General features: G+C 38.4%; 2 protein-coding genes across 3 annotated transcripts; one reads left to right on the top strand and one right to left on the bottom strand.

The window, feature by feature from the left end:
• Positions 1-17,623: 17,623 nt before the first annotated feature.
• Positions 17,624-27,558, top strand: LOC117992555 (uncharacterized). Its single transcript, XM_034980275.2, has 5 exons — positions 17,624-17,837; positions 20,859-21,084; positions 23,729-23,859; positions 24,483-24,638; positions 26,164-27,558. The coding sequence occupies exons 1-5, from the start codon at positions 17,747-17,749 to the stop codon at positions 26,343-26,345; spliced, it is 786 nt and encodes a 261-aa protein (XP_034836166.1). The 5' UTR covers positions 17,624-17,746; the 3' UTR covers positions 26,346-27,558.
• Positions 27,559-49,274: 21,716 nt separating this feature from the next.
• Ino80 (chromatin-remodeling ATPase INO80) lies at positions 49,275-67,458 on the bottom strand. Of its 2 annotated transcripts, none has more exons than XM_069505875.1 (23): positions 67,325-67,458; positions 65,229-65,428; positions 64,574-64,775; positions 63,602-63,781; positions 62,514-62,769; positions 61,862-62,008; positions 60,888-61,028; positions 60,577-60,698; positions 59,572-59,861; positions 58,659-58,912; positions 58,324-58,427; positions 57,507-57,668; positions 56,614-56,773; positions 56,055-56,182; positions 55,632-55,721; positions 55,002-55,079; positions 54,155-54,313; positions 53,888-53,990; positions 53,400-53,473; positions 51,726-51,846; positions 51,046-51,213; positions 50,245-50,458; positions 49,275-49,746 (listed from the first exon to the last, which is right to left on the bottom strand). In XM_069505875.1, the coding sequence occupies exons 1-22, from the start codon at positions 67,448-67,450 to the stop codon at positions 50,274-50,276; spliced, it is 3,450 nt and encodes a 1,149-aa protein (XP_069361976.1). In that variant the 5' UTR covers positions 67,451-67,458; the 3' UTR covers positions 49,275-49,746; positions 50,245-50,273. The 2 variants fall into 2 exon arrangements, with proteins under 2 accessions (XP_069361976.1, XP_034836206.2); XM_034980315.2 differs by having other exon boundaries at positions 51,726-51,843.
• Positions 67,459-72,089: the final 4,631 nt, after the last annotated feature.

Raw genomic sequence — 72,089 nt, 5'->3', positions numbered from 1 at the left:
GCACCTAAAACTGTAACCCTATGCAAGTAGGAACCCTACGTCTATTTTAGGACTAGTTTTTTTCCGTGACTTCATCGGCGTGATGTAGCACTCAGCGATAATGTACCTAGCTAGATCTATCAATGAAATAATTTTCAGAATTGGAACATTAATTTCAAATTTTACCCCCCTACATCCAAACTTTTAAGTTTGGATGTAGGGGGGTAAGAGGCAAAGTTTTTAAACTTTGCCTCTTAATAATAATAGTATTTAGTTTAGATAACGCTCGGGCTTAGTATAAATAACGAGCGGGCGATGGAGAGAGCTATGCTTGGAGTTTCTCTACGTGATCAAATCAGAAATGAGGAGACCCGTAAGAGAACTAGAGTAACCGACATAGCTCAACGGGTTGCGAAGCTGAAGTGGCAATGTGCAGGGCACATAGTTCGTACAACCGATAGACGTTGGGGTCCCAAGGTGCTAGAATGGCAACCTCGCACCGGAAATGCAGTGTTGGAAGACTAAGTGGACGGACGACATCAGACGAGTCGCAGGGAGCCGCTGGATTCAGGCGGCGCAAGACCGTGGCGTGTGGAGTCCCTGCAAGAGACCTATGTCCAGCAGTGGACGTCTATCGGTTGATGATGATGATGATGATGATGATGATGATGATAGATAACGCTCACAGATGGTATTCTACCCACCTGCGTGGCGACAACCTAACGCTCTCTAACACTTCTATATCTATTCTGATTAATCCTGTGTTCAGTACATTTGTTATACCGAATGTGTAATTGAAAACAATCCCGCGCTCGTCTGACAAATGGTTCAATAAAGTAAAAACATTGAACAAATTACGATCCCGCTCACATAATAATGTGGCTATTAATGTTAACTCGCTGGTAATTTGTAGCTTTAATATGTATAGGTTTTACTAACATAAGAGCCCAACCGAACCATGGAAAATCAGACGGTTTTTGACCCCGGTGAAGGCTGACTTATGTCTTCTTAATTTTTATTTAAATCTATAAAATAAGATGCGTGCCTCATGCCCGAGAGTTCTCCATCAAATTCTCAAAGCGTGTGAAGCCTTCCAATCCGAACATGGTCAGCGTGGTGCATAAGTCCTAAATTCTTCTCAATCTGAGATGCGACCCGCCCTCAGTAGTGGGTCGATGATGGATTGAGATGATGATAATGATGATAAAATAAGATTAGTAAATTTCTCCATTGTCATACGTAGAAATGTAGAAAGAAAGAAATATTTTTTTAGAAATAGAAATTTTACTCGTAATAATATTATGCTTATTTCAAGTGCATGCTTTTACTGATTTTCTGCGACAAAGTAAAAAATAAGTGTACACCATCAATTGTTATTGATGCCGGTTTTTAAATGATAAGTATAATACTATTTTATTATACTTAGATAAACATTAGGTATACTTACAGCAGTTGTAACATTCGTTTTTTTTTTAATTTTCGACTTGCTATTATTTTGACATTGCAACTTTTATCAACAGCTCTTTAGTCCCAAGATTCAATCTTTTTGTTATTTATATTTATACCTATTTATTAATTACGTTTTATTATATATTATTCATTCCGTTGCCCACGTTACCATAGAACTAGATCGATTAAAATTAAACAAAAATTATGTCTCTATCGACTACCCGAGACAGAAAGATCTAAAATCGATAATATCAAAAAATCGATTACATTATTAGGTATTTTGTCATAATGCCTTTCACTTTGATCTTTATGAATTAGTTCTTCAATCCCAATACCGAGTTTTCGATGGAATGAGTATGGAAAACTAAGGCCTGGTCAAACGCAACGCGTGACGGCAGCGAATTCAAATCGGCTCCTAGGCTATCTTATAAAGAAATGGATGATCGCAATTCTATAGTTGAACTGCGCTACTAACTTCGTGCGTCCCCGCCATCTCGCCAAGCAGGTGTTTAATACAGTTCCTTGTTTTATAAACCTCTAGAAACTCGTCATTGACGCGTCGTTGCACTTGTTTCTTTATTATGTTCTGGACTCAACGCGTCACGGCTCTCGACTCCATGACTTCAAAGACGCAACTTGAAGTTATAAAACAGCGAACGGTATATCCTTACATCAACCCGAATTACACTGGCTATAAATAAATAAATAAATCGATATAGTGGCTGTATTTTTTATTTACGGCTTGCAGCTACTGTCATGCATCACCGCCTTAGAACAAAATTTCTACTTACATGGCCGCCGCGCGTTTTGTTTGTCCAAGGCCTAAATGTAGCTTAATGAGAAGGTGGATTATGAGATATATCACCATAATGACGGGGTCCGGGAATCGATTCCTTGTATTAAACGCTCTTGGAGTTATAAACATTCTTTCTTTATAGTTCCCATTCGGAATTCCAAAGAAGTAATTGCCTATTTATATCATAGTCCACAAAGGGATTTTCTAATTTTGTCGTGACGGTTTTGTGTAACGTACCTACTTTACTTACGTATCCACCAAACTAAACTTTTCAAATCATGTGAGTGTAGGTTTTCTTTTGAAGTTTGATATCATAATATTTTTTTGTAATTGTTATAGTGTTTTACCTACACTTCAAGGAAATTTCTAAATAATTTCAAACACGTATCAAAAACTGCGGACCGGTAGGAATCGAACCCGCGTCTCCTGGGATCGCGCCCGACCCTCTGACCACCAAGCTACGGCACGCTTGCTGCCATTGACGAAATTTGTGATACCTATGTATGTTTTTTAGCACTAAGACTAATATAATTTTTTAGTACTTATACCTACTTAACTTTAGTTACAAAACTATGTTAAAGTTTCGTCACGTGAGAGTATTTTGATCATTAACACTTAACGGTTATCTAGCTAGGAGAACACAAAGCATGTGCGAGAGGGGCCAACGTGTAGAACCAGAGTACGTGACGGGGACGTAACGACAAGGATTATGTTTTCATTAATAAGAAGTACCTTCTCGCAACATGGGAACACTGGTGGACATTTATCATTTTACACATGGGAACATAAAAAGGAACAGAGAATAATATGCATTATACCTACCTACGTGTGTTTCATTTATGTTAAATCATGGTTAAATCCCATCCCGTAGTAAGGGGAATGATATTATACGAAATTAGCTTATGCTCGCGACTTCGTCCGCATGAACTACACAAATTTCAAACCCCTATTTCACCCCCTTAGGGGTTGAATTTTCAAAAATCCTTTCGTAGCGGATGCCTATGTCATAATAGCTATCTGCATGCCAAATTTCAGCCCGATCCGTCCAGTAGTTTGAGCTGTGCGTTGATAATCACTCAGTCTGTCATTACACCAGGCCTGATTCAGTGCAAGCCGCAGTCGGGTTTTTGAAAACGTTTTTTACTATTTGGACTACCTGTTTAATATGACGAAACTCTACGCTTGTCACTGTTCTGTAATATATCCGAAAGTGAATATTTCTGTTAATTCGCTAATAACATTAGGCACGTGACACACAATAGAGAGTGTCGCCTTTGCGTGGATTGCACAATTTTATTACAATGTGTAGACTGTAGATCTGCCGATAAACCATAGACCCACTGATCTCTACTACTACACGCTGGACTTACGATTGCCGACATGTTTTCGAACCAACTTGATTTTCGCTATTTTGGCGCTGATAGCAGCAGTAAGCGTAACGTGGGCACGTGGACGTACTTGGAACTAAATGTTAGTAATGAGACATTTGTCAAAATAGAGTCAACACGAGGACCATTTGACGCAAAGTGTCAATTTTAAATCCCGGTGGGTACTTACGTTCGATGAGGCGCTTAGAATCGGCATAGAAAAATCTGTCATTTTGTATGGCACACCTCTTCTAGCGAACTTGTGTTATTATATTATGTACATTTCAGTGCTTAGCTGGCAGATGTGTTGCTTAGTTTCAACTGTAATCGCATTACATGGAGATTTTATAGATTTTTATGGTATTTCGTAAAACCCGAAACAATTTTTTATTCTATTAGTGACCCGCGGGCTTCAAGCTGTGATAGCTTAGTGGTTAGAACGTCCGTCTCCTAATTGGAGGTCGGGGGCTCAATCTCGGACACGCACCGCTAACTTTTTGGAGTTAGGTGCGTTTTAAGTAAGTATCACTTGCTTTAACGGTAAAGGAAAACATTGTGAGGAAACCTGCATGCCTGAGAGTTCTCCATACTGTTCTCGAAGGTGTGTGAAGTCTGCCAATCCGCACTTGGCCAGCGTGGTAGACTATAGCCAAAACTCTTCTCACTCCGAGAGGAGACCCGTGCTCTGTAGTGCTTCAAGCTATTTGTTATCACTCCATCTTTTACAAGAACTCAAGTAGGTAGCATGGGAAGCACTGCATACAATAATAATTGATTCCCAAATCATCCGAAACAATGAACTTCAAGTAGCTCCTCATTAAGACGTTAGCAAAAGAAATAAAACCCACCCAGGATGAACGTGTATGGACTTGTTAAGATGTCAGTGCAAGAGCACATTAGCGACATGTCGCTAAGAAGTATCTAAGGACTCCTTTACATTATAAGAACTTGCCGGGTCGTCAACTTATGTCCGGACGTCAAAAGTCGGGAGATTAAAAAGTTGTGAACCAAAATGTTCTTAGTATCTCGCGCGTAACTTATGATCAAATACCATCTAGTTCAAACTCTTCATCTAGTTTTATGTTTATTTTATTTTTATTTCAGTTTAAACAATATTATACATTGACAGACTAATCCAAAACGTGTACCTACATGCTAAGTTATTATAATCTAATTACATTCTAAAAAATCTCTCAGTAATAAAAAATTGCTTGCATAAACGCTGCTTCTTTTTTTATCCTAACGTAAAAAGTCGGCAGGATAAAAAGTTGCGAAACAAAAAGTCATTAGTGTGATCTTGCCTTTATGTGATCAAAGAATCATCTAATTGATATGTTAAGATAAAAAGACGAAAGCATATGGCGCACATGGCCCAGGACGCGCGACAAAAAGGTTTAAATAATGTCTGATATAAATTGTATCTTATTGTATGTTTAACCCTAGAAAGATAACCAACGTCGCAGAGGCGCCCGCGCGAGAAACTTATTGTGTTTACTTTTTTTCCAACGAGCGTATTTGTTTGTGCTTCACAGCCAACTCACTCCTAGGTCTACTCTTTCGAGGGACGACTGTTTCCATGCGGTAAGTTCTATAGTTTTTCTAATATGACGAGTTATTGCGCTCGCGAGGCGTATGTTTATCTTTTGTGTAACTTTTAAGTTTACTTTGGTGATGAAGTTTTAGCTATGTAAAGTAAATATTTATACGTTTCTGTTTGTTTTTAGGAACTATTTGATACGCAACCGTAATGGCAAGCAGGATAACGCTAACAGAATAAGAGATGAGCGATTTGCTGAGCCAAAAAAGGAAAACAGCATAGATCAACCTCTGGATGCCGACAGTGAGTTAGAAGACCACCTTACCGAACTGAACAGGTTCGAGAAGTTGATGAAACTGATATTTTAGCCAAAAGGAGGTGTTGTTGCATTTACTGCACGTATGAAAATAAAACTAATGTCATAGATGACTTGCTTTAAGAGCAAAAAGACTGTTTGCGGCGAGCATAGAAAACAAGTTTGCAACAAATGCCTATAAATCCCAGCATGTTTGTATTGATTACTGTTTTCAGACTCGTTAGACCGTAGCCAAATAGTTTAGGAGGAAAAACAAAATTATTACCAGACAACTTAAGTGATTTAGTTGATAAACTAGAAGACTGTTGATTTTTGTTATTTTTCCTAGAGGTCTGCTTGTTTAATTTTTAACTCCATAAAATAAACTTATTAAAATTTAACTGTATTTTTTTCTTAAAGCTATAAATATACCTTCTAAGATAATAAAATAAAATGTCTACTATAATAACGAAATTAGGTAAAAATATGCATTTAAAAAGCGAGCGCCTCTAAAGCGTATGGTTATCTTTAAAGTATGTCTGGCTATGGTTATCTTTCTAGGGTTAAAACCATTACTTGATAATAATTAATATCGAGCTGAGTTTTTGAAGGTACAGTTACATGTTGAGTAGGTCGGATTCGTATCCTTCAGTACAAAGTTCATCTAAATCTAAATATATAAAGGTGACTGACTGACTGATCTATTGATGGATAGATCCGTCCAGTAGTTTGAGATTGATCAAATTGATCTATCCGTTGATCAACGCACAGCTCAAACTACTGGACGGATCGGGCTGAAATTTAGCATGCAGATATTGCTATTATGACGTGGGCATGTATGTATGACTGTACGTATGTATGTATAATTGTATATACTTTATTGTATCACAGAAACAAAAATGACAGGTTAAAAAAGAAATCTTAATAAGTAGGTACAAAAAGGCGGTCTTATCGCTAAATAGCGATCTCTTCCAGACAACCTTAACTGCATCTGCAATGAAAGGATTTTTTAAAATTTAATTCGAGGGGTTTGAAATTTGTGTAGTCCACGCGGACGAATTCGCGAGCATAAGCTAGTTCAGTATAAGCGGTGATAGCCTAGTGGTCAAGACTATCTCTTGCCTTCTATTCAAGAGCTGAGGGCTGAGGGGTTCAATCCCGGGCACGCAACTTTAACTTTTCCAAAGTTGCATGCCTGTGAGTTTTCCATAATGTTCTCAAAGGTGTGCGAAATCTTCCAACCCGCATGGACAAGACTATGGCCCTTAACCTTTACATTCTGAAAGGATATCCGTAATGATGATGAGGACTGCCAACAGAAGTAAAATCGTAAAAATGAAATAACTGGTTTTTTTTGGATTATCAAATCGGTACATTGTAGTATCAAAATGAATATACGTAAGTATACCTACATATTATAATTATACTATCGAAAGCGCATATGCTAGCTAACAGTAATTTCTTGTAGAGCGTAAAGCTGATACCTATTTCTATTAACATTAGCATGTCAGACATCCCAAAATCGCCCAACGCGCCATAAGAACTTTCACTTCAAAATCACCGAACAAATAAAGTATAATTTTCACAATAGTTTAATGTGGATGGGACGTTCCGCCATGGTGCGGGCGTCGACCCCGTCTGAAATAGTCAACCTTGACCGCGCGCCCTGTTTACCGCCTCCACGGCGCGCCATGCCGTGATGCTGCAAACAATGTGTATCCGTTCAGCGTTGTCCTGTGGAGAGCTTAATCATACTATTTTGTTTCATGTAGCCTTGGTTGTACCTTTTGCAAAACATCTCCTTCAGTCTCCTATTAGAGCAAATTTTTAGGTAACAAGTATTGTTTTACTCCATTACAAGTTAGCCCTTGACTGCGATCTCTCCTGGTGGTAACTGGTAAGTTATACTGATGATGCAGTCTAAGATGAAAGTGCCCAGTTTACCGCATCCACGATGCGCCATGCCGTGATGCTGCAAATAATCTGTATCCGTTCAGCGTTGTCCTGTGGTGAGGTTGATCACAATAGTCTGTTTCATGTAGCCTTGGTTATGCCTTGTTAAAGCTGTGATAGCCTAGTGGTTAGGACATCCACCCCCTATTCATGAGGACGAGGGTACGACCCCGTGCGTTAACTTTTCAGAGTTATGTGCGTTTTAAGCAATCAAGGAAGTTGAAGGAAAATATCGTGAAGAAACCTGCACGCCTGGGAGTTCTCCATAATGTTCCCAAAGATGTGTGAAGTCTGCATATCCTCACTTGGCCAGCGTGGTAGACTATGGCCATACTCTTCTCATTCTGAGAGGAGACTCGTGCTCAGTAGTGAGCCGGCGATGGGTTGATCATGATGATGTGACATATTGTCAAAACAATTTTGCCATACCGTGAATCAATTGGCACTTAATAATAAAAAAGCAGTAGTGGAGGTCCGGAGAGGACCCCCGCAGACCGTGGGAACGTGGGCACGTGGGCACGTGGAGAGGAGCGAGGCCCGGCCTCCAGCTGGAGCGTGTAGAGACATGCTCGCGAATGTTGTTTTGATTGAATCGTCAACAGGCTTGTAATCTATATCTATCTAACCATACTTAAAATTAAAAATGTGAAAACAACTCCGTTTGTCTGTCTGTTTGTTGCCTTTTAACGGCTTAACCACTAAACCAATCTTGACGAACAGTACGGAGATAACTTGCATCCTGAGGACGGGATATAGGATACTTTTAACCTGTAAAGTCAAAGATTTCAAAATTTATGAAATCGCGGGCTAAGAAAGTATTTTGGGAAATTCCAACAGTATCGTTAAAAACCCTAGATCCACGTAGGTCAGGGGAATCAGGCAGTAGGTAAATCCCTACCCCTACCTGACATTGGCTAATCTGTGTAAAGCCAGAAGAAGAAAAAAAAAATCCCTATCCATATCATAAATCCCTACCCATATTACAAACGCGAAAGTGTGTTTGTTTGTTGGTTTATTGGTTTGTTAGTTTGTTGATTGGTCCGTTAATCACGTCGCAACGGAGGAACGGATCGACGTGATTTTTTGCATGGGTATATAGCAGGGTATAGTCAAAGACCTGGAGAGTGCCATAGGCAATTTTTATCCCGGAAAATCAAAGAGTTTCTACGGGATTTTTAAAAACCTAAATCCACGCGAAAGAATTCGTGGGCATCAGCTAGTCTATATATATAAAAGGAGAAGGTGACTGACTGACTCAAACCGTTGCATCTAGAATCTTAAAAATTTATGCATGAAAATTCTCTCTTTAGAATAGACGTAAGAGTCTAGGACCTCATTGAGGCTGAGATGTAGAGCGCACTTTGACTTAGCTCAGTCTAAGATTAAAACGAGACAGATCTAATTGAGAGATCTGTCTCGTTTCTAAGCTAAGCCAGAGTGCGCTCTATAGATCTCATCCTTACTTTTACCTATAGATAGTAGTAAACTCAGAAGTCAAACAAAGAATTTGTAGGAGTCAGTTTCGTTCCATAGAAAATATTTTCAGAAATTCCATGCGAACGGAAACAGGGCAGGTCAGCTAGTATGTTTAATTGACTACTTTAAGAGTTGATTCATGAAGACGTTTTAAGGCTGCAATGACTAGTTGTTTGAGCTGAAAATAATTTTCGCGTAACTTGTAACGAGTTTGTGTAAACTCAGGTTATTTCTGCAATCTCTGGTACTAAATGTAGGGCACGTGTGTCTTACACGTATTAATACCCAGCCGTCATGAATTTACAAGATGTGTCCTGGGAACGTGCACTTACTTACGCCTTACATCATTTCTATTTCATTTAATTTCATTTCATTACCTTACATGACTGAACTAAGTTCAAGCGTTTTGAAAATATAGTTACTACCTATATTTTTCCTAAAAATAAAAATTGAAGAATGTTACAAGTTTTTTATGATGTTACAAGAACTCAAAGCTAGCCTTATCTAATTACTGTACAAATCGTGCCCTCGTGGAATGGTGCCCAGAATACTGGCTGCATTTCCGCGACAAATGAGCCAGCCCTTCTGTCCAGATGAGGCTATTAACCACGGTAAATATACCGAAATAAAAGTAACTTAACTAAATATTTATTTTAATCACAGAACAAATGAATAAGCTTAGCTGATGGATGATGCCTAATTCCATGATCATATCGAAACTCCCCTTTCAATGGTGTAGTCGTGTAGTGGACTTGGGAGCTTCGGTAATGCGAGCTTTTTAATGCCTTATAGCGCCATCTATCATCGAGTAGACGAAAAGAAGGGCAAAAAAGTATCTAGGCGGCTAGGTAGGTATTGGGGCCGATTCTCTTGTACATAATCTCTAAACTAAACTAAATTAAAAGGTCTAAATCTAGTGCTATTCTTTTCCGCAAGCAACATTATGAAAGGAATAGCAATAGATTTAGACGTGCCATTTTAGTTTAGTTTAGAGATTGTGTACAACGGAATCAGCCACATTGAAATTATCAGTAGCTAATTTCATAACGCACCTTAATTGAGTTAAACGATTTTTTTATTTTATCAAGTTATTTTTAGCTATAAAAAATTATACTATAACAGTAATACCTATTATTGTGTCCGTAATTAGGTATTTTTGGATTTTATAATAATTTATATTAGGTATACAAATACACTAGCTTAATATACCTGCGACTTCGTCCGCATGGACTACACAAATTTCAATCCCTTCGTTTCCCCTTAAGAATTAAATTTTCAAAAATCCTTTTTATATAAATGGATGTATACATAGATAGATTAATATGGATATCGTCAACAATGCACGATATCGAGACACGTCTGGCGCCTTCGAATAGAGACATGTATCAGTAGTTTACAAGAATGGCTATTTCGGTGGCGTGTCGATGCTTATTTATAGAGCAAGTGAGCCGTCAAGTGTATAGAGTGATCTTGAGTTAGTGGACTGAAATACTTGGCCGGTCTGGCCACCGTCTCTTTGTAATTAATCTAATTATATAAATAATTTACTTCTTAATTATCAAAAAATCAATGACATACTTACCGAAATTAATAATCAATTTATCTGTAGTAATCTGTCGATAAATTTTTAGCAAACGGTGTTATTTGACAAAAAGACAATTCAATTTATGACAAAAACAGCTTTGCCAAGTAACATATAGGCAGATTGAATATTACTAATTTCTAGGAAATCATTAACTACCTATTGAAATTTAGCAACATTTTGAATTAAATGAGGCCTTCTGCTTGAAGCCTTTTTGCTTCAAATGTTAGAGGCGCCGGGATAACCAAACCCTTAGAGCTAGCGCGTGCCACGGAAATATTCCGTACGTTTTTTTCGCTAAATCTGTGAACTGTAGAACTACATAGAAGTGCGCACACTACGGAATTTATTCCGCACCGCATTTGCAGATTTTAAAACGCACAGCAATTCACCGCACTGTGGTGCGCGCTAGCTCTTAGGTTAGTATTCCACGTTATAAGTAATTTATTAGTAAAGAGAACAATTATTAGTTACACAGTCGTCTGACATGGTCACTTTAAACCCGCTAGTTGTACGCGGTCGCGTAACACGCGAGCCGTTGCCGACGCGCGACCTTCTCATCGCGGCCGGATAACCGCGGCTATCCTGAACAACACGTAAAAATCTTCTGTAATCCTCGATTTATATGAACATGGGATATGGGAATGGGATATAAGTACTTAGTAGAGACAACGAAAGAATCTACGGCACTAACTATTTGGTACTACAATCTTCATAAATCTCATTTGACATATTATATTAATTATTTATTTAAGTACCAATACTATACCTATAAGTTATGCAACACTCCGTATATAGGTAGGTTTACCTACTTTTACGTTATTTAAATGTAACGACCATTATAACTGATTACTATGTAGTGTACTTACATAATATTACAATATTATTTATTATACTATGTAATCTTTACTGCGTCACGCTTGCCTTGCGTTACCTTCGTGAAAATTATTAGGTTACTCGTAGTCGTTACTTCAAAATTATTTTGATGATTTACAATTTTCCCTTGTTGATATGAAATTTAAATTAACTTATAACTAAAGTCGGCGGTCTTATGAATTATTAAGTATGGATTTGCACAAAACACATAGCAAATGTGTATATTAATAATATAAACTGTAGAATATATGAGGCACCAACAAGGCTTGAATTTGGGTAAGTATATTATATTATAAGTATAATATATTATATAGTATATTATAAGTGAAAATCATGTTTTAATTATGACCTACTCTAGTTTTTTCCCGCAACTTCGTCGGGGTTAGGTTAGAAAGGTAGGTAAAGAAAACTTACATGCAAAACTCAAGTTTCTCGGCCTAATAGATTTTCGGTATAGATATTTAAATGATTTTTCTACTTAAATCTGTTTCCATCAACATACACCGTTGTAACTGAATGTCAGTGTAGTGGAAACAAACACAAATTTCGCATTAGTATGCTACAGGCGGAGCCGGCACGATGGAGATTTACAGTTTTGGTTCACCGTGCATCTCGCACATCCCGCCTGAGACGATACATTTCCCTCTAAACATTATACCTACCTAGATAGTAGATACCTATATCTATTTATTTCCTGATGCCTGCGACTTTCCGGGATAAAAAGCAGCCTATGTGTTAATTCAAGTTACAATTATTTATTTATCTCCATGCCAAACACCAAATCCGTTTACTTAGTAGTTTTTACGTCGAAGAGTAACACCTACACACACGCATACAAACTTTCGCCTTTATAATATTAGTGTGAGTGTGATACGAAAACTTCCTTAATTTAAAAGAACTTTAATGTTAACAAAATTACAGAGAGTAAGCCTTCCTTCTTCATTAATGGAGACTATGTTGTCAGCACACGCATAAATGGTTCTTTAGCCTTGAATCATGATAGTTGCTAAGTTGATGTTGCGGATTTGTGGATCAAAATTATATTTTATAAGTATATTATGCTCCTTTAATAGCGATAATCGATTTATATGTCTGATTAAACACCTTATAGTTTTTACAGTTTATTTTCAAATGCCTGTCAAACAGAAAGACGACAGAAAGACTACAAGAGTTGCTTGTTTTCCTGCGGAACCTGAGAAGTGATTCGCAAAATAATAATATGTAGGCGGTCTAGCATCACCTTAATCCGTGGATAGATCAAAAGCGCTTCACACGGTGGGCACCGATCGAAAACGACATAAAGCAAACAATCTTCATTGTGCCAGTGTCGGTAAATTAGGGGTTTTGTGTTTTGACAATGCGCCAGACGGTTTTGTTGCTGCCTAATGGACTGCCTAATAAGAAATTGAAGCGATTTGTGAGCCATTCATTCCGCCATTCATGAAAGCTTTTGTATTGCAATTTGTTTTAATTTTGACCGTGAAAGCTTTATTCTTGTACAATACATAGGCACATAGTATTTTAGTTTGCATCCATATTAGTGAAATGAGCAGGTAGGCAGATAACCACCGGTATGTTTGAAACGTTTTAAACCAGCTGTAGTCTTAAACTTCAGTACCTAGATACCTACTCTCAGTTCCTGTTTAAACTTCTGTCTTTCTGTCTGTTACCTTTTCACGGCCTATCCGTTTGAAAAAGCAGACTTGACGTTTAGAAATGCCAGAGTCAGAAAAAATCTTTATTTTAATAACTATCATCTATCTATATAAAACACAAACAAAAAAATCTACCAATGTCCGTTAAGTATGAACTTTGACCCATCCAACCGATGTGCCCCAAAACAGTTTCATTAGCAAGGTAACAATATGAAGATGGTAATGGATAAAAACAAAATGCATTTCTTTTTTATCCGGGTATCCGCTTGTCTAACAAGTACATAATAATTCAATAAGTCTAACTATAAAAGTTGAACTTCAATCTCATAATATAGCGGTACCTAAATGTCATATAAGTTAGATAATATATCCAATGGAATATCATACAATATATCAAAGATAAGTAGATGTACTAAATCGGTTATATGGGCGAGCTAGGTCATATACTGTGTAACGGACCGTGAAACACTTTCTCACGCTGCATCAATGGATCTATAAAATGCCTCTGTAATGCAATGATACACTTTACTCACCATAATATTTATTTTATTTATTCAGTCAATTAAAAAACCGAAAGTATACCTACTTAACGCACGATCAGACCCAATAAAACGCGGTGCGTATTGAATTTATTCAAATTTTGTAAATTGTATTACCATTGGCCCACGTACTTGGCGCGTGTAATAACTTGCCGACTTCTGCAGATTTTCATGCAAACATCAAAGGATCTTGGCGTATGAAACAGCATCTGCCAAACCCCCTGAGCTGCAGCGATAGAGGATGAACCGGACCTTGGTAAAAAAACCGGCCAAGTGCGAGTCAGGCTCGCGCAATGAGGGTTCCGTACTACAGTCGTATTTCTTCGACATTTTGCACGATAATTCAAAAACTATGATGCATAAAAATAAATAAAAATCTGTTTTAGAATGTACAGGTGAAGACCTTTCATATGATACCCCACTTGATATAGTCACTCACTTCGAAAGTTGAAAATACTAATTATTAGTTCATGACCACAATTTAATTTTTTTTGTGTGATCTAACCCTAAATTCACGGTTTTCAGATTTTTCCCAAAATGTCAGCTATAAGACCCACCTTCCTGCCAAATTTCATGATTCTAGGTCAACGGGATGTACCCTGTAGGTTTCTTGACAGACAGGCAGGCAGACAGACAGACAGACAGACAGACAGACAGACAGACAGACAACAAAGTGATCCTATAAGGGTTCCGTTTTTCCTTTTGAGGTACGGAACCCTAAAAACTAGATATAAGTTAAGTTAAGGTTAGATTAGATTATTATAAATAAGAGTTAAAGATGTTGCAATGTAAATAGCAACAGGTAAAAATGACATTTTAAAAAACCCTCTGGGCTAATGTTTACTGGACCCTTTATAATTTTCTATGACCAGTCCAGTCCACCAGAATACTCCACATATCGCGTGGCCTTTGTCTTTCCCCGGAATCTTCCAACGCTGCGCTTTCCGGTACGAGATTGCCATTCTAGCACCTTGGAAATCCGATAGACGTTGGGGTCTCAACTTGGGACCCCAACGTCTGTCGGACTCCGAAGGGATGCCAGTTTTCATTAAAACCCATGCCCCTTTGGTTTCTACACGGCGTCGTATCGGAACGCTAATTCCTTTTTTAGGGTTCCTAAAAAAGCAATTAGCCTAAGGAAAACTATCATGGACTTAGCCAGGGTTCACAGGTTAAGGAGTTATATCTGTATTTCGAGGATTGTGACTACGGAACCCTACACTGCGCGTGGCCCGCCACGCATTTGGCCGGTTTCATATATTTAGATTTAGCTATGGTTTTTCACATAGGTTGTGTAAACAGAGCTTTATCGATTCCCATGGCTTAAAATGGTCGTCTGTCACAAACGATCGTAAATGGCTCAATTGAGATGCACGCTCCACTGGACATTATTGTTCGCTGGTGAAAATATGGCATTTGGCCGAATCAATGGGGCTTTTCATGCGAAAATGGACTGTTGTTGTTACTACTGAGGTGGGAAAAATTTGATAAAATATGATCGATCGGAATTGAACACAGGATTGTTGATTTTTAGGGTTCGGTACCTCAAAAGGAAAAAGGAAACCTTATAGGATCACTTCGTTGTCTGTCGTGTCTGTCATGAAACCTAGAGGGTACTTCCCGTTGACCTAGAATCATGAATTGGCAGGTAGGTAAGTTTTATAGCACACATTAAGGCAAAAATGCGAAAACCGTGAGTTTGTAGTTACATCACACAAAAAAATTAAATTGTGGTCATGAACTAAAAATTAGTATTTTTAATTTTCGACAATACTAGCGACCCGCCCCCGCTTTGCTCGGGTAGCTTATTACAATTTTCGTATAATCTCTAAAATTAAAAAAATATAGGTACCTATAGCCTCTGTCACTCGGGAATAATGTAGCTTTCTAATGGTAAAAGAATTTTTGAAATCGGTCTTGTATTTCTGAGTTTATTCGTTACAAACATACCTACAAACCTTTCCTCTTTTTAATATTAGTGCAGATACATAATATTTGTAAATTCCATCTGAACAAAGCCGTGGCAGGTCTGCTAGTGAATTGATATCATACGTATAGGTACTGTCGCACTTGTTGCCATCATAAACGTCGAAAATGCCTTCAAAACCATGTAAATTATTCGAAGATACCTGCTTAGTGGGGGTCACGACCTAGTTGACCACCCGCTCAGATCCGCAACAGTAGGAATCAGTGTCTTCTAAACGTTGAACAAACTTCGCTATTACCTCATTTTGAATACGCGATTACAGCGTATTAAATCGTCTGTGAGTTGTTTGCTGAGGAAATATTATTATTTTATTCTCAGTGATTGTCTATAGATAGGTAAATGCCGGTATATGCCTACGCTTTTATCTTGGGAAAAGTTTTGGAGGCGGCCATTATTTTCTTTTTTTAGGGTTCCGTACCTCAACAGGAAAAAGGAACCCTTATAAGATCACTTCGTTGTTTGTCTGAAAACCGGAATTCCGGAGTTCAAGCCCTATTCCGGTTATTACCACTAACTTGACATTAATGTCGGAATTCCTGTATTCTTAGTGAGTAGGGATGCGGTTGAGCAATGATACGCAGCTGGCATTACTGAACCATTTTATCAGTGAACCATTGTATTGAACCATTCTGTCATTCTTTACTGGGTACTTAGCAATTTTCAGGTAGCAGTTAACGTGGAATTATACCGGAAGAAACTGGAAGCGGTTCAAAGAAAATTAGGCATCATCATCTACCCATCACCGGCTTACTACTGAGCACGGGTCTTCTTTAGAATGAGAAGGGTTTCACCATAGTCCACCACAATTGTCAAGTGCGGATGTGGGTGCAGAGATAGGTACAATCTCAAAGATCAGAGATAAAAAAAAATTAAAAATTCTCAAATTGCCTCAGTTCAAATCAAACTTTTAAGTAGGCCATACCGAGGGCAAAATCTAGTTATCCCTATATATTTTTCTTTTTAATTTGACCTTTTCTTTATCTTCCTTTTATCCTCCATATCACTCATTACAGATCAGAATAAAATAAGCCATATAAGTACATAAATGTATTATAGTGTACGGTTCCACTGGAACTTTTTGCAACAAGACTCACAAAAAAATCAAAAGTCATCATAATCACCAGTTGATATTTAAATGCTCATCAATAATAAACATTTTAAACAGTTTTTCCTGGCTTTTGTCCTGATATTTCTATGGTTATAGATTTGAATTCCTATTGTCTCATGTCACGAAAACACGCTTTGTATTATTGCATATTGATGGAGTACATAGGTTTCTTTGTTTCTTAGCTTTTTGTGATTACTGTGCGATCATTATGTGTAAGTATGTAAGCTCTATTTAGTGAACGGTTCCACTAATACGTTTTTGGAAAAGAGAATTTAATACTTTTAGGTTAGTTCTTGATATCGTCGTGGCCCGTGCAATTATCAAAACATTTATGCCCGATAAATGTTTTGATAGTTGCACTTTTGTGACATGATTTAGTTTATAATGGTTACTAGGCAAGCGCCCGGACAATTAGCTGATGTCCGCGACTTCGTCCGCGTGGATTTAGTTTTTAAAATCCCTTCGGAACTCTTTGTTTTTCCGGGATAAAAAGTAGCATATGTCACTCTCCAGGTCGACAGAATCGACGTGATTTTTTGCATGGGTATAGTTAAAACCTATGCAAAAAATCACGTCGATCCGATGCTCCTTTGCGACGTGATTGAAGGACAAACCAACAAACAAACAAACTTTCGCATTTATAATATGGGTAGTGATTGCACGGCATAGAACCTAACCTAAACTAACCTAAGTAGTATCTACAAGTTTGTTATAAACATTGACTTATATATTACTTGGTATGGACAGGACTATTGAACAAACAAAATGGCACCGACTCATTGGTGCTATAGCACCAATGCAACCTCATTGACGTCTGGATTTCAAACGGGTCGTTCATTAGTATCCAAGAGGTGGCACTGATTTATTTGGTTCCTAAACAGTGAAAAATTTTGTTCGCTTGGGCATATCTTGTCATTTATATCGATGGTTATAAACAACGATTACCTATAATCATCAGTCGCGCTAGTAGAACCGCGGCCTAAATCCTTGAAATTCTCTTTAATTGCAACTTCAAAATAAGGTATCCACCGCGATGTTAAGAAATAAAGCCATTCGCACACTTCGCCTCGCGAGCGACACTACTGTGCTTGTATATGTATTTTCTTAATATTTAATAGCATAACATAACGTATAGGCGCGTTACAAAATGGCCAGAGTTGTCGAAACATTAGCCAACGTGTTCGGGGTGACCGTGTTGTTTGTTTGTTTCCGTAACACTCTGCAGCTGGTTCCTATACGTAAGTTTATTTTGACATCATCACGATCGCCGGCTCACTTTTTTTATTCTGATACAAGTTAGCCCTTGACAGCAATCTCACCTGTCTAAGGGTGAAATGTAGAGCGCACTTTGACTTTGCTCAGATTTGAGGTTGAGTTAAAACGAGACAGATTTATGTGAGAGATATGTCCAGTGTCCTAAATCTGTCTCGTATTAACTCTGTCTTAATACACAATAAGTCCACCAGTCTAAGATGGAAGCGGGCTAACCCAGATGGGCTATGGCAGTTTTTATTAAAACCATGCCCCCCTTTGGTTTCTAACTAGCCACGGCCGAAGCCTCCCATCAGACAACTGAGTACGGGTCTTCTCAGTAAGAGAACCAGAGAGAGAGTTTGGCCAAATTTTCTACCACGCTAGCCAAGTGCGGGTTGACAGACTTTTGAGAATAATATTATGGAGAACTGTTAGACATACAGAATTCCGCACGATGTTTTCCTTCAACGTTAAACAAGTGATACTTACGCACATAACTCCGAAAGTAAGAAGTGAAGAATTTGGCGCGCTCTTGGAAAGGCCTATGTCCAGCAGTGGACGCAAACAGGCTGATGGATTGGATTGGATTGGAAGTGTGTCTGTCTGTATACTAGCTTTTCACGGCCAATCCATTTTACAGAGAGACAATATTTTATCGTACAGAGATAGCTTGCATTCCGGGGATGGACATAGGCTATTTTTTGTCCCCAAAAATCAGAGAGTTTCCTAAAAGACCTAAGTCTAGTATAGATGAAGTTGCGATCATCATCTATTTTGTACAGAAAAGCGTGTAAACCTACTAGAGACGGAAATATATGTATATTGTATAGGATAATTTTTTCCCCGGAAAATCAAAGAGTCCCCACGGGATTCCATTAATTTGTGTATTTAAACAGGTCTAGTATATATTAAGTTGATGTAAATAATTATTTACTAGTTACTACTGATCTGTTTAATTACACGAAGTATTACAAAATCGAGCTCTAAATCTTGGGAATTTTGACAGCCGTGCCTTCCCTACCGTACCTTACCTACCGACCATAGATTTCATTTATATTGTTACCAAACAGGAAAAAAAACATGAAATATACTGGCATTGATATGTTCAGATTCTCACTATAGAATTCTGCCAAAATCCGAAAGTATATTGGTGTCTTACGCACATTGCGTGTAGGTACTTAGTGCACAAAGTAGGAGGCCTTCAAATGCACAAATCTTAAATGATTACATTTTGAAACACATCGACTAAATGTCGGGTTTTGCAAGATGAAAATTGTAAAGAGATAGGTAGGTACGACTACCTATACAAATATTGATTAAAGAAGGATTAAATTTCATACACTAAAATTGCGAAATTGGTTTTCAATGCCAAATTACGCGTAGGTATAAGTATGTGACAATTGAATGCAGCGAAAGTATCTGTAAATCCTGCAATTTATTTCATATTCACTTGTAATAATTACCTAAATGAGCTTTTAACCTTTGTGCCTTGAGAGTTGAGAGAGCATAACTGCTTTTCGAATCGGTACTACATGTGGTAGAATCTTGACCTATCAGAACATAACCTTGGCCTGTAAGTAGGGACTATAAGTTAAATAAATGATTTGTTTTGTAATGTCCATTATAATATAAGTAACAAGTAGGTAAGGTATATAACTATCTACTTGTTATGTAATTCTGTAATCCGATAGAAAACGACTATCGATATCAGATGCCAAAATTCATATCGAATCGATGTCTAATAAGAATCTGGTTCAATGTAAGAAATTACATACCTATTTACCTATAACATTTGGGATATTTTTTAATTCTGAAGTTTTATTTGAGTCATATTTTTATAGTGACGGTGGCGACGTCGATTGGGGGGATTCAGGTTTTGATCTCGGGCACGCAACTCAACTTTTCGGAGTAATGAATCATTTTTTATAACGTTGAAGGAAAACATCGTGAAGACATTTGCATGTCTGAGAGTCCTCAACATCAAGATGTTGTTCTCAAAGTTGTGTGAAGTTTACTAATCCACACTTGGCTAACAGGGTGGACTATGCCTAAGCCTTTCTCGTTTTGAGAGGAGACTCGTCCTCAGTAGTGGCCCGACTCCAACGTTGTGTTAAGATGATGATCATCCATCATGATCCTGCGGCACTACGATCCTTTAGATGTGGGTCTGCATCCTTTACAGTCTTCTTCCATCTATCGTCCTTCCAGTCCTTCGTCTACCTTCAGTTTGTGTATTTGACGCAGGTAGGTATATTGTCAAATCAGTGATATTACAATTTCACTAGTGATATTATAATTAAACGGTAGATTGACAATCACAATTTCTCACAATTTAACGGTCTGGTTTTAGTGTCATTGTAATGACACTATAGTAAGTAAAGCAATGATATTTTGACAATTTCACTGGTCGTTAGATTATGAGGCCGTCTCTCATTGGTCCGTTGAAAAAATTAATTAATTAAAAAATTACAAACTATTGTAATAATATCATAGAAAGTAATAAGTCACGTAGTATGACACTTTTCTGGAGGAGGACTTCTTGACCAATCAGAACGCTCGACGTCTCCCACTACCAACTTCACAATATACCTAGATTTATTATAATGTCACTATAATGACCCCGTGACATTACAATTACACTAAAACCAGGCCGTTAAATTGTAAGAAATGAAGTCGATTGACCATCTACCGATTAATTATAATATCCTCCGACATATTCACTACTAGCGATTCGCCCTGGTTTCTTACAGGTGCTTGAAAATAAACTATTGCCTATGTCACTCAGGAAGAATGTAGCTGTAGTGAAAGAACTTTCAAAATCGGTTCAGTAGTTCCAGAGATTACTGCCTACAAACAAATTTACAAACTTTACCGCTTTATAATATTAGTGTAGATTTAGGTACCTACCTGGTAGGAACCTATTCTCCTTAGATCTTCTTGAATGCATTACATGATGATAATATAAAAATTTAAAACTACATAAGTATACTTATTTTTCTTTGCAGCGGACTTCATCCACCCCTGCGGTGAACTAACAGACGAATGTTTCACCAAAGCCACCCTCGACGCTATCCCGGGAGTTGTCAGAGGCATCCCAGAGGCTGGGATACCACCCCTGGATCCGCTGTACCTGGATAGAAACATCACAATAAATCTACCGGGAAACGTTAAGTTGACTTTCCATAATGGAAAACTTACGGGATTAAGTACATGCGTACCCGATAAAGTTTCGTAAGTATGTCACACCTATAATTATTTAGTTTCTTCGCATGTTTAATTATTGACTATCCTGAAATAAGAATGTTTTTTTGAAGATGCATCTTTATAATTTAAAAAAAAATGCTTGCATTTTAACAACCTATGCGTTCATCCGATTGAGTTGAAATTTTATACAATTGTTGGCACTAGCGAGAAGATTTCTGACGTACTTAGTACTATAATATCGTACAATAAGTGGATACCGGTAGCACACTAGTCGAGCAAAAAAAATTAAATAGGCATTACAACATATACCGAACATTATATTTAAAGCTAAGTACCTAGTTGTTGTTGTTTAAAAAGTTTTTAGATCTGACCGTGATTCGTGAAGAAATAAACAGGAAAGATAGAGAAATAAAAGAAACAAACTTATCATAAAATTCCATCATTAACTTTTCATTACAACGACATTTACATAAGGCATTGCAGAATGGTTTTAATTATTAATTATTCGAATTGTCTTTTAATTCGAAAATTCCAACAATACTTTTAAACACGCTAAGGGCATAGGTAGTAGGCATACGGCCTTCCTGATGAGAAATCTGTACAATAATTGCTGACTAATCGGCCATACCGCCCTGTACCTGTATTACGAGTAATTGTGATTGATTTGGAATCCTCAATAGCGTTACAAAAAAAGGTTTCGAATTTCGATACCTACTATACCTACTTACCTATTAATACTTAGATTAAAATCCGAGATTTTGCATGTAGTTCTCTAGACGCCCACTAGCATTTCTTAGGTTTGTTAAATCGTCGGCTTCGGCATCGGCTGAAGGTTGTGGCGATAGAAAGCAAGAAAGAAAAGACGTTTATTTTCCAAACTGTGCCACATATCATAATATCTTATAACTAAGAGTAGCCGATTATAATCAGCTTTGGCTTCGACTAGAAATCGACCTTCGCTTCGGTCGGAAACTAGTAGGGACTTTCAGAAATTCTACCCGAATTGCGAGGCGGGTTAGCCAGGCGATGATTTTATTTTATTTTTTTTCATTAGGTTTACTTACGGCTAAGTACTGTAAAAATATACTTATTCAAAAATTTGTTACTTACTAAATGCAGTGGTCATTTACAAGTAAACACAACGTTTGCTTAAAAAATTGGTTAAATACAAGAAAATAGATACAAAATGATATTTTTATCATATCCTTGTAAGTTGTATAATTAGGTACCTACTCGTAAAAATATCCTTAAAAATATCTGCATTCGTGGTAATTCAGCTAAGTAGGGAGTAGGTATATGTAGATTTACAAATATTAACATTAGTTTATTTACGTTATAAGTAGGTATAATTCAAACATGCACAATATTTGAACGCATTTTGTGGACATTAGCTCGTTTCTTTAATTGTTATGTTGGGTCTAAAGGAGGAAACTTGCAATCTAAATAAATTATGTGCCTTGCTTCTATTTACAAATTGGCTGTATAAACATTATGACTTGCCTCTATCTATGTAGTACATAAATATTTACTGAGTGGCGTATTAAAAACTCATAAGTGAAGAATAATAATTTTATTCGCCAAGTTGATAGAAATCACCATTGTCAGTTGTTATCAACCTCACAATATTATTATGAACGACCTTTATATAGCACTATCATCAGTGGCGTGCACAGAGTTTGAAGCTAGGGTAGGCATTAGTTAGGTAGGAACCTGTTTACTGGCAGGTCATAATGAAAAATATGCATTGAGCTTACAACTGGGGTAAGCAGTGCATTTATGCCTCTATGACCTGCACGCTACTGACTATCATCCGTTTTTCCTTAAATTACTTAAAAGGAACACAAAGTAGGTAGCTTCTATTCTAGCTGAAAATGCGTTAGAGACGCACTATAGGCGGATCATAGGACCTTGTTGCCACGAACTGATAATGAAATTGTGTTACGAGTGACCTAAACTAACTTAACTCCAGAGGGTTTAAAGCGCCGGACAAATTACGTCGCTTACGCGTTTCTCCGAAACTGCGACTTGTGTCTTTTAAGTCAGCTAAGGAAAGCTAAAGTAAGTAGGTACATAATTCGATCGGATTATTGAGCATTTCATGACCCTTTAAAAAAATATTAGCCATGTTAAAATGACTATTATTCCCCTTTCCTCTTCAACTAAGCGTCAGGTTTGTGCTAGGAGTAGGTACGACAATAGTGCAACGGGCGGGGTTTGAACCGTCGACCTTTCGGTTTTCAGTCCACTCCTTTACCGGTTGAGCTATATTGATGCTCTTAAACAAGACATCTCTGTCTCGGCATCATTTAACCAAAATCTAAGGAAAAGCTGACTGACTGACTGGCTGACTCTCTTTTGACGGCTCTTTTTAAAATATCAACTAAAAAAGATTTTGCGAAAATCCACAGGAGGTGAAATAGGGTTTGAAAGGATATAATATGAAAGTCCTATGTTTTTGAAGTTAGAGATATGAAAATTGGCATTTAGGTATTTTGGGGAGACTGAGTGAGTAGGTAAGTGAAGCCTTTTGCAGTGGGAAAATTTCTAATCTCATGAGAAACCAGTAATATTATGCAGACGAAGTCGCGGGCAACTGCTAGTAATATTAAGTATACCTAAGTCATTACTAAATTAGTAAATTAATATTAAACCAATATTCTCTCATCACCAGGTCTCGCAGGGAGAAGCGAACATTTATATTCGACATCCACTGTAACTTCACCATCAGAGGGCACTACAGCGTCCTCGGGAGGATCTTGCTCTTCAGTCTGGATACAGAGGGCAGCGCCAAAATTAAAATCTGTAAGTTTTTCATGTCCTAAAAGCTGTTTTACGCCAGAGCAGTACAGTGCGACATGAAGGCATCCCACAGGGTTGCCAGCTACAATCATTTAATATGTAGCAAGAACCGGCAGCAGACTGTTATACCGTATATTCCAGTTCTTAAGCACGACGCTGTTTCCGCATAAAATATAATGCCGTATACTGCTCAAGTCAGCAAAATTGATATGTACCTATATATGTGTTTATTACTTGTAGCATGCTGTATTGTCGCATATTGTTGTTACGGCACAAAACAGCCTTTAAGAGACAGCAAAGGCTTAGGGCGCAAACACAGGTCGCGCTAAAGCGAAGCGAAAGAATTTGCAGCAAGCATTCGAGACGCGCATTTTTGTCGCTTAGAAAATTCGTTAATGAAATGCATCGTACATGTCAAGAAACACAATAAAATAGACAATAAGTAGTCTATTTTGATGTTTAAAGTGTTATAAGTTTGTACCTACTTGTAAGTAAAATGAAAACTCTAATAATTAAGGGTCTTCGGGTCTAATATAATATAAAGCAGGCTCAACTGAGATGATCCAGCAAGAACTCAAAAGATACTCTTATCTTTATAAGAAAAAGCCTAAAACTGTTTTTTTTAGGGAATCAACACATACACTTGGAAGTTTTAGAGAAGGTTGTAAAGGACAAGAATGGTGAAGGACATTACAAGATCAATTCCTATAAATACAAGGCTGACTATGGATCCGACCTTAAACTCAATCTTACAAATCTCTTCAGAGGCAGCCCTGAAATCAGTAAGTGTTATAATATTTTCGACATATTTATTGCAAACTAGCTGACCTGCCCCGGCTTTGCTCGGGTGGAATTTAGAAAATCGAGGTGGGGGTTGAATTTCTTGCGTGCTAGACCTTCGTTATTTTATAAAAGCTGAAAGTTTCTTTCTTTACGCTTACTAAAGTTAAGCTCTTTAAAGTTTTTAACCGACATGACGTGATTTCTAATACTATTCCTAAGAAAATATAAAAAAATTAAACTTTACCTATACTTTGACGTTTGTATTTTTACACCTTTATTACCTGTTATCTCCCAAAGCCACCATGGTGCAAACTTCATTGTGGCTGATCGTTCCTCCCTGTGTTGGGGACAATAGGCAAAAAACTTTCAGCTTTGATAAAATAACGAAGGTCTGGCACGCGCTGGCTCTTAGTCCATTTCGGATTTAAGTCCAATCTTTGATCATTACGCTTCTGAGACTTTAAAGTTTCATCATCATCATCATCATGATCAACCCATCACCGGCTCACTACAGAGCACAGGTCTCCTCTTAGAGTGAGAAGGGTTTTGGCCATAGTCTACCACGCTGGCCAAGTGCGGATTGGCAGACTTCACACACCTTTGAGAATTATGGAGAAATCTCAGGCATGCAGGTTTCCTCACGATGTTTTCCTTCACCGTTAAAGCAAGTGATATTTTAATTACTTAAAAAAAATTTACAAAAAAAATAAAAACCGACTTCGATACACAAACACTAAAAATTGAAAAATAATTTAATTTATTACCGAATATATTATGTATACAAGAGTTATTATAGTTCCATAATAATACTTTTTGGTGCCGGTGCCAATTAGCTTTAGCTGCGCGAATCGTCTAGACTTCATATTTTTATGAGACTCCACAATGGCACCTCATTGGCACCGACCCCAAAAAATATTATTATGGAACTATATTAACTCTTGTATACATAATATATTCGGTAATAAATTAAATTATTTTTCAATTTTTAGTGTTTGTGTATCGAAGTCGGTTTTTATTTTTTTTGTAAAAAATTTTTATTTCACAATTTTTAGTGGCCCCATGGAATTATGCTATGACTGGTTAAAAATCTATTGTTTATTACTAAGCTATTACACTGATCGCGAGCAATTTACTCTTATCCGTTGAGGAGTTCCAGTATCTATCTTCGAAGATGTTCATCAGATCTTCACCAAATTTAAATGGGACCAACTTTGAAGTATACCCTTTCAAACAAAAAAAGAATTTTCAAAATCGGTCCAGGCGTCTTCGAGTAATCGGGAAACATACATAAAAAAAAAAAAAAAAAAAAAAAAAAAAAAAAGATTCCGACGAATTGAGAACCTCCTCCTTTTTTTGAAGTCGGTTAAAAACGCACATAACTCCGAAAAGTTAGAGGTGCGTGCCCGGGATCGAACCCCCGACCTCCGATTGGAAGGCGGACGTCCTAACCACTAGGCTACCACAGCTTTTTAGCACTTTAAAGTTTAGAACGTCTCAATTTTAAGGATTTTATTGCTTCCATAGGTGCCAACATCCTGGATGTGCTGAACTCCAACGCTCAGCTGGTGGCTGCAGAGTTCGGAGGACCAATCCTCGACTACGCGATAGACTATGCTATGAACGTAACACAACGATTCTTCAGTACCTACACCTATGACCAGATCAGCAAAGTACCACTCACAGAAGATTTCTTTGAGGACGATTAAAACTACTTTGGCTAGGGTCTGTCACGACTTCGACTGTATTAGACTTTAAGGTTTCAATCACAAAATTGCAGCGGTCTACAGTATTAAATCATACTATCATCAATCATCATCAAAACTCTACTCCAACTTACTGAAATATCTTCAGTTAAAGTTCTACAAGCATTAATTAACACTAGGAACAGTTTGTCTAAAAACTTTTGTCTTGCCTTAAACAACAAGATATCTGGAACCAACTCCCTTTGGCGGTGTTTTCACTGGTTTCAAGTTCAAGGGGCGGATAAAGAAATTCCTGAAAATCCGGCACGGTAATAGCGGTTGCAAATGCTAGGACTAAAATGCTGACCGAGGTAACTGCCAGCCCTCCGGCTGACAGTTACCTCGACGGATTTCTTTTACTTTTTAAGTATACGGTTAGATAAAATCTCAATCCATATCTAAGCCACCACGGCTAAGCAATCTGCTGCAATATAACGCAACACCTAACTTATGACATAATAGAATACTCGGACGATTGCACGGCAACCCATTCCACAAATAGGGACCAGCTCAGTGAACCAACACTATCTTAAGTGGTCTCATAAGGGCTCCTACACATTGTACTAGGCAAACGCGGCGGTAACTTAATACTTGCCGACTGCCGTGCCGTATAAACAAGCCGCCAATGGGGTAAGCCGGTGGATTACGTACGGCGGAAGCGGAAGTCCACTCCAACCCCCTAAGCATGAAAATTGTGATTTTCACATTACTATTATTACTCTACTATTTCAAACCCCTCTTTTAACACCTTAGGGGTTGAGCCAAATTTCAGCCCGATCCGTCCAGCAGTTTAGGCTGTATGTTGATAGATTAGTCAGTCAGTCAGTCACTTCCCTTTTATATATTTGGACTAATTAGTGAATCGTTGTTATTGGCTGAATTTATGGGATTCTTGCTGTCGCTGCGACATAACTTTTTAGTCAATAGTAAAAGAGTGTCATCAAAATCAAAAGTGATTGCGATCGTCAATCGTCACATTGGTATCAAATGATGCCGGTGTATACTCGCTGGGTCGGTAAAGTCTGGCGGCCGCGGCATTACCGCTGGTATAGTATGAAGGAGGCTTAAGATTTCAGCAATAACATACCTATAACTCGGATTACGAGAGGTCACTTTTCCAACTACTAACGAATATTGCGGCATTTTAAGCAAAAATTAGGGGTTTTAGGGCAAATCTACTAAGTTTTTAGTTTAGTAATTTTTTTCAATGAACATACACCAAGTGCATACGCGGCATATTACGCCGCAGCCTCCTCATCAATTATAGAGCTCTAGTGGAAGGGATTTGCCTACTCAGAGATATTTTGATACTAAACTGGAATTGAAAGGTTGACTGACGAACCAATCGCACGGTGGCGTAACATACACCCTCGCCGTCGCGTCTCTCTTCTTGCCACCAAATGTATCAAGAAAACACTTAATGTCAAGATTATCAGAGCTCTTTTTTCCTGACGGCATTTGGACTTATTTTCTAAAACCCTACAAATCAAGTCAAGATTGAAATAAAAATACGTCCAAAAGTATCTGATAAAAAACCAATAAGTCCATTTTCAAAAAAAATCTTTTTGGTCTAACTGTGACGAAAATATTTAAATACCTACCTACTTACTTCGTACGGTATGTTTTAAAAATCTAATTCGGATCAAAAACCAATAATTTCATTTGAAATACTGTGCAGTAACGAAACCGTTTTTGCTTTTTCTGTGAAACTGCTTAGACTAGAAATATTGGTTTTTAATCATTCACTCCCCAGTAGGTACTTATTTATAAGGAAGCTTGCCAAAAACCAATAAGTAATAAATTATTTATTGGATCTTATCTCAAACATAGTCTAAAATAAAAATAAGACAGAATTTTGTGCAATGCAACATAATGCAATGCGTAAATCTCCGTAAATGTTGACTTACGAGGCCAAGGTTTGAAAGGTGTTTATCCTCTTATTTATCTCATTTTAAGATGAAGTTTGTTTTTGTCACATTTTTATATGAGATACTTTTTTTAAATTATAAGTAACGTAGGACTATTAAAATAAGTTTATGAATGTACACAATTTTGTTTTATTGTCAAAAGCTTTTACTCTTTAAATCGCTACTGTGCTCTAAGTACCTACCTACCTACTTACGTACCTATTATTTTCTACATCAACCTTTAAATTATCTAATGCGTTTTTTGACTTTAGATTTTAGAAGAAGGACGAAATGTAAGTTATGAGACATTTGCAATCTACACTAGTACTTAAGTACCTATGCAGGTTTCCTACATAATTTACATCTTAATTTAGTCGATAAGAATAATTAAAAGTTAAAAATAAGTCCCACGCTCATTCTTTAGTTTTCACATGAGTGCAAGTCCCAAAACCACAGAATCAGAAAACGGTATAGAAGCGGTGTTTGTATAGGTACAGAAACGTGAGCTCACTACCCGCAGATGTGTAGTGAAACATCAATGCGCGTTATGGTACAAACAAACGTACCTATTCGTATGGCGTTAATCGTTATAATTTGATTTACGTTGCTTTAGATGGATGGATAGCTTGGATGGTAGAGTTATGTGCTTCGAATTATATCTGTACTAGATGATGCCCGCGTCCGCGTGGATTTAGGTTTTTTTTAAATCCTGTGGAAACTCTTTAATTTTCCGGGATAAAAAGTTTTCTATGTCCTTCCCCGGGATGTAAGCTAACTCTGTACCAAATTTCATCAAAATCGGATGAACTGTTGGGCCTCGAACAGCTAGCAGACAGACAGACAGACAGACAGACAGACGGACAGACAGACAGACAGACACACTTTGGCATTTATAACATTAGTATGGATAGTATGGATATGGATGTGTAGCTAAATCGGGGACTTCTATTATTATCTTACCTAGTGACCCCCACGACTTCGCTTGGCGAAAATATAAGCCCTATCCCGTGAGAATTTTGAAAAACCCGACCTTATTCCTTGTCTACATTATAGACGAAATCTTTCTGCACATCTTTCTATGTCCAAGGGTTTGGGCAGAGTGTTGAGTCAGTAAGTCAACACTTTCTTTTTTATATAACACTTCTCGACTTGGTTCGCGTGGATTAAGTAGGTAGGTACACCAATTTCAACCCTTTATTGTACGCCTTTCTAGGGTTGAATTTTCAAAAATCCTTTCTTAGCGTTTTTCTACGTCATAATAGATATCTGCATTCTGCATGCCATGAGTTTGAGCTGTGCTAAATATATAAAAGGAAAAGTCACCTTTTGCTTTTATACTTATACATATTTAGTTCAAAACATACTGGAACTCTAGAACTCATCGCAGTACGGCGGCGGCTCGCGGTCAAGGAGGTGTCGCAACTCATTAACACGGGGGCATTGCTACTACCTTGCGAAACCCTCTTGTGACACGCAATTATGGCTTAACTAACAGGTGCCCAAGAATATTCGCCATACAAGAATTTTCTACAACACTTCATTTTTTAAAAGAAAACTGCCTATAATTGCGAGTCATGAGGCCTCTACAGTCAACGGGAAGTGCCCTATTTTCTCTCTAGGTTTCTCGACAGATACGACAGGCAGACAACGAAGTGATCCTATAAATACAAATACAAATACAAATTATTTATTTGCTGATTGTAGGTTACATTTATAAGTTAATGGTTCCTTTCTTCTATACTTCCATACTATACTTAATATTATAAATGCAAAAGTGTGTCTGTCTGCTAGCTTTTCCAGTTTACCTGATTGTTAGCTTATCACTTATCAGGGGCTACTTTTTATCCCGAAAAATCAATGAGTTCCTACGGGATTGTTAAAGGCCCATCCGTTTAACCGTATTATAATATGAAATTCGGTATAGAGGTAGCTTGCATTTCGGAAATTGACATATGCAATTTTTTATTCCGGAAAATCAAAAACGAAGCGAACAAGGTCGCGGGCATCATCTAGTAAGTAATATTTAAAAAAGTGTTATACCTAAACTACGAATAACAATAACTAAAGTAACAATCAAACATTTCAGTACAACGAGTACCTAATACCTATATACCTACAAAACTTCAGGTACATGCATATCGTTTCTTGGTCATGGTAGGTAAGTCACACAGCGGGCGATGGAGTGAGCTATGCTTCGAGTTTCTCAAATCAGTAATGAGGAGATCCGTAGAAGAGCCGTAGTAATTTTCTTACCTATCTCACTAAACTGGCTTGTGCAATATCCGACTTTCGTGATCAACTCCGCATGTATTTAGAACAAAACGAAAATTAACAAGCCCTGTACCTCAATCAGCATACATAAGACATGTTTTCATTTGTTTGTTGCATGTTTGTTTCGAGGCTGGGACGTTTACGGTAACGCAATGGTTATTTGATGTCCGCCCACCATGACTTTCACTGCTAGGTACAATCATACTAAATCACTTTCAATATTGCTGGCTTGTAGATAACGCACTTCCTAATGTCTATCTAAACATTATATTGTGATATCGTGGGTGTGGACTTTAAACTTTTTGATTCACGCAAGTGGCAACTAAAGCTACTACCAGTACCTACGCGACAGGTCGAGATGGCAATCGGTGTATGAGGCCCCCGCCTCATACCCCGATTGCGACACCGACTGCGACACCGACGTGCGGGTGTGCGGGGCGTCTGCGCTATCCCGCAGCAGTAAACCGTTTTTGGGTTGACGACGACTTTGTTTTATAGTAGGTATGTATTTTAATCCTTTACGAAAGCCAGCAATAAAAGTTTTAGAAATAAAAAGACGGTATTTAAAAAAAAACGATTTATTATTTTGCCTATAACGTGCAAACAGTTTTGAACTATATTAATTATGTAATCAGGTATCGCAAAAACAAACTATTGGGTCCGATCAAAAAACCAATTTTCAGGAGAACCTTCCTTCCATTTTTATTACATGTAAGTACATGTAAGGACATGGAGTAGTTTGTCTATAGAGGCGTCACACAATTTCCTATTTCATTAGCAAATTGTTTTAACCTACTTATACCTACATCTGTATCAACAAATAAATTAAGTTGAAGGCTATTTCTAATCTTAATCTTAAATATCTTAATCTAAATATTATGTATAAGAGGAAAAGGTGACTGACTGACTGACTGACTGACTGACTGATCTATCAACACACAGCTCAAACTACAGATCGGGCTGAAATTTGGCACGGAGAATGGAGGCAGCTTTTATGACGTAGGCATCCGCTAAGAAAGGATTTTTGAAAATTCAACCTCTAAGGGGGTGAAATAGGGGCTTGAAATTTGAAATTTATTATATTTATTTGTTAATAATTATTATATTTACGCTTTATCAAATTTCAAGAAATCTTATAAGCAATGTACCTAGAGATGATATTTTGTTTTTTACATCTCAAAGCAGAATAACTTGTCTACCGAATATTTACTCGATGTTCCCAAAACGATCGATTACAAAAATATTCTTCGGAAAGCAATCCGTTTCTGTCAACTGTATACGACACGCGATTTCAGAATATTGTCTGAAAACTTTGATTGCAATTTTATTTTACCTACTATCGGGGACAAAAGTCGGAGCCCATAACTTGCAAAGCCAATGAACTGAAAATGGGTAGGAGGTAGGTACCTTTACATTGTCTATGTGAAATGTGGACTGGATTGATATAAGTTTCAGGTTTATAGTAAGTTTTATGCTAGATCAAACTAATTAACCGACTTCAAAAAAAGGAGGAGGTTCTCAATTCGTCGGAATCTTTTTTTTTTTTTTTTTTTTTTTTTTTTTTATTTTTTATGTATGTTCCCCGATAACTCGAAAACGCCTAGACCGATTTTGAAAATTATTTTTTTGTTTGAAAGGGTATACTTCAAAGTTGGTCCCATTTCAATTTGGTGAAGATCTGATGAACATCTTCGAAGATAGATACTGGAACTCCTCAACGGATAAGAGTAAATTGGACCTACTTATGCGACATGGAATCAACCCACACGATGATAGTTTTGAGAAAAAGCCGTTTAAGTGAAAATTTTGTGTACGTTTGATATGTTTGTTATTTTGAATAAAGTTTATTCACAATATTGTAGGACATAGTTTATACTATCTATACAAATATAATATTGATGAAAAATATTAACAGTTTTAATAATAATATAAAAAAGAAGTCATGGTTCCTTGTAGAAAATTACCTGTGTGTGGGTTGGTTCCTTGTTACATTGCCATAATTTTATAGTAAAAATTTAAAAAAACGCATATTATCTATTAATTATTGTTGAAATGAAATAAAAATCATGAATGAGTTGTCATTTGTGCCCGTGACTACGTCCGCGTGGACTGCACTAATCTCAAACCCCTATTTTAAATTTCAAAAACCTTTCTTAGCGGATGTCATAATAGCTCTGTCTACATGCCAAATTTCAGCTGATCCGTCCAGTGGTTTGAGTTGTGTGGTGATAGATTAGTCAGTCAGTCAGCTTTTTTTTTTAATAATAATAGAGACTTCTCACAAAGTTAGGCTAATACAGGTAGGATGGCTAAAATGGTTAGATTGCACGTATATTCTTCTGCTCCGTCGTAATATTCTTGGCAGTGTGGCTGTGGTCATCACGAAGTGACTTTTCACGAAGTGATGTTTTACGCCTCAAGAGCATTCGCCACTTGTCGCCTTCTGGCTGATAGTCTGGTACATTCGCGCACGAGACCACCCACAGCGGACTTAATCTGGTCGGGCCATCGCTTAAGTGACCTTCCTCGCCCTCTGATACCTTCCACCTTGCCATGCACTACAAGACGCTCAATGGAGTCACTCTAATGCCGGGAGACATGTCCGAAGAACATGCGACTTTGCACTAGCGCCAAAAGACGTTGTTTAATGCCCAGTTCTTGGAGTATAGAGACGTCGTTGGTGCGAAATTCGTTCAATGAGACTCTTCGCCTCCAGCACCACATCTCCAGAGCGTCAATCTTCTTCTCAATCAGTCGCAGAGTTCACATCTTCGCAGCGTATAAAAATTAGAAAAACAGATGTCCAAACAAGCCGGATCTTCGTAGCTTTTGTGATGTTTCTTTCTGTTTTTCCATATTTTCCTCAGCCTTTCCATTGCAGTTCTTGCTATCGCCATAGTCGCTTCACTTCTTTTACACAACCATCATTGTTCGAGATTAAAGCACCAAGAAATGCAGGATAGGACAGCCTCCCAGTTCAGAGTTTGAGTAACTTCGGGCGAGTTATTGTTGGTGCGGTCTACAACCATCGTCATAGATTTACTGCAGTTTATTTTTAATCTGAACTCTTAAGACTAAAACACTTCATTTTGAGAAGTAGCTCTTCCATATGACGAGCACTGGTGCAAACAAGGTAGTATCATCGGTGTAGTGCGATATCTTATACTTGGTAAGTGCGTATCGCAAATTTCGTTTATAAATTCGCTACAACTACGTTAAACGCTTAAAGTCATCGTCTTTTTATAGTTGCATCTGCTGTTGGACACAGGCCTCTTCTATCTTAAACTTTTTGCATTCATTTGATGGTAGCCACTCTCTGAATGTCATCGCTCCACACACCACACAGGGGGTGCTCCATACTCGTATAGGGCGTCCCGATATACGTTTTCCAAGTTACGGTCGCCACTGGGGAGCTTACGATTTCAGCAGCTATCAACAGTCTTTGGTTGAGCAGTTTTCTGACAAGCCCACTGCTACTTCATTGTGCTAGCCTCAAGAGCCATATTATCTATTATATGTGCTTTAGTTCTATGGCGAATTACTTCTTTTCGAACTTTTCTCTTCAAATGCTTCGAGCGATTTGGAATTTGTGGACTAGCCTGGCTGTCAGTGTCCATGTTTCGGCACCGTAAGTCATAACCGATATGATGCACTGACTGACTTTTGGGGTATAGGTGACGAAAAGACCTAATAGACGTATATTTCTTAATGTTAGAATAACTCAAGGAATATCTGTGCTAAGTTTTACTCTAAGGTGGTAAGGGTCAAAGCTAAATAAAAAAAATTAAGTGGCGGCAGCTAGAAATCATAGTTTGTCTCCTGATATTTATTCTCTCTTCATTGTTGGAAATAGTAAATTAATTTACAAATCACACAACGAGCTGATCTAATCTGCTTTAAAGCACAGTGTTGCCTTTGTAATATTATTACCTACTTATCTACCATTAAATTAGATTAAGTTGCCATATTCATACCAAAACAAAATTACCACTCAAAATGTAGTTATTTTGGGAAAAATTGAATTGAATTTAGAAAAACTAGCGAATCACAATAATGTAACTAGGTATCACTGACTTTAATAAATAATTTTTCCAAGAAATTTATTAAACAACACAGATTCAAAGGACATGTTTTCTTAGATGTTGTAAATATTGATTTATATCAACAAGGGACCAAGTAATGCGAGTCTTTGTAAAAATATAGAACTATGACATATTTTTATTGCAAACAAGAACCAACCCGCATGGTTCTGCAAAATTGATTTATAAAAAGGGACCATGTGGTATGGGTCTTTATGAAAAAAATAAAAATTCAATGATTTCTTAGATTGTCAGGTTACCATGGGACATGTATCTTGTTAGTTTATTGAACAACTGTTAAAATGTGGACTGATAACTTTGTCATAGAAATGTTTTAGTATGTTAGAATTGTCAGATCATTTTGATTTTTACAGGGTTGATAGAAGGTGCATTTTAAAAGCTTTCTGTATACTTATCTCAATTTTGGCATGTGTGTGGATTGGTTCCATGTTGCATAAGTAGGTCCAATTGCTCGCGATCAGTGTAATAGCTTAGTAAACAGTAGACTTTTAACCAGTCATAGCATAATTCCATGGGGCCACTAAAAATTGTAAAATAAAAAATTTTTACAAAAAAAATAAAAACCGACTTCGTTACACAAACACTAAAAATTGAAAAATAATTTAATTTATTACCGAATATATTATGTATACAAGAGTTAATATAGTTCCATAATAATATTTTTTGGGGTCGGTGCCAATGAGGTGCCATTGTGGAGTCTCATAAAAATATGAAGTCTAGACGATTCGCGCAGCTAAAGCTAATTGGCACCGGCACCAAAAAGTATTATTATGGAACTATATTAACTCTTGTATACATAATATATTCGGTAATAAATTAAATTATTTTTCAATTTTTAGTGTTTGTGTAACGAAGTCGGTTTTTATTTTTTTTGTAAAAATTTTTTTTAATGTGATATCAGGAAGGTCGTTCCTCCTTTCATAGGTAACGTCTTAACCACTAGGCTATCACAGCTTTTGTAGCCTACGAGTACTTTTTAAAAAGCCCTTAAATAGACTTCTGATTCTGACCCGTAAGTTTTTATAAGTGTTACCCTCAACTAAGATTGACAGATACTTCCGGCTGGGGGTTTAAAAAGTCACTTCCTATCGGGGATGGTGTGCGAAGATATTGTGATGATATATTAATGGAGCGGGCGGAGTCGGGTGACTAATGAGGCTAGATGGTGATTTACGTACCTACGTCAATCGTTTGTAATTTTATATAGAGACTCGTGCATGCATATGCGTATATTATACATAGTTATATTATATCTATTGTGTCTGCGGCGTTTCCCACGTAGCTCGTAAAATATGTTTTTTTTTTTTTATTCAGATACAAGTTAGCCCTTGACTGCATTCTCACCTGATGCAGTCTAAGATGATAGCGGGCTAACCTGGAAGGGGTATGGCAGTTTTTATTAAACCCATTGTTTGGCTGTATTGTAAGTATAAGTAGACAGCTCTGGACGACAGTGGAGGGGACACTGAGTGAGATCTATAGAGCGCAGTCCGACTTTGCTTAGACTTAAGACAGAGTTTAAACGAGACAGAGCTATATATCTCTCACATAAGTCTGTCTGGTTTTAACTCAATCTTAAGTCTGAGAAAAGTCAAAGTGCGCTCTATAGATCTCAGCCTTAGGGCACAGAATGCTTAGGGTGATATATATAGAGCGCACTCTGACTTTGCTTAGACTTTTAAGACAGAGTTAAAACGAGACAGATGTAAATTTCTCACATAAATTTTTCTCGTTTTTAACTCAATCTTAAGTCTGAGCAAAGTCAAAGTGCGCTCTATAGATCTCAGCCGAGTGCTAAAAAAAATTTACGAGTCATTTCACTGCGATTAAATAGCCTCATCTGGTGACAGAAAGGCTGGCTCATTGTTTGCGCAACGGATCAGCTTGGCTGTCCAGCGTGAAAATGCAGCCAGTATTCTTGGCACCATTCCACGCAGGCATAATTTGTATAGTAATTAGATAAGGCTAGCTTAAAGTTTTATTGTAATACTAGCTGCCCCGGCGAACTTCGTACCGCCTAACAGACGATTCTTTTTCAGGATTTTTTTAAAAATTTTCTCTTCGTAAGAACCATCCTCGTACTTCAAGGAATTTTATATAAAAAAAGAATTAGCGAAATCGGTTCAGCTGTCCTCGATTTGCGATCAGAAACACATTTAGCGATTCATTTTTATATATAGAAGATTTTCTATTAAATTATTCTATTATACTCGATAATAATTATTTTGCGCTCTACGAAGTTTCAGTTCCTATAGATTTCCCATTAGCCGTGCACAAGCTATGGATTACAGCATCAGCACTGTGTATTTAGCCAGATCAATACAGTCTGGCCTGTATAATGGTTTTTGTACTGTCGCACGAATAAGTGATTTAAAGTCAATTAAGTAAATTAACAACAATTTTTTTCAGAACATGCGTCCTGAAAACAGCAAAATATTGTTTATAGAAAATTTTAGGATAAGTACAAGTTCAAAAACTAAATCCAAATTAAAACACTTCAAACTTCAAAAAATTCAGTAGGCATTTGACCTATTCTGAGCATCTGTAGTGTAAAGAGTAAAAGATGAATAGAAAAAAAGAATGCAAACCGCTCCGCACAGGCACCGATAGGCGAGAGACCGGTGAGGCAGCCAGTGATGAAACACTCATCACCAACCACTCATTACAGCCACACCCTCCGCTCCAGTGGCTTTGCCTCATGGCGCGTCGACTGTGCCCTCTACCTGGAACACCCCCTCCCAACAACAACATCCCATGCAGAGAAATTGTTAACCATGTTACCAGGGTACACCGGCCCAAGCGCTGCTCTTTCCCCCGGACGTTCCGAAATGGACTTGCAACACTCAGGCACATGGGGGAGGTTACCTGGCTGGTAACTCGTCACTGTCACCCTCCCGCAACCGACACCCTGCCCCACAAGGCTTTCAGCCAAACAATACACCTTAAATTCAATTCAATTCAATTCAAATTTCTTATTGCGAACTAGCTTATGCCCGCGACTTCGTTCGCGTGGACTACACAAATTTCAGACCCCTAATCCTTTCTTAGCGGATGCCTACGTCATAATAGCTATCAGCATGCCAAATTGCAGCCCGATCCGTCCAGTAGTTTGAGCTGTGCGTTGATAGATCAGTCAGTCACCTTTTCTTTTTATACATAATATTTAGATATGGGTAAATAGTGGAGATGTAACAAAAACAAAAAGGTACAGCCAAATTCGTTACACTTTTGCAAGCGACAGTACGACGTATGTGTGTATAGTGTATACATATTTCGCAAACAATTGTGTGCCGGCTTCGGGTTAATTAATGACAGCTTATCAATTCATTACACAAATACACAGCCGGCGGGGGAGCCGTTTGTGAGGCTTATCGGCTTACACTGGATATCATATTGGTATTAGTCGTTATCTTACTGCAGGATTTTACAATTGATTTGTATAAAAATGAGCTGTTATCAACTGTTATACTTAGTTAAACACCTGATACATACTTTCTCGTTTTATAAACAAGTATCTGGGTGTATAAATCTAGATAATCTGGGTAGGTACCTACTTGGATTTGTTTTTAACAAGTCAGACTAGATTTGTGTGTTAAAACTATTGTAAGAACGCTTATCTTTTACTCAAAAGTTCCCGTAATTATTACGCGAATCACGAGTAGGTACCTACTTATAAAGTCCTGACTGACTGATTGACTGATATATATCAACGCACAGTCTAAACCGCTCGCGCTGGTCCTAGAAGAGACATGAAACTTGGAGGGTTTGTTCTTTGTAAAAAGTAGGTATCCACTAAGAAAGGATGTTTATGTAGTCCACGCGGACGAAGTCGTGAGCATAAGCTAGTACGTAGATAATACAATAGGAAATCGGGTCAAAATGTTAGAAGACTTCAACTAATTGCAGAAGACCTATAGTGCTGAAAGCAATTATATTAATTGAACCTCTGTTTACATCATACACCACTTACAAGAATTCTATTAGGGGCTGGGGTCAATAATGCTGAGTGCACATTACGGAATGAGCTGCAATTTTTCTATAGACGTCTATTGCTGGACATAGGTCTCTTGTACGGACTTTCACACGCCACGGTCTTGCGCCGGCTGAATCTAGCGACTCCCAGCGACTAGCCTGATGTCGTCCGTCCACCTTAGTGGGGGGTCTTCAATAGATATATACCTACCTAATGAAAATTGGTCTGATAATGTCTTTCGCATTTCTTTGCCGAATTTTCTGTATGTTTCAGTTTCAGTACGTTTAGACGTCAGTTGACCTTTTCCAGCCTTGTTGTGTGTGGTTCAATTTCATCATCATTATCAACCGATAGATGTCCACAGCTGCTCTTAGGTCTCTTGTAGGGATTTTCACACGCCACGGTCTTGCGCTGCCTGAATCCAGCGGCTCATGAGTGGCTGCCTGCGACTCGTTTGATGCCGACTGTCCAGCTAGTGGGAGTCTTCCATTCCGGTGCGACCTAGCACCTTGGGACCCAACGTCTATCGGTTTTGGAACAAAGTGGCTTGCCTGTCGGTTACACATCATCATGTACCAATTCTATATTTAAAAACAAAAAAAAGCAACCGCGATACGTGTATCCAAAAACTATTTTTATTGTAACAGATCCCTCATAAGTAATTTAAGTCATAACAAAATCGTCACGTAAATGAAACACACGTTTTTCTTGCTATTTCCGAACCGAGGGTGAATCGGATACGCTCATTTTTTGCGGGTGACATTTTGATTCGAGGTGTAAAAAACTTAGGGGGCGAGGATACACTTATCTTTTGCGCGAACGATATGTTATCGCTTTCGGCTCCTGTGGTTCTCAAAGTTCTATCTATCGACATCATCATAGTAAAGAGTCCCCTCTCAGAATGAGAAGGGCTTAGGCCATAGCTAACTAACCAACGCTGGCTAAGTATGTAGTAAACTTCACATACCTTTGAGAACTTGTAGGGAGTCAAGAAGGCGCCCCGGGGAATTGCCAACAGCAAGTACCGAACGGGCGCCCTCCCGCGATACGGCCCATATAACCGAGAGGTTGGTGGGGCCATGGGAGATGGAGGGTTGTATACCTTTGAGAACATTATGGAGACCTCTTAGACATACAGGTTTCTCCACTATATTTTCCTTCACCGTTAAAGCAAGTGTTGTTAAATTAAAATTAACCAGTGGTAAATTAAAACTACCTGACTATTTATAAGCACTTTTAAAAAGTTTACATGAATAAAAAAAACATTCTATTCTATTCTATTCTAAAACAAACATAATTTTAACAAGTAACAAATGCGTGCAAGAGACAAGTAGGTATTATATAATTCAATGGGTAGAGATCGCACTCCCCGAATAGGAAGCTGACATTATTATGTTTCTTATCGTAAAATACCGCAATTTCAATTTTGAAAACGCGTTACGCGCGTCTAAAGGAGAAGAGAGAATGTTAAAACTGCCCGACAAACAAAAATAAGTACAACAAACTCAAAGCCTGTTTTAAAAATAATCTTTAGGTAGGGTAGGTAAGAAGTTATATACTTATATCCGTACGAGGCTAAATAAACTCGGTAAGTAGGTATCTATTCTGTTTTCATTTTAAAGTTTCTACTTTATCCTGCTAAAAGTTGATTCCGTTGGGTGAAATAGACTCTACGTTTTAATGGTTCTTATCTTTTACAGCTCTCTAGAGTAGGTATATCTTTGCCCTAGCTAAGTGTAAGTTCGGTGCCATTAAAAAGTTAGTCGTCCGGATGGTCTAACTACTTAGGACAATTTTATTTCAAAGACGCGTTGGGCTAAGGAACCAGCAATTATGTAGGTACTTAGGTTAAAATACCTAGTAAAATTTTCTCATAATATCAAGTTAGAAAATCTTCACAGACTAAAGCGAAAAGTGATATAATTTCATACTTGATCGATGGAGATGTCTATAATAATCAGTGGATCATGGGGTGTGACAGGTGCAAGACAGAGTAGGGATTTATTTTATTTTTATTTTATTTTGTTTATTTGAAAGTAATCAACAGCGTAAATACATAATTATTATTTAAATTTAAATCTAGGTATAACAGAAGGCCAAAAGAGATTACTTAAAATTATAATTAAACTATTTTAACAGAATAGAGTTAGAATAAATGTAGGTATATACAATAATAAAATAAAATTACAACAGTGTGTGTATGATTGTATGTGTGTGTGTATGCGTGTGTGAGTGTGTGCTTATGAGTATGTGTGAGCGTGTGTGCATGTGTGTGTGTGTGTAAATGGGAGTGTATGATTGCATGCATATTTAGATGTTAGCTACTTTTTTTTTTGTTTTACGATGATAGTTTCTTAATTCCTTTTTAAATTTATTGTTTGATAGGTAAAATAAGTCAAACTCAGCGAACTGATTGTTATAAGTACGTACCAAGCGTGGAATTATAGAATTTCGCGCATAATTTGATTTAGATTTGGGAACATTTAGAAGGCGCGTGTGACGCGTTCTTAAAGGTTGAGCATTAAATGAAAAGGCTGAGAGTAAGCTAGGACAATCGATTGAGCCGGATTATACCTATTACCTGAGAACCAGCAGAAGTCTGCAGAACAAGCTTTAATTATTTTGTTTTTTTGTTATTTTGTTTGGCTCACCCGCAAACATCATAGGCGTTCGTCTCCCTGTACGATGTACGCTGTGACTAGAAACTATGCCACTAAATATCAATGAATTGGATCAGATTTCATTATCTCTAAATATATAAAAGGAAAAGGTGACTGACTGACTGATCTATCAACGCACAGCTCAAACTACTGGACCGATCGGGCTGAAATTTACCATGCAAATAGCTATTATAACATAGGCAGAAAGCATTTTTGGAAATTCAACCGCTAAGGGGGTGAAACAGGGGTTTGAAATCTGTGTAGTCCACGCGGACGAAATCGCGGCAACAAGCTAGTTACATAAGTATAATAACTAAAATGGTTTTCTAAAAACGATAAAAAAATAAGTGATACTTTGAGAACCGCCCTCCCAAGATCACGTTAAGCCCCACTGACAAGTCCTCTAGCTTGTAAAGACATCCGTCATTCTACACTCTTCAAGCTCCTCAATGTAAACCACCCTTGAGTTTTTGAAGGATACTTACACCTCACCATTTTACACAGACCCCTTTAAACTACATCTATTGTGACATTTCAGAGGCATAGGGAAAAATGTGGAAGATCTTCTGTAATTGGATGTATGTTTTTGGGTATAATATGCCATTTCCGATAAGAATTTTACATGCCGCTTTTTTCAATGGGATTTTTAATAGAATCTACGCGTACATATGTACGTTATGTGCGATTTTAAAAATTGTTTAAAATAGTTTAAGAAATACTGTTATGCGCTGAGCTTTGTGCGGCCAAAACCGGCCAAGTGCGAGTCAGGCTCGCGCAATGAGGGTTCCGTCCTACAGTCCTATTTTTTCGAAAACTATGATGCATAAAAATAAATAAAAATCTGTTTTAGAATGCACAGGTGAAGACCTTTCATATGATACCCCACTTGATATAGTTATCTCACTTCGAAAGTTGAAAATACTAATTATTAGTTCTTGACCACAATTTTTTTTTTTGCGTGATCTAACCCTAAATTCACGGTTTTCAAATTTTTCCCCAAATGTCAGCTATAAGATGTACCTACATGCCAAATTTCATGTTTCTAGGTCAACGGGAAGTACCCTGTAGGTTTCTTGACAGACAGACAGACAACAAAGTGATCCTATAAGGGTTCCGTTTTTCCTTTTGAGGTACGGAACCCTAAAAAACTTGAAAACTCAAAAAAATATCGAATTCTGTGCTCAGAATTTTGGAATGTGCGGAAGCAGAATGAACATCATCGTCTGAAATGAAAGGTTCCGCTTAAATGATTGATATTCGACATTTAGGGCATCATTTCACAAATACACCCAATTATCGACTTACACGTTGAGAGAATGCACTCAAAAACACGAACAACCCTCTACTACCCTAGGATGGGAACTATAGTTTAGCAAACATACAGTCGAGTAGATTGTATTATTTTGTATCAAATCTCAATACTAATCGTGTCTTTAAGGATTTAGATACAGAGTAGGTATACAGTATGCATACTACCAGACCGGAATGTAAGGAAGGCCATATTTTCAAACGTTTGTCTTGGACCACTTATTCTTTCTTTATTTATTTGCATTCATGTCTTACATCATAAAATATATAATATTACAATATTACAACATGATGCCCCGTCAGGGCATTGCAAAAATATAACATTTGTACATTACATATAAATCATAATATTATGTCATTCTAAACTTCGATACATACCTAGTTATATAAAGTTACAATAATTTAAGTTCAAGATTGGAAAGTATAGCATACAATAATTATTTATACTATGTAATATTACGTGTGTGGATGGATGAGTGGGTGGATGAGGAAGGCGGAGGACCGTGTGTGGTGGCGTGCTCTTGGGAAGGCCTATGTCCAGCAGTGGACGCAAATAGGCTGATTGATTAATTGATGTAATATTACGGAGAAGTGTCAGGCATGCAGGTTTCCTTCACCGCTAAAGCGAGTGATTTTTAATTTCTTAAAATGCACATACCTTACTCTAAAAAGTTAGAGATGCGTGCCCAATTAGGAAGCTAATAGGAAGGAAAATATTCAAACATGATGATATTCAGGTCGAATTTTTTAGGTCCTTATATTTCTAAATATTTTTAAGGTCTTCATAATATCTTGTAAGCATTCGAACCAATCAAACTGTAATTTGGGAATTCACGAAGCAAGAGCGGTCCGCCGTGCTCGTTTCGTTTCCCATTCTGTATAAGTACCTATATTTGCTAAGCTGTGGTACATAGAAGAACTATGATGGCAAGGCGTGGCGCAGGGCGGAGTGATGATGTATGGCTATAAAAACACTAGTTTGTATCTGTCGTCGAGTGATGAATGGGCAAAGGAATAGAGGTGGAAAATTGCATCGTTTGATTTATCTAACGAGGTCTGCGCTGGAAATAGATGGTGGAATGCTACGAAATGGCTATGGGTGTGACTTGGTAGGTAAGCTCTGGGTTTGCAAGACATGAAATTCTCGTTGTGTAGGTACTAGGTAGATAGGTATACTTAGTCGCAAATTTCAATTTATCTCTACATAGGTACATAGTATAAAATAAAGTCGCTTCCCGTGTCTGTATGTATGTATGAACGCGTAGATCTTTTAAACTACGCAACGGATTTTAAAGCGGTTTTCACCAATAGATAGAGTGATTCAAGAGGAAGGTTTATAAGTATAGTTTAATTCTCAAAAATGTAGAGATCCCAAAGGAAATTGAAATAATGTGAATTAGGTCGAAAAAAATCATTTGAGAGTTTCCGACGCGTGCGCTACCTAAATGGTCAAAGTTACACGAAAACAATGTATTACACCACATTAGTATCTACGTTGCACCCATGCGAAGCCGGGGCGGGTCGCTAGTAAATTAATATAAAACAATATCCTTTCTTAGCGGATGCCTACGTCATAATAGATAGTATGCCAAATTTCAGCCCGATCCGTCCAGTAGTTTGAACTGTGCGTTGATAGATCAGTCAGTCAGTCAGTCACCTTTTCCTTACCACACAGGACGTTCCCATAACACTATCCCTTGATAACATACGTGAGAAGACCTCTTAGAACCTTGAACTTCCTGTCATTGCATACTCCGATGTATTATTCAGTCACCGTGTAACGCCATTTGTATGAAGCCTGCGAATCCGTGATAATGACCGCTTGCGACTCTACTACGTGATATATATTACATAGATATCAGTTCACAAAGCATGGAGAAGAGCTTTTTTTTCTTTAGTGTTTTACTTTGAGTAACTCCAAGCATAGCTCTCTCCATCGCCCGCTGAGAGACTCTGAGCTTTCATATGAGGCCCATAGTTAGCGACCATGTCTCGGATTCATATGTCATCGCGGCAATAGTTTTTGTATTAAATTTTGTCACAAGGGAAGACTATCGCCGCGATTCTCTCGTCCGTGGAGATTAGTAAAACATTTTTTCTGCAGTCTATCTCCATGCATGGAGACTGCAGAGTCATGCATGCAGACTGCGGAGTCGGTGCCAGTCGGGCGGGCCTGAGGACGGAGCCGAACGGCGGAGCTGTTAACGGGGTCGTTCATTACCGCTCTCATTTGTCGCCGTGTCACAAAATTCGGTACAAACTCTATTATATTATGGGCCATAGGTACTCCACAGGGCGACAGCTACTATTGCGGCAATAGTTTGTATTAAATTTTGTCACAAGGCGAGACTATCGCCGCGATTCTCTCGTCTGTGCATTCGTCGAGATTAGCAAAACATTTTTTTCTTCAGTCTATCTCCATGCATGTAGACTGCGGAGTCGGTGCCAGTCGGGCGGCCTGAGGACGGAGGAGCTGGTAACGGGGTCGTTCATTACCGCTCTCATTCGTATTCGACCCTCACCCGCTAGTTCACTGAAACAGTCTTAATACATAGGTTTTATTAGGCTTCTATGTACTGGAATGACCTTCCTTATAATGGTGTGAAAATAATATGTGAATGGTAACCGTTGATTTCATTGATATTTTATTAGCGGCGATATGAGTTCAAAAATTAAGTACATGCTTACGTATTTTCGTATATGGCTTTAGCTACCTATCGCCTAAGCGATCGCTTCTTTTCAATAACAGAGTGGCTGAGCTTTAGCAGCTTAGGCTTTTCAACTGCATCATCACATCATCACTTACCACTAGGTGAGATTGCAGTCAAGGGCTATATCTGAATTTTTAAAAAAGCGGCTCGGATGACCGGATTAAAGCATTTCAGCAACCAAGACAACTTATTTAACCAATTTTCAAGATTTTCAATTTTCAAGTTCTTAATTCGGCCCGTAGGTATGTTTTATTGATACATACTTAATTTTGTCATACAAAATAGCTAAAACATTAAAAAGATTGCACAGATCAATGAACTTAAAGACATGCAAAGAGAATTATTCAGCAATCGCGTAGGTACCATTGAAGTCACCCTTAACGATTCACTAATCGCAGATTAACGGAATCGATGTTTAATGCATCGATCAACGTTAGTTTGATTACGACAATTAGAGGAGGAAGTGCATTTCATGCGATTCAAATAGCGGCGGGCGCCATGAGGCGTGATGTGAATAATTAATTATGACTTTGTGGCTAGCTATCTATAGTCCGCGATAGGTCGAGATGGCAATCAGGGAGGGGACGCCCTGCACACCAGCACACGCCCCGCGCTAACCCGGTGCGGGTGAGCGCGGGTGTGCGGGGCGTTCCCCGCCTCATACCCCGATTGCCATCTCAACCTGTCGCGTACTATACACTATTTGAAGCTGTCATCATCATCATCAACCCATCGGCGGTCTACTACTGTGCACGGATGACCTTTCAGAATGAGAATGGTTTAGAGATCAAAGTCCACCACGCTGGCAAAGCGCGGATTGCCAAACTTCACACATCATTATCGAAGGCTATTATTTTGTTTATCAATTCATTCAATTGACTCTACCTACCACAGAATATAAAATGGTGACTCTACCAAAGCCAGTATTAGAATAGAATAGAATAGAATGTTTTTTTATTCATGTAAACTTTTTACAAGTACTTATGAATAGTCAGGTAGTTTTAATTTACCACTGGTTCGGAATGCCGTTCGTACCGAGAAGAACCAGCAAGAAACTCGGCGGTTGCTCTTTTTAATTTTTCAATATATACAAGTGCCGCAGTCACGTGCCGCAATTCTACCTTTTAAGTCAAAATATGCCCGTTCACACCGGTGGTGATCGAATAAAACCCAGAAACAAAAATAATAATATATTTCTACGGCAGTATAATTCATTCGCGCACGCGTCGCGTTTTAAACGCGACGCGTGCGCGAACTGACCCCCTTGATAAAGGGCCCCGGATGGGTTCGAAACTAGTCGGGCTAACGTCGATTGGATACGTGAGTATAGCCGTAGAAATATATTATATATATAATGGAAATCACTCTCTAAACGCTAAAACTAATAATGAATCACTTCGGATTCCGAAGTTCGGAAGCTAATAAGGCGGAGTGGTGTATAAATTTCCACGATTCCAGTAAATGAGCCACCGCAACACCGCAAGAACCATAAATCCACGTTAAACCTGATAAAAGGTGTAAACGTACCCGCGCGCTCGCTAACTGAATGATAAACCGATTTTAATTCAGTTAACAATAAATTTTCGTGTGAAAAGTACGTAATTTCATGTTAATGCTGTTTTATTCCAGCAGGTACCTACTACGGCTGGTGTCTTAAAGGTAATAAGTATGTGTGAGAATACAAAGCGAGAAATTTTGTAAAACCTTACTCATGGCAATTGGCATGATAGGATCGCTTCTTTTTATATCAGAGGCGCGAAACAGGCAATGGATAGCAAGTAAGTACGTAGAGTCACTTACGTATTTGAACCATGGCCGGCACAATACGGAAACCTGGTCTCCTCTCAGAATGAGAAGGATTTAGGCCATAGACCACCTGGCTGTGCGGTTTGGCTATTGGCAGACTTCACACACCCTTGAGAACATTATGTAAAGCTCTAGGCATGCAGGTTTCCTCACGATTTTTTCCTTTGCCGTTAATAAAGCAAGTGATATTTAATTGCTAAAAACGCGCAAAACTGCGTGCCCGGGATCGAACCCCGACCATCCGAATAGGAGGCCGACATCTTAACCACTAGGCTATCACCGTTCTTAATAATTAATATACAGTACGCGGCAGAAAGTAATGTACATCGGCCTTTAGAATGACATTTCGGCTTTGTAGAGTGTTGTCTCTGTCACTCATACTTATGTGATGTTTTGTCGGTCTCAACGACAGAGACAACGCTCTACACAGTGGCGTGCAGGTCATAGAGGCATAAATGCATTGCTTACCCCAGTTGTAATAGCACAATGCAAATTTTACATTATGACCTGCCAGTAAACAGGTTCCTACCTAACTAATGCCTACCCTGGCTTCAAACCCTGTGCACGCCACTGGCTCTACAAATCTGCTATCTCCTTCAAAAGGTCGATGTACTTTACTTTCTACCGTGTACTGTACCTACCTATCTGGAAAATATTACATTTTAATAACTATCCTATCGGAATAGCGGGAAAAGGCATTTCTATTATTACGAAAAACAAAAGCTTTTCCCATAAAAATTCCTACACATAAATCTGCCCGGATTGATCTCCAGATACGGACAGACAGATTTCGCTCGATCTCTCAACTCTCATACGTTTCACGAGTCACGTCTCATTAGTATTCATCGCAGATCGGATTATTTACTGCTTTTTAGTGCATCTCCGGCGTGATACGGGTTAATGGCAAGCGGTAAATCGCGATAAAAACAAAATAAAAATATGGGTATATAACTAGCTGATCCTTGCTCGCGTGGATTTTGGGTTTTAAAAATCCCGTGGGACCTTTTGATTTTCCAGACCAGACCAGACCGACAGACAGACAGACAAACAACAAAGTGATCTTATAAGGGTTCCGTTTTTCCTTTTGAGGCACGGAACCCTAAAAATCCGAAAATTGCCTTAAAATTTGTTTTTAGGGTTCCGTACCTCAAAAGGAAAAACGGAACCCTTATAGGATTGCTTCGTTGTCTGTAGTCTGTCAAGAAACCTACAGAGTACTTCCCGTTGACCTAGTATCATGAAATTTGGCAGGTAGGTAGGTCTTATAGCAGAAATAAGGGGAAAAGTCTGAAAACCGTGAATTTGTGGTTAAATCACGAAAAAAAATTAAAATGTGTTCAAATAATTAGTAGATTACTATACCAAGTAGGGTATTAGGTATATGAAATAGATTTATGGCATTTAGGGCATAGACGAACGGAATTCACTCAAGTAGACTCTGAGTAAATAGTGGGATAGGATAACCAATCAAACAAAATATTGACATCAATTTTTATTTATTTATATACCTAGGTATCTTTCACATTTACACGAATTTTGAACCTACAGTGCGACAAGGCTCTTTTGGCACTTGAATGACATTGACAGGGGGGCGCTGTTGGAGAACAAAGGCTTTAGAATATTCCTTGAATATTCAAACAACGTGGTAGACTATGGCCAAAACCCTTCTCACTCTGAGAGGAGACCCGTGCTCTGTAGTGGGCCAGTGATGGGTTGATCATGATGATGATGATGATTCAAACAACAACAAAGGGGACACTTGACGGCGTTAGTTCTGATTTTCACCACGCGCCAAGATAGCCTTGTCGCACTGTACACAATATGTCACGACTCATGATGAAATTCACAACATTTTAAAGTCAGTTTATCCTAATTCTTGCTAGATTTCAAGATTTAAATAATTTACTGTCAAACCTCATAAAATTAAAAACAGAACTAAATAAAAATAATTTCCTTAATTTTTTTTTAACAAGCAACTTCAAAGTTTTGAATGTTTTGAAACAATTTAACTTTTTGTCGATAGGTACAAATAAATATTTTCAGTTAATTTTGTATTAATACATAATAGTTTGATATTATTTAAAGATACTTCTCTCTATATACACTTCATTTCACTAATACTAACTAATAATAATAATTATCTTTGCAGTTTTTGAAACTTAATACTTTTAAAAATAAAAGCAATTTTTTGTACATCCGCTTATATTTATTTATTGTTAGTATCCAATTTCTTTAGAGGTAAACTGTATCGATGTACAGAGTTATGGTAGAAACACATTTGCTACTGCAAACCACATGGTGAACTATTACTATACTCTAATTTTATAGTTTTAAGTTTTCACTTTTGTCGGTTCTGTTGTAATAAACAAAATAAAGTCGAAGCTATATTACTTTGTTAATTAAATGGGACGTATCTTTTTTTAAAGGTTACATTTTATCCAAGATTTGGGCGATCACACAAATATCATCAATAATAACCGATAACACCCATTTCTTAGTTACAAAGTGTTGGGGTATTGACATGTGTTTCTAGCATTATTTATATATTCATAACAGTACTTCATTAGGTGGGTCAAAAGTTCAAAACGAGTAAACCACTACTTAACAGTCCTTTCCAGTATTTTAGTATCTGAAACAACAAAAAAATACTTACTATAAGTTATATAAAGGTCAAGTACAGCGCGAGCGAAGCAAGCACGTGATTTAATAAATTTGAATATTATTTTAAATTCAATTTTCAATTGTTTGGGCGTGATGAGTTTGCCACCAAAACGGTCCTTTACGTTCCTTATCCACCAGCTACCCGCTAGCGGGTTGGAAGACATCCTATACTGCGTACAGTGGCGTGCACAGGTTTTAAACCAAGGTAGGCATTAGTTAGGTAGGAACCTGTTTAATGGCAGGTCATAATGAAAAATATGCATTGAGCTATTACAACTGGGGTAAGCAGTGCATTTATGCCTCTATGACCTGCACGCCACTGACTGCGTACCAGTACGAGGTCTACCCAATCGGCCATCGCCGGTTCCGCACAAATCCTTTGAGCTGTCTGTCACTTTGTTCCACGAATTTCCTCGTACGATTTTATCCCTGAGACAACAGTAACAGACTAGGTTAACATATTTACCTGGCACCCTAATGAGGGTTTTGCCGGGGCTAGGGCGGCGGCGCCAGGGGCACTAACAAAGGTTCGCGTGGGCGTCGCGCGCGGCGGGAGGGACGCGCGGCGCGAACGGGAGCGCGTAGCCGCGGGCGACCCGGCCCGCGCCGGCCGCGGCCCTCCATGGCCGATGATGTCTCTAGCGGCTCTAGCGGCCCGTCCGAGTCCAGTAGCGCTGCGCCTATACAGATAAAAACTAGTACATTACTGTCCAGGCCGGAAACAAAGCAATTACGGCCGAGTAATATAAGGACGAGTCGAAGCAGTGTACTTCCCAACTGATTTTAAACTAGCAAGGCCGTTAGTTGCTATTTAGGCAGAGGCGTATAGTCATTTTATCTCAAGTAAACAATAAACAAAGCGAAAAAGTTATATTGCCATTTGTAGGTACAGTTAGACAACGATAGTAGATAGATTTAACACTTTTGCCAAGGAAAATCACTCTAACAGCCGCACTCAGAGTCGCTTAATCGTTACTTAAGGAATTCCTTATCCATACTAACTAATGCCTTAAGTAACGATTAAGAGACTTTGAATGCGGCTGTAAAGGAACTAAGTTTTCATTTTTATTAAACAACTTGAAATTGTGCTTGAGAAAACGTCCATATTAATTTTCATTCGCGCCAATTCGACTGCGAGCTATATTCTATTTTTAAACCTAAAAATAAAGCGGTTGTATTTTGTTAAATCAACCCTAGAAAAAGTTTTCAATTCAATATTTTTAAAAAGAAAAGTGTTTTAATAAAATGAATTCCAGTTTTAGATTACCTGCGCGCGCGGCCACGGCAGCGGCGGACGCGGAGGCGGGCGGCTGATCTGTCGGCGGCGCGTCGTGGCGACGACCCATCGCGTGTCGGGAGCCGCGCGGCCGACCGCGTCGCGCGCCGCGAGCCGACCTGCTGTTGGCCCAACTCGATCTCACGGGCGGAGAGTACGCTGTTGACATTTTGCACTATAATTTGGAGACTATTTTGGATAATAGGATTCTAGTTTTTTTTTTATTTATAGACTCAACTCTAAACTTGGCTGCAATCAGACCTGCTGGCAAGTAATAATGCAGTCAAAGATGGAGCGCGCTTGCCTAGAAGATGATTATTAAAAATGTACGGGAAGACTGATGTCGGAAAGGCGTTCCATATGAGGGTATGTTAGTTAGTTAGTAGCAAGTTTAAATAATAACTAAATTGACGTTTACACATTTTCAGTGTGAGATATCTGATGAGCGTAACCTCTAGCGGGACCGCCAGATACAGCAGCACTTTTCTGACTGAAATTGAAATAGCATCCTTAGGGTATACGATGTGTTTCCCTAGGTGGATGCTACCTTTATGCATTAGAGCGGGGCAATGGCAGTAGACTAAGCTTCAGGGCACAGACATCTGCAGACTATGCCAGGAGTCGGTCTGTCTGTCCGAAGCACATAGTCTGAATGCATACTTATTACTTACGCAAGTGTGGTTGCGGTGAGGAGTCGATATGCAACTGGTCGCTATCGTCGTCCACTTGCAAGGGACTGCCGGGCTCCGAAGCTGACTCGCGAGCTCGCTTTGGTTCTATTACTGCCGCCTGCTTAAAATTCAGAACTTGAATGAATGAATGAATGAAATATGCTTTATTGTCCACAAGAAAGGCAATAAAGAACACAAATAGAAGTAGAAATTATTATACATTAAAAAGGATCGATAAGAAAGTAACATCACTACGTCCGCCATACGGTCCGTAAGAATAGAATAGAATAGAATAGAATAGAATAGAATGTTTTTTTATTCATGTAAACTTTTTAAAAGTGCTTATGAATATTCAGGTTTAATTTACCACTGGTTCGGAATGCCGTTCCTACCGAGAAGAACCAGCAAGAAACTCGGCGGTTGCTCTTTCTAAGTGCAAGGAAGCGCGCAATATGCACTACTCCGTTCCCACGTTTTATGACTCCGCGTGCCAGGAGGAATCAGACAAGGTATAGCACCTACTCGTATAGTTTTTGCAATTCACGAAGGCGAGTGAACTTTACTTGTGGTTACGTCGTATACACGGACATTGTTTAAGTGCGCGTGCACGTCGGACCAGTCGCAGACCAGATCAGTCGCGAGCAAGCGCTCGCAAACGCACACATTTACTGTATACTTTACTTATACCGATACGACTTATAAGCATGAGCCACTCGCCTTCATGAAATGCAAGAAGTATAGCATGCAGGCTTGCCTCTGCCCACGGAGAGAAATTAGTATAGGGCTCTTTCTGTTACGTAATTCTATACAAATAACAGAGACAAAACTCGGTGGGCGTTAAGCATTCTGAGTCGCCAACCAATCGTAAACGAATCTATGTTTTCGAATTGAATTTGAAATGTTTTTGAAAACATTTTCGAATTGAATTTCGAACGTTTTTGAAAACATGTTTGTGATTGGTTGGCCACTCAAAATGGTTACTGAGTTTTTTGTCTCTGTCATTTGTATGGGATTACATAACAGAGAGAGCCCTATACTAACTTCTTTCCGTGGATAGTATACAGTGCGACAAGGCTTTCTTGGCGCGTGGCGAAAATCGGAACTAACGTTGCCGCCAAGTGTCCCCTTTGTTCTTGTTTGAATATTCTAAGCCTTTGTTCTCCAACCTGTCAATGTCATTCAAGTGCCAAGAGAGCCTTGTCGCACTCTACTTAGTAAGCCATTTAGGGATGTTTTACAGGCCACCTCCAATGGACGTATAAAAGCCGGTTTTATAAAGTCTTTTAAATGTAATGGTCAATGTGTCACAAAGTGTTTTTCGTGTAAAGAACATAATATTTTCCTGAACGACAAAACAACAACATAAAATCCACAGATATGTCCAGATTTGCAACTAGCGTGGCCCCCTCAGTCCCTCTCGCTCAAGCAGATTTTCTTACTTGTGAAATGTCATTCCTTCTACACTTCACGTTGTTTGCCAAATACTCACGTACAATTACATTTTGACAAACAAAAAAAGTGGCCACGGTGATAAGGACAAAACATAATCATTTTGTCACGTTCTAACAAGAGCTTAAATGCATTTAGCTATCTCGCTCTAACAGCAAGTGTCACAATAGGGCTACTTCTAACAGTCCTTATTCTGAGAATAAATCACTAACAAGAATCTCTTACCGATGGTAGAATTCCTAATTTTCTTTTGCGTTCTCTTTCTTCCATAATCTTCTTTTCTTCTGATTTCTGACGATCTAAAACATTATTTCATTATTACAGTGAGAGGCACAAAACCAATATGTGTAAGCAATAGGGCATTTTACCCTTTTTTGAAAGGTGTCTTTTGATCCTAAGGTAAGGATAAACGATTTTTTTTTTATTAATTACAAAAATAAAAATTTTACTCGATTGATTTTCACCTCCTTTTTGGAAGTCTGGAATATTTGTAGAACAGATTAAAAAAGTGAAATCTTTAAAATGAATTATAAATTAACAGTTTTCGATTGCTTATTGCTGATACTATACTTTTTGATTTTGTTTATACATTTTTAGATTTTTCTCACTATGGATAAAATACCCCACTAATAAGATATAATAATTTGAAATGTATCTTTTTGTGCACTAGTGTAAAATGAATATATTTAAAAGGTAAAAGGAAGATTTCTCACATTTCAGCTCAATCTCTTCGTCGTCCAAAAGAAGCGATACCACTTCCTTGGGCTTCAACGTATCTGGTTTAAAGTTGCCACCACTTATAACCATCCTTTGAATCTGGAAAAAGTGACCTCTAAATACATTTATTAAAAAAAAATTGAATGACAACTAGGTACTCATAGGTTTGTGAAATAGGGGTTTGAAATTTGTGTAGTCCACGCGGACGAAGTCGCGAGCATAAGCTAGTTTTATATAAACTAAGTAATAAATAATTAAGTTACCTCACTCTTCTCTCTAGCCCTCTGCATGATACGCTCTTCAATAGTCCCTTTACAGATTAGCCTATAAACGGTGACCTGTTTGGTTTGTCCCAAGCGATGTGCGCGGTCCATAGCCTGTTGGTCCACTGTTGGGTTCCAATCGGAGTCGTAGAATATCACCTGTGTAAAACAACCTTTCACTATCGAACTGCACTTAAGTGTAGCAAGTAACAATAAATTACAGTGAAACGAAAAAGACAGAAAAAAAGACATTCATTTCATAGTACCGACCTACCAAAGTCTCCGACCGCCATGTTGGAGGAAAAAAGGCAGGAACACATTAAAAAACCTTTCACTATATTCAGTGCATAGGGGAAGTACTTAATTGAATATCACAATAATTCAATTCACGATCTATGAAAAATAAAAATCAGCGGGTTCGTTGAAAAATGTTAGTGCCAGCAACAGTGTCTAAAAATATCTAAAGATTCGTCGCATCAATATTTTTGTCCGGATAGATTCTCGTAAGGACAGATTCTCAAAAAGACAGATTTTCAACAAAGGCTACCATTTACGTAACAATTCTCGGGTTTCGGTTTCGGTTGAGCAAGCGAGCCGTAGCTTAGTGGTCAGAGCGTCGGGCGCGATCCCAGGAGACGCGGGTTCGATTCCTGCCGGTCCGCAATTTTTTATATGTATTTAAAATTATTTAGAAATTTCCTTGAAGTGCAGGTAAAACACTATAAAAATCATAAAATTCTCGGGTTGATTAGTTCGATTAGTCTTAATTAGTTTGATATAATTTCATTTGAAGGAGCTTCTATAGGCTAAAATGAACAAAAGAATGGAAAACAGACAATACACTCACAGTGTCAGCCGCTGTAAGATTGATTCCAAGACCTCCCGCGCGCGTAGACAGTAGGAACACAAAAATGTCTGCCCGAGCCTGGTGACAAAATAAGTCTTTTATGCAGGTTGTAACCAAAACGAAGACAGGTGATAGTACTGATGATTACTAAAAAAAAAAACGCGAAAAAATTTATTAAAAGTCCTGTATTTTTTTTAAACTTCACAATATATTGCAAATAAAACACCTGATTGTCGCTAGAGGTCAACAAACTGCGTAAATAGGCCATTCGGAGTCAATACCGCGTCGCAGGTGGGGCATTGGCCCGAGTTTTGCACGCAATACATTGCGGGTTTGGAAAATACTAAATCACTAAAACTACATGATAAGCCCAACGTTTTTAGGCATTGGATTGTTTTTAGGTGGTATAATAACAACGCTAAGATTTCGCTAGCGTTCTGGTTACACTCTACATTACTATCAGTCCCGCAAATTGGTAATGCGCGTGGCCGCCATTTTAATGACGTCAGCACTAGACTGAAGTTTCAAGTCGATGTTAATGAGACATGGTTCCAGCGCAATTGCATTTTGCAAGACTTATACAAGGAATATCAAGACAAGCAATGAAGCTACTCTAGCATAGGTACGTACCTGGAAATCAGCAACCATGTCCCGCCGAGCGGATATTTTGCTGGATCCGTCTAACCTCATGTACTTGTGTTTGCGATGCCACATGTATTCCTGATGGAATAAAAACAACTTCATAATACAAAAAAAACCATCATAATACAAAATAAACATCAGAGATAATTGCAAAACCAATGAGGGTTTTCAGAAATGGCAGAACGAGGTGACAACACTGAGACGGTAGGTCTGAGCACCAAATCAGGCATCAAAGTCAGTTATTTTTTTAATAAAAAAATGGCGAGCAAACGAGCAGGCAGGTCACCTGATGTTAAGTGATTACCGCCGCCTATGAAAGTTTGCAGCAAAAGAGGAACTGCCGATGCGTGGCCGGCCTTTTAGGAGTCCGCCCCTTGAATAACCTTGCGTTACGTAATTACGTTTGCGTACCTCTAATAAGTCAATCATCTTGGTCATCTGGCTGTATATGAGCACGCGGTGGCCGCGCTCCTTCAGTCTTTTCAGTAGAGAGTCTAATACTGTCAGTTTACCCGCGTCGCTAACCAGCTGGTTTTTATCTGGTAAAAAAACAATGAATTAAGATCTGTAGGCATTGATTTTCTAAACATTACTTAGGCTAGAAATCAAGTTTCGGTCACAGATTAAAAGATTTACTCGTAGGCGTCTAAAATTTAACAAACACCGAAATATATGATACGGGGGTTTTTGAAAACTTTTTAAGTTTTTAAGTGCCCCTTGCTTACTCTATCTATCTTATATTATAAACAGGAGTAAAAATTGTAAGTTTGTTTGTAGAGGGTAATCTCTGGAACTAATAACCTGATTTTGAAAATTCTTTCACCAGCAGAAAGCTACATTATTCAAGAGTAACATATATTTTATTTCAACAAAATAAAATCCCTACGAAAATTGTAATAAGCTATCGCTAGTCGTCTATATTGACGGAATTCTGTCTGTGAATGAGACAAGACAGCGCAGTGTACGATACCTGGCACTTGCAGCGAGGCCCAGCCTTGCGGCGGACGCGCGGCGGCGACGAGGCGCGCGAGAGTGTGTGCGCCCTCTGCGTTCTCGCCGTGTTGATGCCTCACTATACTGTGCGCGAAGCTGCGCGACACCGCGAAAGGCACCAACGCGAAAGATTGAACCTGCATAAAACGAAAATCATCATCATCATCAACTGATAGACGTCCACTTCTGGACACAAGTCTCTTGTAGGGACTTTCACACGTTACGGTCTTGCATTGTACCGGTTGAATCGAGCGGCTCCGTGCCATTCGTTTGATATCATCTGACAACCTAGTGGAGGGTTTTCCAACGCTGCGCTTTCCGGTGCAAAGTCGCCCTTCTTGCATTTTTATACCCTAACGTTTTTTTCGAACTTTGTGGCCTGCCTTTTCAGCTTCGCAAGTCATTTAGCTATGTTGGTTACTCTACTTCTCCTATGGATCTCCTCATTTCTGATTTGATCATACAGAGAAACTCCAATCTCCTTCGCCCGTGAGTGACTTTAAGCTTTCTTATATGGAATAGACTTTTGGTCTTCAAGCACTGAGGAATTTTGGAGGAGAAGACATCTCGAAGCTACCCGAACGCTACCCAGTCGAAATGGATTCAGCGGGTAACCTCGTTCTCGGAATTGGGCCTACCTCAGGTAGGTATTGTGTCCCAGGTATAAAATATACGTACATACTCGTCTACAATTATTTCTAACAGTAGTGAGCAGGCGATGGGTTGATGATGATGATGATGATGATGATGATGATGATGATGATGATGATGATGATGATGATGATGATGATGATGATGATGATGATGATGATGATGATGATGATGATGATGATGATGATGATGATGATGATGAATCAATCAATCAATTACCTTTTGTTGTGCAGTACACAGGAAGGCGGGTAAGGGCGTGGGCACATCGTAGTACACCCGCGGCGCTCGTTCAATATGAGGAAACTCGGGAGTCTCCACCGGTTGAGGCTCCACCGCGATCACTCCGCCCTCTTCAGTCTTTATTTCGCTTAGCATTTCAGTCTAAAAAGAGTTAGAGTAAGCTTTAAAACTTAAAGATGTGTTTCAAAAATCGAAATTTTTAAACATATTAAAAAAATGTATTACTGATTTTCGAACGTATCATATAGACAGGTAAGCCATTCCCCTTTCAGGTTAGCCCGCTTCCATCTTAGACTGCATTATAGAATAGAATAGAATATATTTTTAATCAAGTAAAGTTCCACATATTGCTTACCACCAGGTGAGATTGAAGTCAAGGGTTAAATTGAATCTGAATAATAAAAACCGGCCAAGTGAGTGGCGGGCCACGCGCAGTGTAGGGTTCCGTAGTCACAACTTAGCCATGATAGTTTTCCTTTAAAATTGATTATATATATTACTGCTGTGAATTTTTCACGTTCCTGCATATTACCTTGGATTTAATATTTATTATTTATACCCATGCCAAATTACAGATTTCTAGCATTGAGATGAGATTAACCGAGAACGGACGGACGGACATGCCGAAACTATAAGGGTTCCTTGTTTACTACGGAACCCTAAAAAAGCATATAAAACGAACTAAAAATTGTAGGAGCACATTTCTAATGATATTTTTTTCAACTGGCTTTACGGTTCTGGGTTCTAGCCATTTTTAGCCTACATTTTTATGAGTTTTGAAGATACCATAGATTACCTGTCCATCAATAGTTTTCAAGTTTCGAGTTCTCAAGGCGCGATGCTCTACAGTCTCTGGCATGTAATGCAATATATGTTCTGTGTGGCTGTAGAATGGACCACCTGAATAATAATAAATAATTTGGTTAATGGAGAGATTGCAAAAAAAAAGTTGATAACCCTTTCGGACATGTGCATAATTTATTGGTGGAATGCGTTTGCTGCGCGATTGCGGTAGAATGACAGCTACAATGTCACGATCGCAATCACCTCTGATTGGTTGACGCTCGCTCACTATTGGCAATTTTGGCCACGCGCCAATAGAGCCTTGTCGCACTGTACGTATGGTCTTACCTTCAATCCAAAGAGGATCTGTAAAAAGCAACTCCTTCCATAATAGACAATCATGTTTCCTCTTCCTCAACACATCGCCATCGGGACATATCAGCAGCAAATGTTTCCTATTCACTCTATCATAGTCTGTCTCACTGTCGCACATGTCATTGTCTATCTCCTGTTTCACGTCACTGTTGGATAAGGATAGCCACCACTGTTGTCTATGGCGGAGTTTCTCGTATTTTTCTAATGTCTGCTCTATATGTAGCATTCTAAAAAAATATTTTTGTAAATTAAAAATTCATGCTCACACTAAACTAGCGAAAAAATCAACCAAGTGCGAGTCGGGCTCGCACACAAAAGGTTCCGTACCATCGTACAAAAAATAACGGGTTTTTAATTTTTATTATCATGGCGATTATTAGACATATTATGCTGTATCTATTATCAGAATATATCGTGACGCTATGTACATCGAATGGCTCTGATATTTTAAAAAAAAAGCGGTAAATTTCAGATTTTTTACTTAGCAACCACGCATATAAGGGGACAGCGTGACACTTCACAAGATGGCGGCGTTAGTTCCGATTTTGGCCACGCGCCAAAAGAGCCTTGTCGCACGTACTTAAAATAATTGTAGAAACCTAAAAAAAGGCTTACATGAACTGGGACAGCTTAGTCAGAACCATTTTAGAGGAATATAAAAATATACAACTATTAAAATTATTGTGAAATCATGCTGATATTGTGATTTTTGCCACGCGCCAAAAGAGCCTTGTCGCACTGTAACCTTAGTAAATTTGTTGTCAATAGTTGTCAATTTATCATGTGTTCATGTGTGTGTATCTTTAACTTAAAAGTTGTTCCCATGCGTTTTGGCCAAAATCCATATGATATTGGCCTAACAGAAATAGGAATGAAAAATACTTACGCACACATCCACCCACACACCATAACTCTATACAACTCGATAGGCGATAGATCCATGAACCTTGTAAATGCAAAACAACTATTTTTACATCCACCATCACTTAAACTTCTATGTACATTATCTGGTCTCAAAACACATAGTTTATTATACAAAATGTGACGCTTTGAAGGAATCTTTCGAACTAAAATGCCGTCCTCAGCGATTATCTTTGGTAAATGGTAGTCGTCTATTTGCATTGCGAAGGGGGAGCGTACGTCTCGCCTTTCGAATAGTTCTGGATGGTTGCATACCTGGAAGAATGTTATAAATTATAATGCATTTGAGCGCTACCATATTTGCTCTGCTGCTCGATTGCGGTAGAATGACAGCTACAATGTCACGATCACAATCACCTCTGATTGGTTGGCGCCCGCTCACTATTGGCTACAAGGCATTGTTGCAACAAAAATCGCACAAATTCAGCCAATCACGACAATTGAGATTGTAATAATGATTGATACAGGTAGGTTTTACGAAATCGACCTACCGTATCAACTGTCGTGTCAAAGTACGGTTTTTATCCTTAGATTAAGGACTAGAGTGAACTAGAGTAAGGGAACTATCGGCTTGATCCTGAATCGACGATATGTCAACAAATATTGAGCTATGGTAACGTAAAATCAAAGAAAAATGGGGCTACTTTAGGGCCACCTGCGCCAAATGAAGTAACATTTGACGCCTGCCAGTGACGTCGAAGCCTCGACGTTTTATTAGAAGTTCCCTAACTGTCGTGAACTGTGGTAAAATCGTACTTTTAACATGACAGTTGACTCATAGAACAAATATGGCGAGTGCATTCTCAAAATTTATGCACTATATCTACAATAATTATTAAGAAAAAGAAACTGGTGAGTGTAGAGGAATGAAATTTCGCAAGGAGTTCCTTTGTGGGTAAGAAAAGAGAAGATTTTTGAAAATTGATTCCCTAATTTATAAATTTATTAAATAATGTCACAAAATCCTTACCTTCCTAAATTGCATAACTAAATTCATGAGGTTTGAGGTGAAATTTTTATCTACATTGTGACCAGATTCGGCACCAACCGTGTAGTGTAATAACTCCTCTATTTTTATTTTCTTCTTTAGTGCTGAAAAGTTGATTTAAAAATAAATACAATTTATTGACACACAAGTCTTTGGTGAAACCTTTATGGCAGTTAGACTAATCATTTTAGCGTTTAAACTATCGTGAGTGATTTCCATTATACACGTCTCACACCCGGCTTTCCCCGGATACTAATTTAATAAAAACTCATAGAAGCATAAATTTTTCCAACCTATATACAAAAGTTTCTGTCTAATAGTCAGCGGACAATGGACCATAATCTCAATCTTGTCGGACAGTTCATTCTCTACATCCTTTTTGATTCTTCGCAGCATGAATGGTTTGAGGATCATGTGCAACCGTGATAGATGTTCTGTAACAAAATAAAATAATAACTGTAACACATTATTTGATATTATGTTTACAATTACATTTTCTTCAACATATTGTACAGTATGACAAGCCTCTTTTGGCACTTAAATGACATTGACAGGGGTCAAGGGGGCGTAGTTGTGGAACAAAGGCTGCCAGCAAATAAAATCTCCTCAATTTTACGGAATATATTGAAAATATTAATGTCCATAATCAAGTAAGTTTTATCTTATTTTAACTGAATAAGAAATTGGGAAAGCTGTCCCTGTTTCCAAATCGAAAAAGAATAATAAAAACGATTCATAGGCATGAACTTGCAACCTATAATGATTACCTGCTCAAATACTATATTTACATAGCGCTTAACATAGCTATAAGAAGCAGACACATTTATGCTGTACTAGCTGATGCCTGCGACTTCATACGCGTGGATTTAGGTTTTTGAAAATCCTGTGGGAACTCTTCAATTTTCCGGAATGAAAAGTAGCCTATGTAAGCCCCGGGATGCAAACTATCTCTGTACCAAATTTCGTCAAAATCGCTTGAATGGTTGAGCCGTGAAAAGCTACAAGACAGACATACAGACACACTTTCGCATTTATAATATTAGTATGGATATATTATCAGGATATATTATCGTGATTTTATGTATATGGAACGGCTCTAATATTTAACAAAAACAGTGAATTTTAGATTTTTTACTTAGCCACACCGCACAGCGTGACACTTCACAAGATGGCGGCGTTAGTTCCGATTTTGGCCACGCGCCAAAAGAGCCTTGTCGCACTGTACTTCAACATTTTTTTTTCCCTTTAACCCAATAAATATACTTACTCTCATCAATGGTAGTTTTGTTTTCGGCATGGCTTTCAATATCTTTGGAGAACCACTCGTTAAATTCGTCATGTGAATCAAACAGTGTGGGCATTATGAAATGCAACAACGCCCATAACTCAGCCATACTATTTTGTATAGGTGTTCCTAAAAAAATACCATCAAAGAAAAATCTGATGATGCAAACTACATCTAAATTGGGTATTTGACTCCAATTTTTTTATTACTTTATTATAAACTAGAATAAAAATAATGACGTAAACTGAAAAAACTAATTAAATCGGTCAAATAACAAAAAAGTTATAAGCATTTAAATATTTCTGATAAGACAGATAACGATACAGCATTTTGAGGTCACACGTACTAATGCTATAGTAGCTTCGTGCGGTTTCATACAAATTTTCGTTTTGCGAGAAAGGGATAGAAGATCCTCCCACTCCAAAATTAAAATGCCTGTAACTTTGTAAATATTTGTTGGATTTTAATATTTTTTTCAGCGTACGTCATTATTTTTATCCTAGTTTATAATAAATTAATAATATTTATCAAATTCAAAAGTAGGAAGATACTCAATTGTTTAAGTCGATATGGGATTGAAGTTGTACTCAATTTTGTATTTTTACATAAACATTGGATTACCTGTTTTCATTACCTGATAGCAACAGCCGATTTCTGCAACTGAATCCTAGCAGTAGCTTCCACCTCATACTAGCTGAACTCTTGATCGCCTGAGCTTCATCCAGTATCATATACTGCCACGAAACACGGTTGAGGTACTTGAGATCTGATACTACGATCTGGTAGGAAGTTACGACTACATGGAACGCCGCTTGCTGTGTGTGTAGGTCCTTACGCTCCCAGAATTGTCGCAGGATTTTACGCTCGCTTGGACTACCCCAGTATGGTACCTGTTTAAAATGGCACTTCATTCATTCATTTATTTAAATCGTTTGAATGTTACGTATTGATGATCTTAGATTAGTTTACATGCTAAGAACAGTCTACCCTATCAGGCATATCTACGGTATTATTATTAAGCGGGTAAATACAGTCTTAGGTAACACGAACGTAAGGTTCACACGAACATATTGTAACGGTCGCATCGCATTGATCCTCCGAACAAGCAATCAAACATTCTTAACCTTTATTGTGTACCCTAACTAAAACTAATGTTGTAAGTTTACTATTATACATACTAGCACTACATGATGCTCGCGATTTCATCCGCGTGGATTTTTAGTTTTTTTGAAAATTCCCGTGGGAACTCTTTCATTTTCCGGAACAAAACAAAGCCTATAGATAGAGCCAGCGCGTGCCAGACCGTCCTTATTTTATAAAAGCTGAAAGTTTATCTGCGTATTATCCCCAACACTGGGAACGTTTGTTTGGATCATGGTGGCTTTGGGAGATAACAGGTAATAAAAGTGTAAAAAATCTTACGTCGAAGTATAAAGTCTAATTTATTATATTTTCTTCGGAGTAGTATGAGAAATCAAGTCATGCATTGCCAGACACTTAGTGTCGTGGGAACCCCCGCCAGACGCCCGTCTGTTGAAGTCGTCCGTTCGGGTTGAAGGGTTTCAACGTTAATAATTTATTAAACTGGCTTTCAAGGAAAGACGCGAAGTATAATTTTAGATACACTGGTGAAGAGAGTAGAGTGAGACAAAACAATGTTTCAGTTTAATAACATAGTTTATCTTAAATAAATTATGAAAACGTGGTTATTCCTAAGCTTACCACTTTAAAATCGGGCACGAATCGTTGCATCTCCTGTTGCCAGTTGTGTAAGGTAGACGCTGGTGACACGACCAGGAAAGGCCCCCAAACGCCCAACCTTTCTGCTACGTGACACAGAAATGCTATGCACTGGACTGTCTTGCCTAGACCCATTTCATCTGCTAGGATACCGCTGATTCCCTGTCAGGCCAAAAACTTCTTTTGATTTGGTTTTCAAACATGCATCTTCATGTTTACCGGAAGGACTATAATTTACATTAATTCCTTCAACAACTAGCATAATATGGAAGGCCAGTTCGTAGGCATATTCACGACAGCCAGTAAAAATCATAAAAAGTTTCATCTCTAAAGAATTGCAAAGAATGTCAAGGAATTTTGAAGCTTGCCAAAAAATTGCCTAGGTCTCTAGGCTCTGTGACCTTTTAACATCAAACCCCTTTCCCCTTCAAGAACGCATTATCAACTGCCTGCTGTCCCTTTCCTTCTGTCCGTGAAAAGGACAAGGCTTAAGTAAAAACTTCGACCTAAAATACCAACACAAAGATAGCAGGCTGGTCGTACTCTCCCCTGCGCTCCCCTCTGTCGGTGCCATCAGACGCATCAAAGGCTTGAGCACACATTCTCCTCACTTTTGATGCTATCCTGGTACTTTTGAATCGAAGTCGATACCGAGATTTTAATATACACTGTCAACATGTTTGAACTGAAAATGCTTTATTACCTGATCGTAAAGATTCGCGAGCCAATTCATCCCCTTGAGTTGGTACCCCTTAAGCGTGCCACGGAAGATAGCAGGCTGGTCGTAGTCTCCCCTGCGGTCCCCTATATCTGTGCCATCGGACGCATCTAAGGCTTGAGTGCGTGCTCACAATTTTATGCTATCTTGGTACTTTTGAATCACTGTCATCGATACCGAGAGGTGAGTCTTGGTTTTTCTACACAATATTGTTTTGGCTGAAAATGCTTTCTTACCTGATCGTAAAGATTCGCGAGCCAATTCATCCCCTTGAGTTGGTATCCCTTAAGCGTGCCACGGAAGATAGCAGGCTGGTCGTAGTCTCCCCTGCGCTCCCCTCTGTCGGTGCCATCGGACGCGTCTAAGGCTTGAGTGCGTGCTCTTTCCGCTTGAAATGCTTCAAGTGCATTCTTTGAGGCTCGGGCTTTCATTGCTTCACTAAGGGAAATCACACTAATATTATAAAAGCGAAAGCGTGTATTTATGTGTGTGTGTGAAGGTATGTATGTTTATTACTTTTTCACGCGGAGACTTTGAACGGATTTGCCTGAAACTTGGAATGGAGATATATTATATCTTGGATTAACACATAGGCTACTTTTACCCCGTAATCCATGGATCCCGAGGGATTTTCCAAATATATAGCCTCTCGGGCGTATAAGTCATCGCGTGCATCATCTAGTCAATATCAATATCAATAATTTTTATTTGCTCAAGTAGGGTAGGAAATCAACAACTTAAATAAAAGTTAACAATGCTTTGTCCCTATTCACTAAGCTAGTTTCAAATTAGAGCTACCATAAGTGGCATGGATCATTTTTTCTGCTATTCTTCGAGCATAATATAGTCAACAAAGTTTTTTACAACAAATCATTTAATTTCATTCCTCACCTATCATAGTTATCGATAGCCGCCAGCCTAGGGTCGCGATCCTCGTCCAATTGCCGGAGTATCATATCAGCGTCGTCGCTGTCGCAATCCTCGCCAGAATTCAGCTTCTTTTGCATGAAGTGAGCGTACAGCTCCGTTTGCGTTATGAGGAAGTTTAGCTTGCGGCGTTGCCGTTTAGCTTCCATTAGTTCTACATCCATCTGCAAAAGATTAACATTTCAAACCTCCTGACAACAACCGATGTCATCATCAGAAATGGATTCGGATCGATAATCCAAGCTAGACAAACAGATTTTTATAATTTGGTTAGTGTTGTACCCACATTTGTAGACAAAAAAAAATATTTCAGAGTTGCCTGTAACAGATCGCTTTAGCAATAAGGTCCCTTTGCACCCTTTCATATAGTTTCTTCTGTATCTTGTATTGTTTTTCTGTATAATATACCTATGTGTGTGCAATAAAAAATAGTTAACGCAGTATGTCATCTTTTGTACTTTCATATTAAAATGGGTTTTTACTCTTTAAAAGTAGATTGTCAACTTGTAACGTGTCGCTACTATAATGTCACTACAATACCCAGCATACAACTTGAGCATTGACGGGATTGGCTGGCGAATGGTGGGTGCAAGCGATTGCTTGATGAGTCGGCGCGGGTGCACGCGATTGGTTGACACGTTGACTTTCGCTTCCTGGATTCACCTACTTTTTTCCACTATACTGCTTCCGGTCCAAGTTGTTTGCCGGACATTATACTAGTCGCCGAGACAGTTAAAAATACCTATATATCGAGGATTTCGTCATCAGCAGTGAAAGGACCGTGGTCTAAACGGACTAAATGCACACTACGGCTGCGATAGCCAGTGGGATGCAGGTTCAATCCTTGCCGGTTCCGCAAAATTTTAGACACTTATAGATATTCAAAACGAGCAATCGTTTTCTACACACAAACTAACGAGATTCGACTCCTCTTTGTCTAACTAAGCAAGCATTCCGCGGAGTGAATAAGATGAAGCGAATTTGGATATTGCGGTTTCTTGGATGATAGAAGAAAATTTTAAAGAAGAAATGTGAAGACATAGAAACAGAACTAACTACATAGGCAAGTAATCTAATCTAGATACAGATCAAATTTAGGTTGTTACCTACCTCTGTTGCGTATTTCGTTCGTTTATAAAACTAAACCTATGGCCTATCAAACGAAACTTAAGGCAGACCGCTCCTGAAATCGATTTTTAAAACGGATTTTGAAATTAAATATAATAGCCGTTTGCTTAAAAATCACAAATCACCCATGCATGCATCTATTTTTAAATCCCAGAGACCATAATGACAACTAGAAATGTCAAACTTAAAAATATGGCAGAAGAAGTGGCAATGGGCAGGGCACATAGTTTGGAAAACCGATACACGTTGGGGGTCCCAAGGTGCTGGAATGGGGACCTCGCATCGGAAGGCACAGCGTTGGAAGACCCCCACTAGGTGGACGGACGACATCAAACGAGTCGTAGGGAGCCGCTGGATACAGGCAGCACAAGACTGTGGCGTGTGGAAGTCCTACAAGAGACCTATGTCATGCAGTGGACGTCTATCGGTTGTTGATGATGATGATTAAAATAATTTAAACCAGTCTTTAATGAGGGCGTCTGAGAGATATCTCGTAAGCAAATGACTGTGCAACCTACCAGTCGCGGCTTACGTCCCACAGTATTACGCTAAAGGCGTCGTCCTAATACTACGCAAATACGCGATCATCGCCAGTTCGCGCGAATTTTACTCGTACGAACGCGCACGGCGCAATCAAACATACAGTGGCCCTACCGCGGTTGTTTGACAGCTACAATGTCACGATCGCAATCATCTCTGATTGGTTAATCCTCGCTCACTATTGGCCACAATGCATTGTTGCAACAAGAATCGCACAAATTCAGCCAATCAGAACAATTGAGATTGTAATAATGATTGATGCAGGTTTTAGACAATCGCCCCGCTGGTCTCGAATAGGTGTTCTAATGCGCGATGATCGCGTATTCGCGTTGTACAGTTCTTTTTTTGGCAGTCGTGAAAAGGACAATATTCTCAAGTCTACGCGGATATACCTTTCTCTGTTCCTCAGCCTCCCGTTCCATACGTCGTCTTGTTTCTCGCTCTGCGCGGTCGTACCTGCGCCAGTAGGCTTGCATCTCTCGACTCAGCCTTTTGCATCGCCATACCGTTTCTTTCATGTTCTTTTGTGACTACGGGCAAAATATGAGGTCCACTGAATTAACATGTAGGCAAGACTCTTCCCGTGGCTAAAGAGAATGAATGAAATATGCTTAAAGCTCAAACTACTGGACGGATCGGGCTGAAATTTTGCATGCAGATAGCTATTATGACATAGGCATCCGCTAAGAAAGGATTTTTGAAAATTCAACCCCTAAGGGAGTGAAATAGGGGTTCGAAATTTGTGTAGCCCAGGCGGACGAAGTCGCGAGCATAAGCTAGTTATTTCATACATTTCGTATCGTGCACATCGCACCAGAGCGGCGCTGCAAAGCGCATCACTGCGCGTCGCGGCATACAAACCGTTCACTATGTCTCCTGCCGACTGACGTCATGTTGGCACCATTGCTTGGTTGCTTTATTCCTTAGAACCTAGAGTTTATTATTGTGTGATTTGCAATGGTGCCAACATAACGTAAGAGGGTCAACTTATAGTGAACGGTCTGTAGAGGATATTTTGAAGCGACGTGCTGCGCAGCGCTGCTGTAATGCAGCCCGGGCTTTATTGTACACCAAAAGAGAAATGCAATCCTATTATTTTATACTATATATAGCTCAATTACCACTCACTCACTCACTCACTGACTCATTGACATAATTGTTCTCCTAGAAAGAGATAGAAAATGATATAATAATGTATGGGAGATATGTTCAGAAGTGGGATTCGAGTAGGGAAAAATTATGACATTTCAGAAAAACAAGATGGCGGCCGACCTGACTTTTGTAACTTTTTTGTTTTCCAACCGATTTTGTTACAACTTGCAACTATTGAAGATATTAGTAAACATGTTTTAGAAAAAGTGTAAAAAATTGGAAAAACAAGATGGCGGCCGAGATTTTCAAAAAATTTCCTCCTGTAAAATTTTGTATGAAACTTTTTTTTTTCAATCACGGTTTCATATAGAAGACAAAGATTCCTTTAGGGCAACATATGGAGGGAGCTGATGATTGAGGATTTCGGAGACGGGTGAAGGGCACGCTCAAGGTATTGAAGATAGGTGGGAGGTGCTCGACCAAATGTCATTCGAAACCTCATCCAATTGCCAAAAATTTGAAAAAAAATTTAAAATTCCGAAAAAAAGATGGCCGCCATACAAATTTCATCGGCGTCCATCTCGGAGGGTACGAAAGATGGAAGAGTGGTTTCTTGGCAAAAGATGATCAGGATTCAAAGGTCTATTCGATGACTTGAAAAAAAATTCAAAATGGCGGAATTTTTTTTTTCATAGAAAATGTATGACTTTTTTAAAATTGTTCAAAGGGCCATTATAGACCTCGAGAGCTGCTTTAGCAGCTCGAGCAGCGAGCAAAATACTAGTTATTATACTATATATAGCTCAATTACCACTCACTCACTGATTGACATAATTGTTCTCCTAGAAAGAGATAGAAAATGATATAATAATGTATGGGAGATATGTTCAGAAGTGGGATTCGACTAGGGAAAAATTATGACATTTCAGAAAAACAAGATGGCGGCCGACCTGACTTTTGTAACTTTTTTGTTTTCCAACCGATTTTGTTACAACTTGCAACAATTGAAGATGTTAGTAAACGATTTTTAGAAAAAGTGAAAAAAATTGGAAAAACAAGATGGCGGCCGAGATTTTCAAAAAATTTCCTCCTGTAAAATTTTGTATGAAACTTTTTTTTTTCACTTGTGGTTTCATATAGAAGACAATGATTCCTTAAGGGCAACATATGGAGGGAGCTGATGATTGAGGATTTCGGAGGCGGGTGAAGGGCACGCTCAAGGTATTGAAGATAGGTGGGAGGTGCTCGACCAAATGTCATTCGAAACGTCATCCAATTGCCAAAAATTTGAAAAAAAATTCAAAATTCCGAAAAAAAGATGGCCGCCATACAAATTTCGTCGGCGTCCATCTCAGAGGGTATGAAAGATGGAAGAGTGGTTTCTTGGCAAGAGATTATCAGGATCCGATGATCTACTCGATGGATGGAAAAAAAATTCAAAATGGCGGATTTTTTTTTTTTCATACAAAATTTTTTATTATTCAAAATGGCGATTATAGACCTCGAGAGCTGCTTTAGCAGCTCGAGCAGCGAGCAAAATACTAGTTTTATTTATACTATATATAGCTCAATTACCACTCACTCACTGATTGACATAATTGTTCTCCTAGAAAGAGATAGAAAATGATATAATAATGTATGGGAGATATGTTCAGAAGTGGGATTCGAGTAGGGAAAAATTATGACATTTCAGAAAAACAAGATGGCGGCCGACCTGACTTTTGTAACTTTTTTGTTTTCCAACCGATTTTGTTTAAACTTGCAGTTATTTTAGATGTTTTCAAACGATTTTTAGAAAAAGTGAAAAAAATTGGAAAAACAAGATGGCGGCCGAGATATTCAAAAAATTTCCTCCTGTAAAATTTTGTATGAAACTTTTTTTTTTCACTTATGGATTCATATAGAAGACAAAGATTCCTTTTGGGCAACATATGGAGAGAGCTGATGATTGAGGATTTCGGAGACGGGTGAAGGGCACGCTCGAGGTATTGAAGATAGGTGGGAGGTGCTCGACCAAATGTCATTCGAAACCTCATCCAATTGCCAAAAATTTGATTTTTTTTTTTAAATTCCGAAAAAAAGATGGCCGCCATACAAATTTCATCGGCGTCCATCTCGGAGGGTATGACAGATGGAAGAGTGGTTTCTTGGCAAGAGATGATCAGGATCCGAAGGTCTACTCGATGGATTGAAAAAAAATTCAAAATGGCGGATTTTTTTTTTCATACAAAATTTTTTATTATTCAAAATGGCCATTATAGACCTCGAGAGCTGCTTTAGCAGCTCGAGCAGCGAGCAAAATACTAGTTATACTATATATAGCTCAATTACCACTCACTCACTCACTCACTGACTGACTCATTGACATAATTGTTCTCCTAGAAAGAGACAGAAAATGATATAATAATGTATGGGAGATATGTTCAGAAGTGGGATTCGACTAGGGAAAAATTATGACATTTCAGAAAAACAAGATGGCGGCCGACCTGACTTTTGTAACTTTTTTGTTTTCCAACCGATTTTGTTACAACTTGCAGGTCTTGCAGATATTAGTAAACGGTTTTTAGAAAAAGTGAAAAAAATTGGAAAAACAAGATGGCGGCCGAGATTTTCAAAAAATTTCCTCCTGTGAAATTTTGTATGAAACTTTTTTTTTTCACTTATGGTTTCATATAGAAGACAAAGATTCCTTTAGGGCAACATATGGAGGGAGCTGATGATTGAGGATTTCGGAGACTTGTGAAGGGCACGCTCAAGGTATTGAAGATAGGTGGGAGGTGCTCGACCAAATGTCATTCGAAACCTCATCCAATTGCCAAAAATTTTAAAAAAAATTCAAAATTGTGAAAAAAAGATGGCCGCCATACAAATTTCATCGGCGTCCATCTCGGAGGGTATGAAAGATGGAAGAGTGGTTTCTTAGCAAGAGATGATCAGGATCCGAAGGTCTACTCGATGGATAGAAAAAAAAATCAAAATGGCGGAATTTATTTTTTCCGCCGACTCACTCATTGACATAATTGTTCTCCTAGAAAGAGACAGAAAATGATATAATAATGTATGGGACATATGTTCAGGAGTGGGATTCGACTAGGGAAAAATTATGACATTTCAGAAAAACAAGATGGCGGCCGACCTGACTTTTGTAACGTTTTTGTTTTCCAACCGATTTTGTTTAAACTTGCAGTTATTTTAGATGTTATCAAACGATTTTTAGAAAAAGTGAAAAAAATTGGAAAAACAAGATGGCGGCCGAGATTTTCAAAAAATTTCCTCCTGTAAAATTTTGTATGAAACTTTTTTTTTTCACTAATACTTTCGTACAGAAGACAAAGATTCCTTTAGGGCACCACATGGAAGGAGCTGATGATTGAGGATTTCGGAGACGGGTGAAGGGCACGCTCAAGGTATTGAAGATAGGTGGGAGGTGCTCGACCAAATGTCATTCGAAACCCCATCCAATTGCCAAAAATTTGAAAATAAATTCAAAATTCCAAAAAAAAGATGGCCGCCATACAAATTTCATCCGCGTCCATCTCGGAGGGTATGAAAGATGGAAGAGTGGTTTCTTGGCAAGAGATGATCAGGATCCGAAGGTCTACTCGATGGATTGAAAAAAAATTCAAAATGGCGGAATTTATTTTTTCCGCCGACTCACTCATTGACATAATTGTTCTCATAGAAAGAGACAGAAAATGATATAATAATGTATGGGAGATATGTTCAGGAGTGGGATTCGAGTAGGGAAAAATTATGACATTTCAGAAAAACAAGATGGCGGCCGACCTGATTTTTGTAACTTTTTTGTTTTCCAACCGATTTCGTTTAAACTTGCAGCTCTTGTAGATGTTAGTAAACGATTTTTAGAAAATGTAAAAAAAAATGGAAAAACAAGATGGCGGCCGAGATTTTCAAAAAATTCCCTCCTGTAAAATTTTGTATGAAACTTTTTTTTTTCACTTATGGTTTCATATAGAAGACAAAAATTCATTTGAAGGAAAACATGGAGAGAGCTGATGATTGAGGATTTCGGAGGCGGGTGAAGGGCACGCTCAAGGTATTGAA

This window comes from Maniola hyperantus, chromosome 21 (assembly GCF_902806685.2).
Source record: "Maniola hyperantus chromosome 21, iAphHyp1.2, whole genome shotgun sequence".
NCBI lineage: Eukaryota > Metazoa > Arthropoda > Insecta > Lepidoptera > Nymphalidae > Maniola > Maniola hyperantus.
The sequence above is the reverse complement of the archived record's forward strand: the minus strand, read 5'-3'. Positions and strand labels throughout refer to the sequence as shown.

What these genes read in the sequence shown, in the direction of transcription:
- LOC117992555 (XM_034980275.2), top strand. Translation starts at nt 17,747, where the DNA reads ATGGCCAGAGTTGTCGAAACATTAGCCAACGTGTTCGGGGTGACCGTG. An exon ending in TCTGCAGCTGGTTCCTATAC is followed by an intron (nt 17,838 to 20,858) that starts GTAAGTTTATTT and finishes TTTTCTTTGCAG; the next exon opens with CGGACTTCATCCACCCCTGC. An exon ending in CAGCGCCAAAATTAAAATCT is followed by an intron (nt 23,860 to 24,482) that starts GTAAGTTTTTCA and finishes TGTTTTTTTTAG; the next exon opens with GGAATCAACACATACACTTG.
- Ino80 (XM_069505875.1), bottom strand. Translation starts at nt 67,450, where the DNA reads ATGAAAGAAACGGTATGGCGATGCAAAAGGCTGAGTCGAGAGATGCAA. An exon ending in ACATGGTTGCTGATTTCCAG is followed by an intron (nt 55,080 to 55,631) that starts GTACGTACCTAT and finishes TTTTGTCACCAG; the next exon opens with GCTCGGGCAGACATTTTTGT. An exon ending in AATTAGGAATTCTACCATCG is followed by an intron (nt 51,847 to 53,399) that starts GTAAGAGATTCT and finishes CTGAATTTTAAG; the next exon opens with CAGGCGGCAGTAATAGAACC.